Here is a 72,089-nt window from a genome sequence, read left to right as displayed (position 1 = left end):
GTAATGGTGCTGGAATTAGTAGCGGAAATAGTTATCACTGCCGGCCCGTATTACCGATCGGGGTGATAAGCTATTTTCACCGCCGGCCCGTAACATGGGCCAGGGGTGATAACCATATTTTCATCGCTACCCCTGTTACGGATCAGCGGTGATGCCCTATTTTCAGTGCTAGTAGAACCACCGGCACCTAAACTGGTAATGAAAATGGATTTAGGGCCGGTGATGAAAATCAATCTGTGGTAGTGGATGCTACGTTTGTGGGCCGGTTGTTGAGGTGGGCTGCTTCTTCGAGTGATGGTTGGTTCATCTATCACCTCAAGTGATACATAACCTCCTCCACCCCCCACCCCCGCGTTCTCCACCCGTTCGTCCAGGCAGCTTGCCTATCTTTGGCTGATTGTGTTAAAATAATAGAGAAAACCAGAATGTTTGGTTGGGCAAACTAAATGGTAATTGCAAGTTCCAACTCGTAATTTTAAACAATCGAATTCAGTCTAGGTCGTTTCGATGAATCGTTGTACTACTTTATCTTCTCTTAATATAAATTAAATACGTGTTAAAAGCGCACATTCCTAAAAAAAATGCTCATGATTTCCATTTTTGAGTGTGGCGCAGGGTGTTTGGTTCCCCTACTTATTTTAAGCCCCGTCACAACGGATGTTTGGATGCTAATTAAAATTATTAAATATAGACTAATGACAAAATAAATTCCATAATCCCTAGGTTTATTCACGAGATAAATCTATTATGGCTAATTAATAGGTGATTATCCCATGTGATGCTATAGTAAACATGTGCTAATCATAGATTAACTAGCTAGACTTAATAGATTTGTCTGGTGAATAAGCTCTATAGTTATGCAGTTAGTTTTATAATTAGCTTATATTTAGTTTTTCTACTATGCATCGAAGCATTCGATGTGACAGGTCTTATTTTAAGCCCCTAGAAACCAAACACACTAGCATACAACGAGACATGCATGCATATATGTCGCCAAAATCAAAAGATGGCTGCACTTCAAACTGTGGTTGGACTGATGGCCGCAAAAATGTGAACCAAATCAACCTGGTACAAGTTCGGTGCGGAACGTACCACTACTAGAAAAAGGGCTATGGAATCGGTTGGAATGGGCCTTAGGAACCGGTTTTCCAACCGGTTCCCCAAAACCGAGACCAATGGGGTCCGTCTAGGACACCGGGTATTTTACCCGGTGCCTTAGGCAAACATAAGTACCTGTTGGAAAGACCAACCGGTACCTTTGAGGCTGCCCCGCTGACGCAAGCGAGCAGCCTCTTTGGTACCGGTTGATCTTTCCAACCGGTACCGAACAGTTTTTCTCATTTCTTCATATTCCAGTTTTATTTAATTTGTTTATTACTGTTTATTCTTTCAGAATTGATACGCGTACCCGAGCTCTACAGTACTATACGTCCATTGGTCATGTTGGAGTTCAAAGAATATTCGAAATTAACTAAAAATCAAAGGCAAGCATATAATTAAGTTATTTAGCAATAATAATATGTTTAAAAATATACAAATAACACGACATCACATTTAGAAATATTTATAAATATACAAGTCATGTTTATAGTGAAAGTAACAGGCATCTCACGACATCGAAGCGGACACTCTACTGATATGACCGTCGTGGTAGAACTCGCCTCTAGGATCTAGGATCTCTCTCATAATGAATCCTGCGAGCTGCTTGCACACGGCGTTAATCCGATCGACATCAGAAGCGGTGTTGTAGATTTGCACCATCTATCATTTTGGGAAAGATTAATATATTAATTCATCATGTTAGTATAATTAGGAAAACGCAGTTGTGAACTGTTTGTACATACTCTTAGATCCTCCGTAGTATCCTTCCCGCATTGAACTAGGCCATGTATGTAGTCGCATACGTAATATCCACACCAATCAGTTCCTTGGCTTTGTCTCGCACACTATAGGAGAAATAAAATAGTTATTCATTATTTGTGTATACCTATGCAGAACAATTGATATTAATTAGAAAAATGGTCGCGATCCAACATACCAAAAAATCCATTCTAACGTTCAGTTCCTTCTTCCCTTGACCGGCTCCTTTGTTCTTTTTTACAAACTATTTCCACACCCTACGCAAAAAAAGTTTGATGTTCAATAATTAATCTAAAAATGAAAAGAATTTGATTATGCATATTGTACTTACCTGTTCAATGGGTCTATGAAGTGTTGGATTGCGGCCTGTGGGCACCTCATGGAGTCGAACACTATAAGATTACCGCTGTCCATGCAAATTACGGGCAAAATCTAATGATAACTGCAGATATAGATACAGAAGCATATATACATCCAAATTAGACTTAGCATTTACTTAGGAATATAAAAGAGGTATGAGTCGACCAAGTCTTACCCATAGTTGTAGGGTATCATTATATAGGATTTGTAATGTTGCCGCATCAGGAAATGGTACATGTTTTGACACATCTCCTTGTAATTATCGTTAAGAACTTTCTAGTTGACTAGCAACGGCATCATGAAGCCCACCTGATGATGCCATCCTTCTTTTTGGAATCTTTGAATCTCCATACTTAACGATAAAATACAAATTATATAGTGCACGAAGATACTTACATCGATGGTAATCTAGATATTATTGATACTTACAGAGTCCAAATGGTGATGATAGAGACGTCTAGGGCTTGTCGACGGTATATGTGATGTAGAAGTTCAAAGTCCACCCAGAAGTCATCCTCCCCACGGAAGAAATTGTGGTCGCGATACTTAACTCCAAACATATTCGTTTCATCGTTCGACATGCGCATGTACCATTTATGTAAATTGTACATCTATGTGCCTAGATTCATCTCCTCCTCCTCAGTGACAAAAGGTTGTCCAAGCTTGTATGGAACAACAACACTTTAATAATTGGAAGATCGTCCATTTTCCCCTGGGCCTGCTCAAGCATGAATCCTGTTTCGCGAAGAAATTCCGCCGCGAGTTGGTCTGGCTCCTTCGTCACCACTAGGGGCTTGAGTTCCTTTTGTACTGTCCCTAGCTGGGGAACGGTCTTTCCACATTTCTTATTTATCTGTTGTGCCTTGATCAGTGTCCGGTTGAAATCTGAGGGTAATTGGATCGGTGATGGTGGGTTGTTCAGGCATTTGTAAACCTTTGCTGCTATTTGTGGATCTACTGGTACCCTCTTCTCTAGGACTTTAGGTACCCTCTTCTCTAGGACTTTAGGTTTGTACCCATTGAGGCTGGAATATTCCATGCTTGGCCTCATCGACTATTTTGACCAGATCGCGGGCCACTTCTTGCATTTGCTCTGGCACGACCAAAGTTCCATCCATTTGATTCAGTGTCGCACCGTTAGCAAATAACCACCACTTCGATCTATCCGGCCACTCCCAAGTCGCCGGCCGGATGCCTCTATCCATAAGATCCTGCTCTATCTGCTGCCATTTCTTAATTGCCTTCTTATATCCACTCACCCCAAGGTGGTGACTGTACTTCTTTTGTGCCGCATTCTTTTTGGCCGCTTCAGATTTTTCTTGTGCATCTTCGGATAGCTTGTACTGTTTGAACTCCTCCCAGTAAGGTTTAACCTGAGGAAGATCGTCCTAGTTCGGTTCCTTATCCTTCTTGATATAATTGGCAAACAACTTCTTGAATGTTGCAAATGCAAGGGCCATCTATTTGGAGGCACATTGCTTCACAAGTTCTTCATCTACTCCTTCAGGAAAACTGAACATATCCTTCAGTTCTGTCCATAGCATTTCTTCTGGTGTGGAGGCACGACGTGTTGTTGTTCTTCAGGATTGCTCGATTTCCAGAGTTTTGTTCTGATCGGAATTCTCGCCCGAACAATAACCCCACATTGGTTGACAAACTTGGTGCTAGCTGTCTCTAGAGCACATGGACAACCATCTGCGTCCACTTCTGTGACGACCTATCTTCCCTCAAGTTTTTTGGTCGGCCGGCGTTTCCCTTTTGACTGGCTCGTCTTCGATCCAGAGGACGACTAGATAAAAGAAAAGATATGTTAATCGCAAGACTAATCTACCTAAGTCACCATGCGTAATTGAGATACGTACTGGAACGTGCTGCTGAGCGGCGCCCGACGGCGCAAAGTCATCATCTTCTTCACTCGTTTGTTCTTCACCGCCATCTCCAGACATATTCAGAAACGAATCAGCTGTCCTAGCCTCTTCTTCACCGATTTGTTCGGCGGCGTTGGCCCTCGTATCTTCGTTTATTGCGTCCAACATGTATTTTGTGGCGGCCTCCTCATCACCGAAGGGATCCATCCTGAACTGAAACCGTAAGAATGTGTGTGTGTGTGTGTTAGAGAGAGAGATAGTGTGTGTGCGCGAGCTCGAGAATTGAAGTCTTTGAATGAATGTGTGTGTGTTAGTGTGTGTTAGAGTGTGTTAGAGTGTGTGTGTGTGTTATAGTGTGTGTCTGTGTTAGAGAGAGAGAATGTGTGTGTGTGTTAGAGAGAGAGAGTGTGTGTGTTAGAGAGAGGGAGAGAGAGTGTGTGTGTGTGTGTGTTAGAGAGACAGAGTGTGTGTGTGAGTGTGTGTGTGTGTTATAACGAAACAACGAATGCATGAGTGAGTTAGAGAGCGAGTGTGTGTGTTATAAGGAGAGAGAGCGGGTACGTGTGAGTGAGTTACAGAGCAAGTGTGTGTGTGATAGCGCGAGTGTTCGAGCTCGAGAATTAATTTAAATCAATCTAAATTACACATGCAATCCATGTAATCAAGAATTACAAAATTAAATAATAAATATTTGATAAATTAAAGTCTTTGAATACATGTACATTTAAAATAAATTGAAGTCTTTGAATACATGTACATCTAAATTACACATGTAAAGAAAAAGTAATAAAAAAATTGACATGTACATCGTCGTTATTCCACTCCGTCGTTATTCCTCTCCGTCGTTACTATACAATTATACATTATTCACTATAAAAATTAAATAGAAATTATTCATTATTCATTATACTAAATTCTCTCTATCTAAAAGAAAAACATTAGACATAATAATAGAAATTAATACTAGAAATTACACATTATTCACTACATAAATTAAAAAGCATTATACATACTAATAAATAAAATAATTAAGAAAAAAAAGGAAAAAGGGCCGGCGGCGGTGCCATTGCTTACGTCGGGGAGGGGGGCTGGTCGGCGGCACGGTGGAGGGGAGCGTCGAGGTGATCGGCGCCACAGCGCAGGGGTCGCGCAGCGTCGAGGCAGTGTTCTTTGCGGCGGGCTGGCGAGGGCAATTGAGGAGGGCGCGACCACCGAAGAGGATGAGGAAGGCGCGTGCGGGCGGTTCCCCAGCTGGGCCGGGCGTGCGGAGGTGCCCGGAGTCGACGTCAACGACGAGGTAGGCGCAGGCGAGGGCGGAGGAGGGGCGGGGGCCACCAGCGCGGGCGGACAGCGCCTGAGCAAGCGCGGAGAAAAACGGCGACGGCGGCACGACGATGCGGTGGTGCGCGGAGAAGGACGGCGACAGCGGTCGATCGGAGGTCGGACGCAATGGCGGCGGCGGCAATTGAGATGAGCAGGGGAGGGGGACTAGAGTGAGCAAGAAGAAGGGCCAGGGGTTATATAGCCAGGGCCTTTGGTACCGGGTGAAAACATCACCCGGTACCTATGACGGCCATAGATACCGGTTTCAGTTTCACCCGGTGCCTTAGGGTAACCTTAGGTACCGGTTGTTTAACCAACCGGTGCCTAAGGTCCCCAACATGCGGGAAATGAAATTCCCTTTGGTACCGGTGGAGGACACAAACCGGTGCCTAAGGTATGACTGAAAGAACGTTATTTTGAAATTTGGCCAGGACAGAACTGAATTCTATGAATAGCTCAGTGGTTACTCGACGAATTTTGGCTCCGCAGACGGGGTTCGACTCCTGCCCTAACCACCATTTTTTGACGAAAAGGAGCCTTTGGTACTGGTTGAAATTACCAACCGGTACCAAAGGGCTTCCATTGCTACCAGGTGATTTTTCAACCCGGTACCAAAAGGAATTTTCTTTTTCTCTTTTTCCCCATTTAGTTCTCTATTAAATCTTTTAATTGCCCAATAAATCTTATAATTGTCTAGTAAATCTGATAATTGTCTAATAAATCAACTATTGCTTGAAAATGTTAGGGTAAATTCTTGTGCCTAATAAATTAATTGCCTTGTGTGAGTGTTAAGAGTGTGGGATTATTTAATGTTATTTATATATATGTATGGGAAATCTATGTTAGTAAATATATTATTCTTTGGTTTTTCCTTTCTATAAAAGTTTTCTTGCATAAAAAATGAAATATGGTTTCAGAATATTACAAGTAGTCAACGTTGATGCCATAACAATCAGATAATCATTCACGGAATATTAACGGAATACAAATACTCAATGTTCACCGAAAATATTACAAGAGATAATCATTCAACTATTGGAATATTACCTAATAAATCAAATATTGCGTGAAAATATTCAGAAAAATTCCTAATAAATTTGTTAATTACCTAATAAATCAAATATTGCTTGAAAATATTCAAAAAAATTCCTAATAAATCTGTTAATTACCTAATAAATCAAATATTGCTTGAAAATATTCATAAAAATTCCTAATAAATCTATAAATTACCTAATAATTTTGTTAATTGTTTTATAAATCTGTTAATTACCTAATAAAATGTTTATTGCATAAAAACTCAAATATGGTTTCATAATATTATAAATAGTAAATGTTGATGCCATAATAATCAGATAATTGCCTTGACGAGTACAAATAATAAATGACGATGAAAAATATTACAAGAGATAATCATTCAACTAATGAAATATTAATGATGGTTCGCTTTACAATTGTCCCTTCATTGTTTTATTTTGTTTTGTTTTTCTTTCTTTTTTGTTTTGTTTTGTTTTTCCTTTTCAGAAACTCTGTTAATTCATAAAAAAATCAAATATGCCCTCAAAAATCATCAAAAAATTTGTGAATATTCTACTCTTTATATTTAATTAGGAAAAAATTTATATATTGTCAAGATTATGTGCATATGTGAGTGTGTTTGTGTGTGTGTATACGTGTGTAGTGCAAGTGTATAAATAAGACTGTAAATATTTCAAATGATGAGTAAAGATAGTAAATATTGATGAGAAATATTACAAGAGATGATCATTCAACTAATGGAATATTAACGATGGTTATCTTTACAATTGTCCCTTCATTGTGATCATGGCGTGCGTAGCAGCCTCCTCTTGGGCTAAAATAATACTTGTGTCCACCTCCACTGCGAACGGAGTCATATCATCAACCTTGTTATATTCTTCTTCATCTGTGACATCGTCGACTCCCATAATTTTTCTTTTACCTGCCAGAACTATGTAGCGCTTTGGCTCATCACCTTCTGTCTTGTCCTTTGTTGTTTTATTTCTAGACTTGTCCTTCTTGGGTTTACTAGATATGTCATGCACATAGAAAACTTGAGTGACATCTTTAGCTAGGACGAATGGTTCATCTCGATAGCCAAGCTCTTTGAGGTTTAATGTTGTCATTTCATACTCATCGATATCGACACCTTTTCCAGTCAGCTTCACCCATTGGCAACAAAATAGAGGAATCTTCAACGGCCCATAGCCGAGTTCCCAGATCTCCTCAATATAACCAAAATATGAGTTCGTTTGGCCACTAGAGTCTGTGGCATCTATACGGACACCACTATTTTGATTGGTCCTCTTGTTATCTTAGGTTCTTGTGTAAAATGTGTATCCATTAATTTCATATCCTTGGTAAGTCAAGATTGAATTAGCTGGACCCCTGGCCAGCCAGGCTAGCTGCTCATGAATTTCATCATTGCCCATGAGTTCCTTTCGCAACCAGGTGGTGAACATATCGTTATGATGATTTGTAATCCATGTTTTAGACTTCGAAGGGTACCTGCTTCGCACCATTTGCTTGTGCTCCTCCATGTACGGAGCCACCAAGACTGATTGTTGCAAAATTGTGAGATGTGCTTTGCTCAACGTAGCATGATCATTGCAATTTACTGATTTCCTTCCAAGTGTGCCCTTTCCAATCAGCCACCCCCTCATGTCGTGATACTGGAACCCCAATCGGGTGAAGGTCATCCACATAGTCAATACAAAACTCAATGACCTCCTCTGTCACATAACCCTTTTCAATGCTTCCTTCCAGACGAGCACGATTACGAACGTATTTCTTTAGGACTGCAAAGAATCGTTCAAAAGGAAACATATTATGAAGGAAGACAGGACCGAGAATACCAATCTCTTTGACCAGGTGTACCAGGAGATGCGTCATAATATTGAAAAATAATGGAGAAAATATCATCTCGAGGCTAACTATACTTTGGACAACATCCACTTGTAGCCTGATTAGACTCATTGGATAGATTGCCTTCTGAGAAATTGCATTGAGAAATGCACATAGCTTTATGATTGTTGCTCGAACATTAGCTGGCAGAATACCTCTAAGTGCAACTGGAAGTAATTGCGCCATCAGCACGTGACAATCATGGGACTTTACGTGTGCAAATTTCTTCTCTTTCATGTTTAATAGCCTCTTTATATTCGAAGAGTGTCCTGACGGGACCTTGATATTGTTCAAACATTCAAACATACTTTGCTTCTCTTCCTTGCTTAGAGTGTAGCAGGCAGGACCTAAGTAATGACGTTCTTTATCTCTTTTTTCTGGATGTAGGGCGGCCCGTTATTTCATACGTTGAAGATCTTACCACGCTTCAAGTGTATCCTTGGGCTTATCGTAGACACCAAGAAAGCCTAGCAGGTTAACGCAAAGATTCTTTGTGAGATGCATCACATCAATTGCGTGGCGGACCTCTAAGACTTTCCAATAAGGTAAATCCCATAATATACTCTTCTTCTTCCACATAGGAGCACGTCCGTCATCACTCTGCACTGATCTGCTGCCACGTCCCTTTCCGAATACTAATTTTATATCTTTCACCATTTCAAATACTATTTTGCCACAACGGTGCCTTGGTTTTGTACGATGATCTGCCTTTCCACCGTAGTGAGCATGCTTTCTCCTTAATGGGTGCTTGATAGGAAGAAATCGACGATGACCCATGTACTCGATCTTACTACAGTGCTTCAGATACATGCAGTCAGTTTCATCTAAACAATGCGTGCATGCCCTATAACCCTTATTGGACTGTCCGGACAAGTTGCTTAGTGAAGACCAATCATTGGTGGTTACAAAAAGCAATGCACGTAGATCAAAATGTTCCTCTGTGTGCGCATCCCACACATGAACACCCTCCTTTTTCCATAGCAATAGAAGATCATCAACTAGTGGTTTCATGTACACATCAATATCATTATCGGGTTGCTTCGGGCCGAAGATAAGCACCGGCATCATAATGAACTTCCGCTTCATACACAGCCAAGGAGGAAGGTTGTATATACAAAGTGTCACAGGCCAGGTACTATGACCACTGCTCTGCTCACTGAAAGGATACACATCATCCATACTTAAGCCAAACCTTATATTCCTCGCATCATTTGCGAATGTTGGGAATGTTCTGTCCACCTTTCTCCACTGGGACCCATTAGCAGGGTGTCTCAACATATTGTCTTGCTTCTGATCTTCTTTGTGCCATCGCATCAATTTAGCATTTGTTTTGTTCATGAACAATCGTTTCAGATGTGGTATTAGAGGGAAATATCACATCACCTTGGCAGGCACCCTCTTCTTGATACGCACCCCCTCAATGTCGCATGGACCATCTCGAGGGATCTTATACCGACATGCGTTGCATACCGGACACGTATCCAAATTTTCATACTCCTCACCACGATAGAGGATGCAGCCATTAGGGCATGCATGTATCTTTTGTGCTTCCAATCCTAGAGGACAAACAACCTTTCTTGCCTCGTACGTTGTTTCGAGCAAGGTGTTACTCTCAGGGAGTAGGTTTTTCATAAGTTTCAGCAACTCCTCGAATCCCTTATCAGACAAACCATTTGATGCCTTCCAATGCGACAATTCCAATGTGGTACCCAACTTTTTGTGGCCTTGTTTGCAATTTGGGTACAACAATATTCTATAGTCCTCCAACATACGCTTCAGATCTCTCAATTCATTTTCTGTTTCACAAACTTCCTCCGCTTCACGCAACATCTGACCAAGATCATCATCTACAACGTGTTCTTCAGCATCTTCTTCAGGCTCACCCATTGCAGTATCTTCAAAGAAGGCACTGTAATTGGCCGCAAAGTCGGGAATCGTGTCCTCTTCTTATTCATTATTATCCAGCATAATCCCTCTTTCTCCATGCTTGGGCCAAACATAGTAATTGGGCATGAAACCACTATTGAACAAGTGATTGTGGATGGTTCTTGATTATGAGTAATCTTTCTCATTCTTACAAAATTTGCATGGACAACGAACGAAACCGTCATACTTGTGTTTTTCGGCCACTTCTATGAATTCATGCACGCCATCAATGAACTCCTTTGAACGCCGGTCGGCCATGTACATCCATTGCCGACTCATCTGGGTTCACAATTCATTTATATACATCATTGTAGTGTACAAAAAATTCATCCATACTATCAACTTATATCTAACATTGAATACGCTAGCGCACATGTAATAAAACTTAGCTACAAAATTATAACTAACATAATTAGAATGTAAAAAAATAAATTAAATAACAATCAGGGTCCACAATTCATTTATATACATCATTAAAGTGTCAAAATAAATTATTCATTACAAAATACAAATTTTAAATACAATCATATTTCCATACAAAATTTGAATTCAAACATATAATTGATAATACATATAACTATAATAAATAGATACTATTCATTTATCAAATAAATTGATAAAACATATAAATACAATAAATTGATAGTATTCACATATCAAATAAATTGATAATGCAAATAACTACAATCAGGTGCTACATCTAAAAAGAATTATCACATGTATAAACTAAATCCAGTGATAACTGCTTCTAAAAAAACAATTGCTAAGTTTTTGAGAAAAATAACTAACTTTTTTTGAAAAAAAAGTAAAAATTCGCCTCCCCTCCCCTCACTCAGCTGCCATGAACAGTGAGTTCACGGCAGCTTGAAGGGGGGAGGGGCTGGGGTATTTATTGGTGTGCGCCAAAGGCACAGGTTGGTGCCTATGACCCGGTGCTAAGATTTATTTAATAGCACCAGATTAAGGCACCAACCAGTGCCGTAGTACCCAGCTCCTGCCGGCACCGGGTCGTGGCATGACCCGGTGCCATTTTCTGCAAAATAGGCACCGGTTGGTTCCATCAACCGGTGCCTATGCCGCCGTGGGCATTAGGTACCGGTTCATGGCACCACCCGTGCCTATGCTGCAGTATTGGCACCGGGTCGTGCTATGACCCGGTACCAATTGCCCTCCCTGCGCTCCGTCCAAGCCAAAAGTATCAGCTGTTGTTGCAGCTGGTACTGATGCGAGGCTTAGACCTTTAGCCCGTTTTCTAGTAGTGTACTACATCCAACGGCCAAAAAATCCGGGCTACCGACCACAGTGCAGGCATACACCCACAATCTGCACGCATGTCACCGTCAGAACGAGCGCGGAATGTCATGCGTCCCAGATCACAGGAATGGTTGGCCGTCGCACAGCGAGAGGATCCGATGGTCGGAATGAAGGAGATTCGCGCCTCGGCGGCGGCGATCGATGCGTCGCTGTCCCATCCGGAGGAAGAAGAAGGCGACGTTCTGGTGAGCCTTCAGCTGGTTCTTTTTTTCAGGTGCTCATGAACTTTTGTACTGCTCACTTTCAGCGTGCTAGTCTGTACTCCAACAGCTACAACTATGGATGGATTCTGAGACTGTCGAGAACGAGCGAGCGAATCTGAACAAACGATCTCCGGAAGGCGATCGTTGCTCTTGTTTAATCATAGCAGGAGTGCGATTAGTTATTTAATTAAACAGATTCGATGCCCACTGTACCATGTGTTGCAGAGTTGGTGTCCCCAACAAGGCGAGCTGCTGTCCTTTTGCCTCCCTGCATGAACAGGAGGGTGACAAATGTTGGGAGGCAGATCTGCTCAGTGTCTCCCGTTGTCCCTTATTAGCTTGGGCCGATTACGAAGTCCTTCAGTTTCCTATCTGCTTCCTGAAGAATTTTTTATCGACTGGCGGTCGATCGGATGAGAATTTGTCCGGGAAATCCCAACATTTTCACGACATTATAATAGTTGGTTTCACAATAAATCTACTAATATATTTTTTATATTATTAGTCTCTATAATTACTTTCACAACTACAGAAAAGGTTCTTTGGTCCTACACATTAGTCCCGGCCACCATTGGGCCTGGGACTAATGAAGGCTTTAGTCCCAGGGTCCAACGGCTAGAGGGCGGCAGGAAATTTTAGTGCTGGTTGGAGCCACCAATCCAGACTAAAAGTCACCCTTTACTCCCGATTGGTGACTCCAACCGAGACCAAAGGTCCTGAACATTTAGTCCCGGATGGTAACACCAACCAGGACTAAAGGATGACCCTTTGGGACCAAAACGACCTTTAGTCCCGATTGGTAGTTCTAACCGGGACTAAAGGGTCATCCACAGGTTAATTTAAAAAGAAAACATCTCATCTAAAGTCGCATGTGCTGTATAGGTGTGGTGGTAAAGAAGCTACACGCGAGGCGAGACATCTCGGGTTTGAGTCTTGGGTCGCGTAGAATATTTTTTACCTTGCGCATGCCCTTTAGTCCCGGGTCCCTAAAGGGTCGGGACCTTTAGTCCCAGACTCTGGTCCTGATTCGAAAACCGGGATTAAAAGGAGTTGTGGCCCGGGACTAAAGGCCCCTTGTGTACTGGTGTTTGCTATTTATAGTCAAAATTGAAAATATTTGACTTTAAAAAATCCAAATGTAGCTATATTTTAGGATGGAGGAAGTAATGCTAAAAGTACATACTAGTGACATAACAAAGATAAGCGTATACATATATCCCTCCGAATTCATCCGCGGCGAACTGGATATATAGTATGTACGATCAGCAACAAGTACAAGCGCGGCCCTCCACGGACCGGAACTCCATCCAACGGCCACGGTACGTCGTACGGCACAGCAGGGGTCACCACTTATCAGCACGTATATTGCATGCATCTAGTTGTAGGCTGTCGACCACAGTGCGTCGCCCACCACAAGATCGAATACACACACATGTCACCATCAATTGAGCATGGAATGTTATCCCAGATTACAGGATCTCAACTTTCAAATGCCAAGCAGGTAAACAAAATCAAAATGTGGTTGGCTGTCCCACGGTGTGACGGCGAGGTGAAGAGCAGGAGAACATCAGCCGTCCTGCTATCTGGAGGAAGACGCCGTTCTGGTGAGCCTTTTGTCCTTTTCTTCAGGTGGCCGCGAACTTTTGAACTCACTTTCGCTAGCTCTTCCGCTCCGATCCAGTCTGTACTCCAACAACTACTTACTTACTAAAATGTGATGACAATATCGATCGATCGTCAGGCTACAGATGAATCTGAAAAACCGATCGTCTGAAGGTGATCTCGCTGCTATTGTTTAATATCAACTTTATCAAGTGCCGGATGTGGGAGGGCGATTATTAGTTGTTTAATCAGAATATCAGATTCGATGCCCGCCCGCCATGTGTTGGTGTATCGTGCTGCTAGAAGGACCGTGTCCTGAGTGTGTGGTTTGGTTGAGGAGATGATCGAGCAGCAGGATGAGTATCCTGTCCTTGTGTTGTGTCTTCCTCTCCACGGCAGCAGGGCGCAAGAGTGCGACACGATTGGGGACCGATTTGCTCAATGTTTGGATGGATTACAAAGTCCTTTGATTTTCTACCTATTCCTACTTCCTTCCATTAGGACACCATGTTGTTACTTGCCAACTACTGTAGACATCTTCAGTAAAAAAACAAGGAAAAGATGCCCATTTCTATCGATATAACATCTATCATGCAAAATAAGTTAAAAAACCCACACCATCTTTTTTCTCACGTTATTCGATTGGTGCTGTCTATCTGTCATCTGATATGGTCGAAAATGCCTTCAAAATATGCTATACATAGATGACTCGTCAACTGGGACCACAACTCTTTCTTTTTGGTGACTAAACATTGCATCTTGCCTTTGCTCTTGAGCTTTCAGTCTCGAGTGAAAACGCGGCTGGACGGTCGTCATATCTCATATACCAGACATATAATGGGACATGCTGGTCATGAGATTGACGTGTTGTTTACTATATTAACCGTCGAGAATGCGCTGCTGATTATGTGACATCAGCTTGATGTGTGGAAGTGAGATGAAGTTAGTTATCGCATTCGTAGACGTAAAATGCATATCGTCAGCTCTGGTTTCTCCGATACAAAATACACAGATACTACTGGTTAGTTATCCAGCTAGGATATGCCATCAACGTGATAATTTAGTTTAATAGATTCTGAATATCTCGGTTCATTGGTTACAGCCTCAGTCACAGGAACAGGTAGACTATTCTGAATCGCTCATTAACTCAAAACATGGAAGTATCACTGCACTAGCTCGTTAGCAATGGAGAACATCCCTAATACTATATTTCCAAATTCTTGATGTACAATGATGGATCACGGACTTTTGAGTTCGGTGTCCTACATTCTTATAAAACCACAAATATTCTTAACTGTAGCGGTTGAGTTGTCTTCTCCCATGGTTGTATTGCCCAATCTAGGCTTCATATTCTTTTGGTAAAGTCCGATTTACACCCTCAAACTATGGTAAAAGTCTGATTTTCAACTTTCAACTATAAAACCAGATAACATAGGCCATCCAACTGTCGAAATCAGACAAATTTGGCCCTTATGGTGGTTTCGAAGGTGGTTTTGTATTTTTTTTAAAAAAATTAAAAATTCTAATTAGATCTAAAAAAATCAAAACTAATTTATTTTAAATCACAAAAATATGAAACTAGTACCAAAAGTTTTCTAAAAATTTAACCTATCTATTGCTGCTCTATTTGAATCTTAGTTATTCAAAAATAATAGGCATAACTACAAGCAACCAAATATTATGAACATAAAAAATTTGGATTTAAATAACTGACAAGTATTATGCCAATAGATAGGTTACATTCTTAGAAAACTTTTGATGCCCATTTCATATCTTTTTGATTTAAAATGAATTACTTATGAATTTTATAGTTTAAATTTGAATATTTTAATTTTTCGAAAATGGAAAACCACCTTCGAAACCACCTAACGAGCCAAATTCGCCCAATTTCAACAGTTGGATGGCTTCTACTATCCGGTTTCGTAGTTGAAAGTTGAAAATTGGACTTTTATGATAGTTAGATGGTGTAAACCGGACTTTTCGCTATTCTTTTTAATACAATCGGCAGTTCTCATGCCGTCATTTCAAAATAGTTTGTTCTATAATTTTCTCAAGCTGAAATCTAACTGATAAAATTTTCTTTTTTAAGAAATAAGTGAGCAAGAACTTTGTGGGGGCATGTATTAATAAAGAAGATGCAACTAACAACAATGACAATGACACATAAAAATAAAAATAAAAATCCCTAACAACAACACGCCAACACATGAAAAAACCATATATGGGATAACGGCCACATCAACATATATACTGTTGGCAAAACTACCACTACATTGGCAACCAAGCGCTACCCTGCACCCCGTATCAACAAGTGCGGGGTGCGGGAGGAGGGTTGTTCTTCATAGGGATGCTACCAAGGAGGGAAACGACATCCTCACATGCCGCCAACCCTAAGCAAAGACCTGATAAGAAGTTTTCAACCAATACACTAGGAAGGATGATGTCTCTATGGCACTGTTGTGTACAGCGACCTTTTGCAGAGAGGGAAAAAGAAGCAAATGGGCAACCTATTAGGCTGGCTTCGATCAGCATGTAGAGCATACAGCATACTTGTGTTAAGCTGGAAGGAAATATGCATGCAGATGAACCCATGCTTATTAAATGCATCCCTTGTTGCGTGTGACATGGCCGCGTGGCCTTTGTCACTGCCCATGCAAATAAATTTTGTTGGCTTCAAACCGCTGGTAAGAACTAATGATCTGCAAACCGCTAGTAAGTTATTGGGAGAAGCCAATAAATAATATGCTGTTGTTGTCCAGCGCATTATGGTTTTATCCACCACCAATGAAGATCAATCGGCCAAAACTGCAGTTTCCAGACTTATAGCGAGAACATGTTCAAACGACATGAGCAAGATTTCGTAAAATTTACAAATAAAAAATATCAAAGAAATCCGCTAAAAAAAGATAGAGATAACTTCAAAGAAAGAATGAGAGAGAGAGAGAGAGAGAGTTGAGATGTTTCAACTATATATGTCTGAAATGTAAGTAATGATGGCGAAATATAATGTATGCATTTGAATATTTTGATAACACATAAAGAACGTGAGCTATTATTGATATGTGTGTAATTTTTGTGTTAACTATGCCGGATATCCTTTGTGTGAACATCTGCCTTTCTGTACTTTTCGTACGACTGAAACACAAGAAAGTATAAGAACCCAAATGATCATTAGGTGGGTTAGTGAAAACCGTGGAAAAGTTTAATAAAGCACAATGAAGATAAAACAAAATAGAAAAATGACAATTGGCCTGGCTGTATAACTGGAGGGTAGGATTCATCGTGTCTGACGATTTCATTATGGGGGAGAAGGGAGAAGGTCCCTGTTCAGGGTTGTCTTAACTCTTAAGTACCGCCAGAAGAAGAAACCTGCTGACCGCTGGTAGGAACTTCATTTTTGCTGGTGGCTCCTTAGTACAACCACTAGTGTGAATTACATTTGTACTAGCGATTCTTGATTATTCCTTAAGAGAACCACAAGTAGAAATCATTTTCACTACAGTTTTTTCCCATCAGAGCTATAGTGACACAGTTAGGTATATATACCCACCACTAGAAATAGCTTATTAACCGTCACTACAAATGTTTTCCGCACCCATGAGACAACATGAAAGGCTACTAAGGGTCGATGGCATTATTAGCGCAAAATTAACATCAAATCTGTCGAGGTTTCTTCCCTAGAGGCACAGTAAGAATGATGAAACAGTAGTGTCCGTACAAGCAGCACCTAGAACCCAATCACTGTGTTGGTGGTCTCTGCAGCATTAGGGCAATCCCAACCCAAGACACTACTAACTAGTTTCTATATTACTCCTGTGCGTATATATTAGCTACCATCGTGAGCAGCCAATCAGCCATCGGCATGCATGATTAATTACTGTCAAATAGCAGAACATGCATGGTCGAATAATTAAGCCAGCCTCAGCCCCCCATGAGTCCAACAGTAATGACCAGATAATACAGGCATTATGATTGATGCCCGATCAAGAGCTTTGCATTGCTCCAGTAGCGGTGGCACAATAATTCTATCAGGGCCAGGACAGGAGACACGGCGATCTCCATGCCTGATTCCGTGATCTGAACCTGGACGCGTGGGTTGACCAGGTCGTCCTCTTCTTCTCACGTCACGGCGCAGCAGGTGCGTGTCCGAAGCGGCCGAATGAACCGTACGGGCTTGGGTTGGGGTCCCAGGATATCTGACACTGTCGTTAGAGAGATCAGCATCAGGGAAACTTCAGGCTCATGTTCCTCTGATACCATCGGTGATCTTTTATATGGATTCCTCGTTTGGTATGCACACAAGAGAATCCTTTTGTTTTATCATGGACAAGCATATGCATATATATATCCACACAAGACGCGTACAGCATTCCTTAGGTTTATGTTTGTTTGTTTGATTGTACCAATTGAATTTCGGATATTGTGGTTGTTACACATTGAGTTCAAATTTAGGTGCCATAGCGAAAAAGAAATACTTTGAATTAGCAATTAAAACTATAGTCATCAACATTATGAGTGATAGGCTTGTTACTGTGGTTTGGAGGTACCGTGGGGTACCTTTCAGTACCTATTGTGCGGAACTTTTCTAAACGTTGATCTTATTGTGAAAAATTAAAGTATAAAATTAATGTTGGTACGGGTCCTACCATTTTGGTACTGGTAGGGTCCTACAAATTTGGTACTTTTTTTCTATGTTTCTCTTCGTACCTCTTATATCTTAATCATTGATTTTAGCGCGATAAACAGCCCTTATTTATATCAATCATAATAAAAATTTCCCAGTGAGTGAAGTTATGTCTAAAGAGCGTCGATGCCCACTGGCTCACTGTAGCAACACTCGTTCATGCATGACTGATGGATTAAACTTGTATAAGTCCTGCATCTTGCTAGTGCAAAAAAACAGACTTTTGCAGAGCTTCGAGTTTGTTGTAAATGGAATCACATAGAATAGGCAAATTCGGGATGAAACGTAAGTGTGTGCCAAAATTGTAAAAATGTGTTAAATAGGCTACAAGTCCATCTCAATGGAGAATCATTACTTTGCAATCATATATATTATTATTTTGCATTGCATTGCATTTGAACTCCTCATCCATGAGAGAGAACAGAAAGAATTACACATCATACATATTGTTTTTTTACCCACGTGAATTGCACGTGCTCGCTAGCTAGACCATCGCTAACTACGAAGAAATTGCACAATGACAGGACCAGCAGAGATGTTCAGAAACAAAGAAAAGGATCATCAGAACATTCTTAACATGATTATGCTCTCTAGAATACCTCATCAATCTATTTATGGTTTTGGCAAGATTAAGTAGTATTTCATCACACCTCTAAAAACCAAAGGATGTGAGGATGCATCAGCTGGGTGTGGGCCCGGTATCAGCAGTGCCAGACAGGTAGGCCCCAGAGATTGCCCTGGGCCCACTCGTCATTGTCCGCCGTATTGCCCTCCCATGCTGGTGGGGCCATGAGCATGGCCTCGGCCAGCTCAGCCCACATCTTGGGCGACTCGGGCGCCAGCTCGTCGGTTCCGAGCAGGACGTCCCAGGCGACGTCGTCGCCGAGCAGCAGGTCCGGGCTGCCGGCGCTGCCGCAGGAGCTGTCGCTGTCGCCGCCGCCGCTGCAGCCGCCGGTGCCGGCGGGCTGCATCAGAAGGTCTGGCCGGAACCGGACCTGCGCCGCGGCCTCGAACGCCGCGGCGCGGACGTCGTCGGGCTCGGCGGTGGCCGGGCGGCGGAAGTGGTGGACGAGCGCCGGGAAGTTGAGCCGGGCCTCGCGGCCGCGCAGGCGCAGCGCGGCGACGTCGTGCGCCACCGCGGCCATCTCGGGGGACTCGAAGCTGCCTAGCCAGATGCGCGTCTTCTTGCCGGGCTCCCGGATCTCGGACACCCACTTGCCCCACTTCCTCTTCCTCACGCCCCGGTACTGGCCGGCCATGTCGCCGGCCGCCATGCCAGCAGCATTATCAAGCACCACCTCCATTGTTCTTGCAGTGACCAACAGACCAACAAGAGCTTCTTCTTCCTTCTCTCTATAGTTTCCTGTGAGGAGCTGAGTTGAAGTGACACAGCTAGCAGCAACCGTACGCAAGCAAGCTTGAGCTGTTGCAATAGGGAGCAATCGTTGCTTGCACACTATCGACGCAATGTGCTTCAGTGAGATGAGAGAGGGTTGGTGTTGGGATTGGGAGGTGCATGTGTGGATGTATATATAGGGAGAGGAGGGGAGAGGGAGAGAGAGAGAGAGAGAGAGAGAGAGAGAGAGAGAGAGAGAGAGAGAGAGAGAGAGAGAGAGAGAGAGAGAGAGAGAGAGAGTTGAAAGCGCATGGGTTCATGCATGGGGGAGGAGGAGGACAAGCGAGGTGATGTTTGAGCTGGGTGGAGACAGCTGGAGCCTGCTACGTGTCCTTTCCCGAATTTCCTTTTGTTCATATTTATGTATATATATAATGGAGTGTTGGATATAGAAACATTTTAGAGAGAGGGCGAGAGGAGAGAGAAAGATTGTGCTGATGCATTATCCACCGGCAGAAAGATATCAGTCATCACAGATGTTGGTTTGCTTTGGTTGGGAAGGGAGCTTCCTGGATAGTGCAGACGTCTTTGGAGGCTAGGCTAGCTTGTTTGTAGTGTTCTTGTCATTCTTAAGATTTTGTGCACCTGAATTTTATATGTTTGAAGCTGCAGAAGTTGGGTTCTGCATTGTGTCTCTCTAAAATAGTGCTAGCACATCTATTTTGATTTTGAACTCGAAATATTTCTGTCTGACATCTTACTAATAATAATAGTCCAATAACATTATATGAATGTGTCTAAATATATATGTCTGCCATGGATTAAATATATCTTGATTTTTGCCCAATTTCAACCAAATGAAATTTATGTTGGAATGTTTCCCAACTATTAGTAAAATATCGTCCTTTTGGCACTATTGGCCAGCAGCAATCATTTTTAACAACTAATAGAGTTAGTTAATCCTGGTTTTGAGTTAGTTTTTGTACATATACATGACATACAACAAAACATAACCACAAATGAAAAAAAAAGTTATATCACGGTAGAAGTATTTGGAGCACACACAGTATTCACCTGGTTGAATTGAGTGCCGCCTCACCATAAAACGAGGAGGGCAATAATATTTAATAATTGGACATTTTGACCACGCGCACCAAACACACATCACCTTATTTGTCTGTCCAAAGAAAACCTTTTTGTCAACACAGCTGTAAATACAGTAGTATCAGCAATTAAAAAACTTTGGACACAAGATGTGGTTTCAGTTGCCAATCAACACTTGTCAGGCCAATGGCCCTCCACGTCACCCAGCATCATCCCCAATTCTCATATGCTTGTATTTTCACGTAGCAGAGTCAATCTTCACCGGATTCTCAGTTGTTACCCTGGTACTACGTGATGACTAGCTAGGACAAATTGCACGTTGTCCCAAAGCTAAAAAAATCTTTTAAATTATATATATTATTTTGCATAACACTTGGCAGACCTACGATCTAAGAGCAATCAGATCCTTCAGGGTCATCCCCAAGATCCGTTTTACACACTGAGAGAGAAGATGGCGTGGCGCGGCAAATTTTATCCTGTACTTTGTTAGTTTGATGGGCGTACGTTGAGCTCAATGTGATCTCAGGTAGAATTACTCAACCGGCAAGAATTTTTGCTCATCTTCACACGAATGGCAACCTTATAAACTGAAATATATATAATAAATTTGGTAATTCAAACTAATCGACAAGAAATTAGCTTTCAAATAACTTTGATGCATTTAAGTTTATATAGTATGAAAGATTACAATTTACAAGCTTTATTTTAGTATATATTTGCATCTCATCCTGAGGTTCTTGCTGTTGCTGGTAGAGGCCCCTTACTCTTACTACTAGCTAATTAGAGAGGTGAACAGTGTCCATCAGAGAAAAAAGGGGGTGTCACCGTCACGTCGCAGCCACACGCGTGGGGGTTGGTGCTGGACAGGCTGGCTTGCATTACATATGGTATGGGTAGCAAGCAGGAGCAATGGCGAAAAAAAATTAAGCACGGGGAGAAAGAAATTTAAATCAAGTGAAACGACAAAAGGAGGAGGCTGCTGTGAAGGCAACACGTGGCACCACGGTTTGACCAAAGCGGCCGTACGTCGCCCACCGCTAAAGTGGGCCGGCCACCGGCGGCCGGGGCGAATATCGGAAGCAGCAGATTCACCTCGTATTGTTGTGTTCGTCTTTAGAGCACGGTTAATAGTCACGCCCGCCTCTCGCTGGGAGAAATGCAATGAGGTGGCGAGACCCACTACTTCAACCAATGGAAGTGCATGCAGAGCCTCTCAGCCGGCTTGAGCGAGCGCATGACTAGACGTCCACTCTCTTTTCTCTCTTGGTCCACGTAGACTCTCAGCCAACTCTTAGCCACCAATAATACTTGCTTTTACTTTTTATCGTAGATTCAAATTGGGCAGGGCACGTACCGGTAGCTTGACTGGTTTCAACTCTCAATTTTAGTTCGAAGTCTTTTTTTGTCGGAATTTTTGTTGGTAGTTTTGAGTTAGTTAGAACTTCCAGTGATTGTGTCAAGAACTCCATTCCATTTCCATTTCTAAATACATTACATTTAGTTCGAGCTAATTAGTTTGTGTTACGTGGTGTGAACCACCGTACTTATTGTAGCTCTTACTTGCTGCCACGATCACAAAACACTAACATAAAAACAATCTGTAGAAACTCTTCTATTTTTTAGGGACTGATCAAAAAGTAACTTGTTTCTACAAAAGGAGCAGTGTCACTGTAGCTTTTGACCCACCCAAAAAATACACTTTTAGTGGCGGGTGACACCATCACCCGCCCCAACAAATGAGCCGCTAAAAGAGAGGTGGGTGACACCACTACCCGCCGCTAAATATGGTGCCATTTCCAGGGCTGCTGATGGCCTCACCCAATCCTAAAAATATATTTTAGGAGTAGATGATGACATGGTCCCAAATGGAACCACAGAAAAAAATTATAACTTTTTCATATGATCTCGAATGAAGTCAAATTTTATCAAAATTGTAGAGAATGACGAGATAAACTTTATAGTTGATAAATTTTTCATTCAAGATCATTTAATGGTCCAAAAAATTATCATAAGTTTTCTAATAGCTATAATTATATAGTATCTCATATAACTCAAGTCATACTTTGAGATTTCGACAATGTCAACCTTCATATACACTAAAATATACTTGGAATATTTTTTTTTTACTTCTATAGTTCATGATAACCATAATGCAGAAATTTTACTTTTTTTATTTGTTTTGCTATATGTGATAAAATAGAAAAATAGTTTTACAGCCATGTGGTGGTGTCACCTGCAACTAGAAATGGATTTGTAGGGGCGGGTGATGACGTCACATGCCCCTTCTAATCAATTTTAGAATTGATATAAAAGAATAACATATTCCATAGTGTCATAAGTGATTGTGTAGTGCGGTGGTAAGAAAGGTATGTTCGAGGCTTGAGGTAGGCTGGTGGCTGGAATATTTTTTTCTTTTGTATTTTGTTGTTTTTTATTTTTTGGATTTTTATTTTCTGGACATAGATTTGTAGGGGCGGACCATGGTATGAACAGCTCATAAAAATTATTTTCGAAAACAGGCGTGTTACCCACCTCTAAAAATAGTATTTTTAGTTACAAAAAATAGTGGTGTGTACCGCAACTGCTTCTAAACATACATTTTTACCCGCTCCTAAATTTTTTTGTGTAGTAGTGAAACGATGAAGTGAGCACGCCGATATATTTGGCATGTCCTTGCAACAATTCTTCGAGGGTGGCTGCATCCGGACTTTTCTAGAAAATGATCCATGTGTCGAGAATAAATTAAAACTGAGGACCGCAGAGCAAAAAAAAATGAACTGAGTGGGAAGGGGGAGGGGGAGCTTTTCCGTAAATTATCTCAGTAAATTCATAAGTATTTTAAATAACGTGTAATAAAAATATTTTGTGAATGGCATGAAAAAGTTTGTAATGATTGAGTGAAGCGGATGTTGTTTTTTCAAATCTTGCTTAGCCATCAGTTTTTGGAGCTACAAATTCAGGTTGCGATAGGGTAGAATGTTCTACTTTCTTCTACATGGAAGCATACTGTAGTTATTTAGGTTTTTATCTCGAAAAAATATTGGTCTTTTCTTACCAGTTAGTGTGTCAATCAGGAGATGCAGTTGGTTGTCCTTTGTTGTGGCGACTTCGACCTCTTCTTTTGATCTATTCTGCGATGAGACCCGATTTCTTCATCCCTCTATTTTGGTAGTGAAGGATTGCTGTGTTACTTGGGGTGTTCCCCCAGCTGATATTCTTTCAACGGTTGATAGATCTCATTGTAAGCAACGAGTAGTTTATGCGGTCTTCAAAACTTTGTGTGACGATGGTGTTTGCAGGTGTCTCTTTCCCTTACTGCTTTTTCAATGTATTTTTTTAAGTTTCGGTGGATGACGAACAATAAGATTAAGAAGATGACCAGAGAACTCTTCGGTGCAATTTTATTTTCTTTATGTCATTTTGTGTCAAGTTGTCCATTTACTTACTACCAATTATTTTTCTTGATATGAATCATATGAGACATCTTTCCATGTCTTTCTCAAAAAGAAAATAATGGTGATGAATGTGTGATCTTGTAGTGTTGATCTTGCACGATATTTTGTTGGTTCAGGACCTGCAAATCTATAAGGACATCAAGGAGTCAGATCCTGTGGGCACACATAAATTGCACGTAGGGTCCGATCATGTCAAACAGAATAGCCTGTATGCTGCAGTTTTGCATACCCAATAGGTGATACTAATATATTCACTGTTTCATCATCAACTAATGTTAGTATTAAATAGCGAGGATGGAGTTATGGAAACCTCCGGATGCTGCAGAACTGTCGAACTGATAAAAATATCGAAACATTAAATGAGAGAGCAGTACTTGTGGAACATTTCCTGTAGCATATACTATCCTTCATTAGAAACTCTGATATGATTTTTTTCTTTTTTTACTGGGGAACTTCAATATCGTTGTCCCAGCGACAACCTGAATTTTGGATCTAAAAGATTTCTGCGACTACATTAGAATTTTATGAATTGCACATTTGCACTCCAAAATTTGGAGAAAAAACATGCCACCCGATCGAATTCCACAGGGAACATCTGAATCTCCAAAAAGCCATATACATCATCAAGTCATCAGATCAACTTGGAAAGGATCTGTAGCCTAATGGTAACAAGAGTCTCGGTAGCACGATGTTCCGTTGACAACGAGACACTTGTGGTGATTTCATCGATCTCGAGAATTTGCAGGCTCAGTCTTTGAAGATAATTAAAGGGATAGAGTTTGTGTTCGTACATTCATAGAGTTTGAGTATGTATGTGTTGTGAGTGTTTGAGTTGTCTAATTATATTGTGTAATTTAAAAAATCATCAGATCAACTCTTTTCCAAAACACCACGACGTCGAGTTGCAAAACCACCTTAGTGCGGAAAAATTGGCATGTAATGTAATAATTCCAAAATAATGAAACGCGGATGGATGGACAAGGGCGTACGGAGGACGCAGGGCATCGGCATGGCGAAGCCTGCGGCCATACATGCGCCGCCTCGTGCGGCGGCACTGCACTGCCGGTCGCTGCCAGGGCCTCGCGCCGGACCATCGCTGGTCTCAGGCGCCGCATGGGCCCACAGCCCAGGACGGCTCAGAGATGGAGTAGCCCCCGGGCCGGCCGGGCAGCACTGAATGCTTCGATCGAGCGAGCTACCAGCTCTCGTCAGCCATCAGCGATGGATCGAGGTGTTATGGCTGGCCGATGAAGCAGGAGGAGGAGCTATGACGCGCAGCGTTAATGGCGCTGGGGGCCTCGATCAGCTAGGGCCAGTTTGGATTGGCTGTGGGGGTGTTTAGTTGGTGAAAAAATTTGAGTTTATCTACTGTAGTATATTTTGTTGTTATTTAATAATTAATATTCAATCATAAATTAATTAGTATCATTAGATTCATCTCGTAGAAATCAGTTAGACTATATAATTAATTATTTTTTCAATTAAATTTAATACTTTATGTATGTGTCCGAAAATTCGATGTAACGAATAGTGTGCAAACTTTTGGGGGAACTAAACGCCCCCTGTGTTCGTCTTGCTTCGATGCATCGGCACCATGCGCTCGTGCATGCATCTGCTGCGCGCCGAGGTCGACCGATCGAGCTGCGTGCGGCGGCCTGCAGCCCTGCAGGGTGGTTGCTGAGGTATGCAGCAATCATCAGGGTTCATTCAGTGTGCCCTCAGAGCAAGTTTTATAATGCAGCCGGCAGCGGGCTGCAAGCGACGGGCGAGGCAACGCATGTGGTGGCGGGCCCCGCGGAGATTAATTGTCCAGCAACACTCTCAGCCAATAGCAGCAGCCGAACAGGGCATTTCGCCTGCTCAAGCCGGCGCCTCCCAACTCGCCCGCTCTCTTCTCTCTCTTAATTTCTCTCTCCGCCACATGGGATCTCGCCGGCTCCCAGCCGTTTATAATACTTGCTCTCATGGGTTTGGAGGGGCTGGCAGATTGTTTTTGTCGTCATCTTTCACAAGTCAGAACTCTGGCGACGACCATCACTACGGGATTCGGCAGGTTTGTCGTGTGCCCCAGACACACGGCAAAGGCCTTTTTAACACGGCAAAGTTTTTGCCGTGCACACAGCAAATAGCACACGACATACAACCATCGGCAAAGAGCACTTTGCCGTGTGTGTTTTCTCGGACATTCGGTAAAGACTTTCCCGTGTGTCCGAGTGACACTCAGCAAATATTTTTCTAAAAAATAAAAAAACAACGGCGGCAGCAGCTGCCGGCCACCACCACCACGTCGCCGGCCGCCGTCAGCACCACGATGTCGGCCGCTGTCAGCACCACGCCGCCGGCCATCCAAGAGAGGAGGGGAGGGGCCTGCGCTCGCAGGTGGCCCCGCCGGCGCCGCCCGCGCACGCCCCCTCCGGCTGCCGGCCGTGCCCGGGCCGCCACCCGTGGCCGCGCCGCCGTCGGCCGCAGGCGCCCCCTCCAGCCGCCGGAGGCACACCAGGCCGCCGCCACCCGTGGGCCCCCACTCCGGCCGCTGCCCATGGCCGGGTCGCCGCCCGTGGCCGCTCTGCCGCCGCTCGCAGGTGCCGCCGCCGGCCGCCGGCCGTGGCCGCGCCGCCGCCACCGCCACCGCCGGCCGTGGCCACACCGCTGCCACCCGCGGGCCCCGACTCCGACCGCTGGCCATGGCCGGGCCGCCGCCCGTGGCCATGCCACCACCGCTCACAGGCGCCCCCGCCGGCCGCCGCCGCAGGGGACCCCCACCGAGCAGCGCTCGAGGCCGCGCCGCCGCCGGTGCCAGCCGGCACTGGTCGCCCCCATCGTCGGCGTCTGCAGAGATGAGGGAGGCACGGAGAGAGGGTGAGGGGTGGGAGAGAAATGAGAGGCACGCAGCGGCTGATCCAGTGGGGGAGGAGGGACCAATATGAGAGCTCCATAGAATAGATGTGGATTGATGACATGGCCTCTTTGCCAAGTGCCTCCATAAAAACACTCGGCAAATATTTTTTCCATTTTTCTTTTTTTTGTGTGTGTAAAACTGTAAATGGTTTGTTTGAGATCCTATACAAATTCAAATTAAAAAGTTGCAAATACAAAGTTTCATAACTTTTCGAGATCTACAACTTTTGTTTTGGTACTTTCTCCATCTGATGTCGTTTACGAAATTTGAATTTTAAATTTGAGAAGTTCAAACGTACTTTTCGTTGACAAGATGATTTCAAATTAAAAAAATTTCGACTACAAAGTTGCTCAACTTCTGAAGATCAACAACTTTTATTTTGATTTTTTTCTCAATAGACATAGTGGTAGTAATATTGTTCACAAATCATATAGATCTCATATATAGATTTTGAAACTATATCAGAGAGCTATGGATTTTGTGAACAAATTTACTGTCACTTTTATCAAAAAATAAAAAAATTATATAAAATTTGTAGATCTTGTGAAGTTACACAACTTTGTAGGTGAAAACTTCTTCATTTAAATTTATTTAGTGGTTCAAAATTAAATTTGAAAATTATATTTGCCGATATTTGGCACTCGGCAAACTCTGCTTTGCCGAGTGTCATATATGTGGCACACGGCAAATGGTGTGTTTACTGTGTGCCAAATTGTTTACTGTGTGTTTTTTGGTAGGCACACGGTAAACAATTTGTTTGCCGTGTGTCCAAAATTTTGCACATGGCAAATAAAAAGACACACGGCAAGCACACATTTTCCAGTAGTGCACGGCGATACAATGGAAGAAGCAGCGCGCCGGGCCATTCTCTTTTAATTTCTTTCTAAGTGTTTTCGCTGTTCAGCTGGCTGTGACAGGCGGTCGGTGTTGATTTGTTGTGAGAGAAAAGTATTACTGGTTGGTTGGTGGCTGCTACTGATTTGGTACGAGAGAAAATCACTGCTGGCTCGTTAGTTGACACGTTTGTGAAATTATGATTTTATTGCATAATCTAGCAAGTTAGTTGACAAAATTTAAAGTAAATAAAATAAAAAAATATACTAGAAATGGAGTCACTACCGGAAACCGCGCGTTTGCCGTGTGCCGCACAGTTTGCCATGGGTCAAACCTCGGGCTTTGCCGTGTGCGACGAGATTGGGCGCACGGCAAAGGTTTGGCACACGACAAAGGGAGAGGTTGCCGTGTGCCTCAACAAAGGACCCACGACAAAGGATGCGCACACAGCAAAGGAAGGATCTTTGCCGTGTGCCTAACATTGGACACACAGCAAAGATGGCGGCCAGTGACGCCGTTTTGTCAACCGTCACCTTTGCCGTGTGCCTCAATAAAGCACTCGGCAAAGTTTCTGGTTGCCATGTGCTTTATTTTGGGTACACGGCAAAGATATTCCAAAATAATTGAATTTTGCCTCCACAAAATTTTTGGTATAAGTATAGAGTACATGTTACTACATATTAAACTTTGATAATTTTTACGATATTTTTGCTATATTTAGACATTTAATGTCAGTAATTGAATTTCTGATAATTGTATTGGAAGTGTTTTGCCTAGTGGAGTATAATGATTATAAATTTGATAGACATATTAGTGAGTTCAATGTGAGGATGTATGCTTGAAACAGAACTAAAATTTGAAGATCTTGGTAACAAACCATGTCCCAGAATGTTTTCCCAAATTATTTTAAAATTCTAATAAAAGCAAACAAATTCTGAAAATCATGACATTTGCCGTGCTGTCATTATTTCATGTGTGGATACTATGATAAAAAATTTAGAATGTTCCACACAAGTTTTCTCGTACAGTTGTTATGAATCCAAACATCTACAAAGAAGATCCGTAGAGTTGATGAGAAGTCATATAGGTTTGTACTCAATATTACAAACAAATTAGCGATGAACTTTGAAATTTTTTCTATTTGCAAAACACAGCTAAGGTTGTTTCATGGCATAATTCGGCTAATTTTCTGATGAGTTTGCTATTTATAAATTTTTTTTGCAAGTAATCAAGATCACGGATTTTTATTGAATTTGAGGTATAACTGCATAAAATAATAGTTTTTTCCAATACAATCAAAGAGCATGAAATGTTGAGTTAGATTAGCACAGTACGCACAAAATTTGCAAAAGTTGAATAACATAAAATAATGGAAGAAACTAAATGCAAACGATGTATTTGTTGATATTAATTGAATAAACCTTACAATCACATAAAATAATAGGTTTTTTGTTTGGGTAGTCATTAAGGCATTGTAAAGTATAGTGATAATTTTTATTAACATTAATTTGTAAGTATTTTTCGTAGTTACAGCTTATAGTAATTGTTTTAGATTAAAATTTTAAAAAATTGTTTGCCGTGTGCCAGATGTGGGGACACACGGCAAAGGGGCCCTTTGCCGTGTGTTTCAGATCTTGGCAGGTTTGCCGTGTGCCCAGATCAGAAACACATGGCAAAGGTTCCATTCACTTAGGCGCTCTCGGCCGCCCAGCTCTCTCTCACTCTCACTCTCTCTTTCACTCACGCCTCCATACCACCACTGAAGCTCCGACCGCACGCCTCGACCTCCGCCCCCGCCGCGACCTCCGGGCCCGACCGCCCCGCCGCCCCGCGCCGCCTGCCCGCGCCGTCACCGAACCCGGCCGCCACCCGAGCTCGCCGCTGTCCCTCGCCGTCATGTTCCCCCGCCGCCGCCCCGACCTCCGGCCCAGCCGCCAACACACGAGCTCGCTGCCGGCCCGCACCGCCCCGACCTCCGGCCCGAGCTCGGGCCCCGACCCCACTGCCCCGAGCCCCGAGCCGCCCAGAGCCGGCCCCAACCCCGGCGCCCCGAGCCCCGCCGCCCCGAGTCGCCGCGCCGCCCCGAGCCCCGGTCGTGCGGCCCTCCTGTGCCGAGCCGGCGCGGCCGAGCTCTGGGAGAGGTTGTGGCTGGAGCTCCAGCGGCAGCGAGCTCACAGCCGAGCCGGTGGGCGGCCCCCCTCCGGAGGTATTTTCAAATTTTTAGTTAGTTTAATTAGTTTCCTTAATTAGTTTGTTAATTTAGTTAATTAGTTTAATTGTGTACTTTAATTAGTTAGTTTAATACTTAGTTTAGTTAACTTAGTTGTTTTTTAGTTACTTTAGTTAATTGTTTATTTTATTTTAGGTAGTTTTATTTATTTTAGTTAGTTTATGCAGTTAGATTAGTTATAGTTTAGTTTAATTAATTTAGTTGTTTGGTTTATTTAGTATGGTAATTCAATTAGGTTTTGGGAGTTCTACTTACGAATGTTCCTTAATTAGTTTCTAGAAGTTCACGTAAAATAGTTAGGCGTCTCCCATTCGGAATAGATACAGATGGAGATATGCAGATCGTTGCATATCTATAACCGTATCTGTTTCGAATTGTCCACGTTTTTTGGACAGCCCGAGGTTGCGTAGCTGGGATCGTTTCCATGCTCTACTCTGATCCAGGACAAAATTTCGGCAGCACGTCTCCATTGTTCTTCGGATACACAATCTTCGTTCCGGGACGTGTATTTGGAGAACAGAGGGGAGGTGCTGCCGAAATTCTAGCTCGGATCGGAGTAGAGCATGGAAATCGACCCCAGCTATGCATCCTCGGGTGGGATTTTGAGAAGACCGAGGCATTCTTGAATAGAGCATTTTTAAAGCTCAAAGGAGGAAAAAGTACCTGGTGTCCCTGTAGTAGATGTGCTAACACGCGTAGACAGACACGGAAAGAGATGACACATCATCTTTTCAATCATGGATTTACGAGAGACTATACCCGGTGGACCTACCATGGTGAAGCCAATCATATGAGAGATGAGGTCGTTAGGCAATGCATCGATGATCTTGATTCTGATGCCGGGGTCGTAGACATGTTAGATGATTTTCATGAGGCACACTTCGGTGAAGGACGTACGCAGGAGGAGCCAGAGGAAACCGTGAAGGCATACTACGACATGTTGGCTGCAGCACAGGAACCCCTTCACGGGCATACCAAGGTTTCACAACTGGATGCCATTGCACGTCTAATGGCAGTGAAGTCCCAGTTTTCTCTGAGTCGAGACGCCTTCGACGTTATGTTGACAGTTATTGGCAGTCTGCTTCCGGAAGGTCACATTCTTCCAAAGAACTTGTATGAGGCAAAGAAACTCCTTCGGGCACTGAAGATGCCATATGAGATGATACATGCGTGTCCCAACGGATGCATCTTATTTAGGAAAGAACATGCAGAAGCAAAGTACTGTCCAAAGTGTGAAGCCTCTCGGTTCGTGGAAGTAGACTCTGGTGATGGGCAGAAGAGGCGGCTTGCGGTTCCCGTGAAAATTCTACGGTACCTTTCGTCGATTCCGAGGATCCAACGGCTGTTCATGACCGAGGAATCCGCGAAACAGATGACATGTCACAAAATGGGTACTCGATACAATCCTCAAAATCTTGTACATCCATCCGATGCTGAATCGTGGACCCATGTCGACGGGATTCATCGTCAGAAAGCCAAGGAGGCTCGTAATGTACGTGTTGCACTATCTACAGATGGCTTCAATCCATATGGAATGTCGAGTGCCCCTTACACTTGTTGGCCCGTTTTCGTTATCTTCCTCAATCTTCCCCCCGGCGTCATCTTCCAACGACAGAACATATTCTTGTCGTTGATAATTCCTGGACACCCAGGTAATAATATGAATGTGTACATGGAGCCTCTGATCGATGATTTTCTCCGTGCTTGGGAGGAAGGGGTATGGACATACGACCGAGCTACAAAGACAAACTTCAGAATGTATATTTGGTACCACTATTCCCTGCATGACATGTCGGTGTATGGGCTATTCTGTGGCTGATGTGTTCACGGGAAGTTTCCTTGCCCAGTGTGCAAGGCAGCTCTGATGTTCATTTGGTTGCGGAAGGGTGGCAAATATTCTTCGTTCGACAAACATCGACAATTCCTCCCTCTTGACCATATATTCAGACGAGATAAGAAGAACTTTACGAAAGGTGTTGAAGTAAGAGACCCTCCACCGCATATGATGACTGGTGCCGAGATTCGTGCTCAGTTAGATGGTCTTGTGGTCAATGTGGAAGGTGGTGGTTTTGTCGGATATGGTGAATTACACTCATGGGCGCAGAAGTCGGGCTTGTGGAGACTACCCTATATGCATGATCTTCTTCTTCCACATAACATTGATATGATGCACTCAGAAAAGAATATCGCCGAGGTACTATTCGGAACAATCATGGACATCTCAGATAAGACAAAGGACAATGTTAAGGCAAGGGTGGACCAAGAAACGTTATGCGATAGACCAAAACTAGACATGAGGCCTCCCCGAGGCGGCAAGTCATGGAGAAAGCCTAGGGCTGAATTCGTGCTGACGAGGCCCCAGAGGAGAGAAGTACTAGAATGGTTCCAAACCTTAATGTTTCCCGATGGGTATGCAGCGAACCTTAGAAGAGGAGTGAACTTGTCTACTATGCGAATCAACGGGCTCAAGAGTCATGACTACCATGACTACCATGTCTACTATGCGAATCAACAGGCTCAAGAGTCATGACTACCATATGATGTACCCGATCAGGAGGGCAGGTTATTTCCAAACAAGGCGCAGCGGGTGCTGAACGAGCTATGGGTAAGGCTTCTGACACTACATTCCTCATTATTTGACATTGATATAACATTTGTGAAAAAATGTCTTTGTTCGCTTTTATGTGCAGGACTTCTACAGATGGGAGGACGGAACGCTGCCCGAGGCGACGATGGTGGCTAACACGGCCTATTACAAGCTGGTGGCAGATATGCTTTACGAGGCGCGCGTTCAGGCCGTCGTGGACTACAAGGCTCGCATCGAGAAAGTGAAGGTCAAAAAACCGGCTGCGAGAGACATTAGGCTCACTCGGGAACAATACGTGCAGGTAAGTGTGCAACATTATTAATACTAACTTCTCCTTAGATGATGTACGCTCCATATCTTTATATTTGCCATATACTTGATGACGTGCAGGTGCCTCCATGGTGGATAGCCGGAAACTATCAGTGCTGGGAAATGATAGTGGACAAGTGGTGCTCTCAAGCCTGGATTGAGGCCCACGATGCTGCCCGGGAACGGTGTTTGAGGATGCCATGTGCACCGCACCATCAGGGCAACCTTCACCTCGGCGAGTTTTCGTCTAGATGGGTACGTGAATTTGTTATTTTATTCTAGCGTTCGATCTTCTAAATTTCTAATCACCTCGCTCTTTTTCGCAGTCGGCATCACATGGTGGCCAGTGTTTATCCCAGCTCCAGGCGTATGCTTTGTCCCATAAGGGGAGGGCGACATCAGATGTCACCTTCAACCTGGAGGACCCGCCCGAAGCATACAGCAACCAGAGCGTCCACAGCCGCCTCAGTGACTACACCTCAATGGCAAGGGAGGTCAACGGGCCGGATTTCGATCCGTACATGACGCCCATTGATGCAGAAGTCCTCATGAGGGTGGGAGGAGGTAAGAAGCATGGCCGCTACTATATAGCCGACGTCTCAATCAATCCAGCCACCACTCCCAATCTATCGCATATTCGAGCCAGAAGCACCAGCTCCAGCCCGGCGATACGCTCCCGCCCAGACAGTACAGACGTTCGGATGGCAGCACTCAAGGTTATTTCTGTTTCATCTTGCATTCCTTGATTTTTACGTATGCTATGTTCTATATTGTAACCCTAGAGTCAAATTTTGCAGGCCCAGATGGAAGCAGAGTTCCAAGCACGGCAGGAGGCCTAGGAGGCGAGGTGGCGGGCCGAGTGTGACCACTTGCAGGCTTCATTGGATACGGCTCTTGGATACATGCGAACTGTGGGCTCGGCGATAGGTCTTTCTCCGCCAGCAATGATTCCGACTCCAGCACCACCTACGCCAGTTCAGCTTACTCCGGTGAGAAACTTAACAATCAATGCCTTTTCATTTGTCATAGAGACTTAGCACATTGAATGACTTAGAATACAACCAACTACGACTCTAAACTTAGGATAATGCTCGGAATTTAATTTCTCATATAATAGATGCTCGCAAATGCAATATCTTCACTTATGTGCAGAATCAATCGGCGGCATCCAATGACGGGCCAGTCAATCCAGACATATCGCCTCCCCCGACGCATGCATCGCCTCCCCCGATGTCTCAGCCTCCGGTGTGGCCACCTCCTCATTGAGTGGCTTACTTACAGCAGTATGCGCAGCAGCACTCGTGGCCGCACCTGCCCCTGCCGCCGCCGCCGCCGCCACCGCCGCCGGCCCCTTGAGTGGTTCTTATTTGTGTCTCTATGCTACATTCAGAAACTTGTATGCACTACTATGGACACATTCTGTGGATACATTCAGAAACTTGTATGCACTACTTATGGTGTACTTGTGGTTGTGGACGAACGATATCCCACTTTATTTGGATTTGCGCTTTATGTGACTATGTATATTGCCTGTAATGCTGATTGTGCTATATGAAATGTGTGTGATGATTACTTTGATATATATGCTTTGCTAAAATCATTTGGGTTCCATATACGCGATAAAACAAAAAAAAAACAGAAAAAATCCATTCTTTGCCGTGTGACCACGGGCCTACCTGGAAAAGATCTTTGTCGTGTGCTAAATCCATGGCACACGGGAAAGGTTCCATTCTTTGCCGTGTGCTGTGGTCTTTGGCACACGGCAAAGCTGCCTTGTTTGCCGTGTGTCAAGGCACTGGGCACACGGCAAAGTGCCTGTGCCACCGTCAGCTGCCGTCATCGGCTTTTTTTACCGAGTGTCGGGTTATGCACACGGCAAAAGCTTTGCCGTGTGCCCGACAAAAAACCCACGGCAAAGAAGGTCTTTGCCGACGCTTGGTTGCCGTGGGGCTTTTGCCGTGTGCTACACACGGCAAAGCCTTTGCCGTATGCAAACCGGGCTTTGCCGTGTGTTTATGGCACACGGCAAATAGCCTGTGTCCCGTAGTGAGTAGACTAACAGGTAACACAAAACCTATTTCGATATGTCTATAGGAGCATCAGCCACGTCCAGCTCTGTTTTTCAGATCTTCAAATAAGTTCTCTTATGAACTATGGACAACTTAATATATAACTGTACAAACTAACCTTTGTTGATTTCACTTTTTCCCCGATTTCATTGTTGATCAACATATATCATATGCCATCACTGTTTGAACTTGCTACGCACCGTCACAAGATAGCAACTCACGGGACACTCTCTTCTAGAAGATACTTTGAATTGGAAGACATGCACAAGCGCGTACAAGATCTCATATGATTTTGGCACACGTTTAGGTTGTATTTGCTCCACCTTTGTGTGACGAAATCAGATGGTGGTAGGATGCTTTACTGCCACAAAAGCGTATCGTTCAGAGGCGATAGACTGAGAGCAGCTAGAGATTCGGTGTACGTCAGCATGCATCAGCAAAATTGTTCTTTTTTCATAGTAGTTACTGAAATGTTGCAGAACTCTTTGCCTTGGTTTCATGGAGAATTGTTTTTTTTTAAGAAAACAAAATGCGAGTGAAGCTTGAGTACGTAATAGCAACTCGTCTCTAAAGCGTGGAATGAGACTGGCATGTGGGACCCAGTAGTTCGCTGTCGCAAGCATTACAAAGACGTGAGGTCAGAACTGCGTCACGTTGGCATCTTTTTTTTCTTTGTTTAATTCCATCTGGGAAGCTTCCCAGCTCGTGCACGAAACTAATTAAAGGAGGCACTACTGATCAGAGACAGATTAAATCCACCTTTGCATTCTTGATCCACTGGACTAATGGCGACTTAGGAGGGGACAGGAGGATGCGCACTGGTTTAAGGATGCCTAGATCAAGACAGCAGGCTAATGTACAATTAGGGCAGAGCTTTCTGTCTAGCTGTCTGATTTAGTCAGAGATTTGGGCTGACCTTGGGCATGTGGTGCCTAACATTATGTTTTCTTATTAATAGGTGATCATGACAGGCTCTGTCTTTGGCTTCCTTCTACGGATGTACTGTAAGCGCGTAGGACGATGCCACGTGTCATCGCTCCAGACCTCACAGACATTGCCTAGTTTTGTGTAAGCACGATGATTACACTGAAATGGTAAAATAAGGTTCTCATTTAACCCAATGGAGACATAAACTTGAACATTCAGCCCTCAATGTAATGAACCTGAAATTAAACATGAATTGATGGTTATTATTGAAGTAAGCAATCTCACAGTGAAACGCATGCAGCTAGTTTGAGCACAAACGAAGCTCACACTATGCAATCTCACAGTGAAACCATCTCGCCATGGTTTTTCCACATGAACAGCGAACACTTAACAGTAAGTTCGGCACCCTTGGACCTAAAATCAGCCAATCATGTCGGTAGTGGACCAGAGTACACTTCAACCAAAGATTGAATTTTTGTACACGTGTAGGATAACGCCGTGTCTCTATGAAAATTACAATGAAATGAAATTGTATGATTTATTCCAAGTCTTCCTCCAATTTTTTTTAATAGCATTCTTGTCCTCCCACCAATGTACACTGAAATTTACAGCCAAACGTAGCTAATACGCTCATGACTCGTCTCCAATCTCCATGGCACAAGAATACTCACTATGGTTGGCATTTACTTAGGAACCTGGAACTACTACTAATGTCGATGAAGAGGATCAGTTTCCACGTTGGCAGATACTAGAAGCTAGGAGTGGATGCATAGCCTATCGTCAGAACTGCTATGAGATGCACATCTCTGCAGTAATAACTGGCTCAGCTGATACAAGAACAGGTTACAGGAACGAACAATCATATGGCTTTCATAATATCTATGAACAATTGGCCCATACCACTCCAAATGATTTGAGCCTTTTCTATTTTTACTCTATCTGACCAGTCATCAGTATGCACTAGCCCATACAGGTTAGCCCATCAGTAAAAGACAGAATTATGAATCAGTTACAAGGATGAATTATAAGATGCATCCTTTCTTCAGCCTGACAAGGGCAGGCTTAGCTTTGATAGTACTAAAAAAGGGTGCTGAAGATGGACAGGCAAGTGCATTTCATCGATCACAGAGACTAGCCCCTACAAAGTAAACATGGTTCACAACCCAGAACAGTCAAGTATCGGTTCCCAGGAACTCTGTTCAGAGAGCACGACACACAGGTTTGTTGATACTCCTATTTAGCATCTGATTTCTGCGCTGTCATTTAGTTTCTTTGGGTTACCAGTCACAACTATTTCGTGATGCTTCATCTCAGAGGTACAAGAGAAGCAACCTTATTACAGCACAATCCTAGGCTCACTGCTAGATAACATAAAGAAGCTGGGAACTCTCAGAATGAGCTGTGTTTACATGAAAATGATGGTGGGGTTAGGTGATTAGCATCCATGAAACCTGCAGTTATAATCTTCTCCCCTATATGTGAACCACAAAGAACCTTTAGTTCCTAAAGATCCAGAAATGTAGGAAAGGGGTTAACAAAAATATGAGAAGCAACAAGAGAAGCGGGAGGAGGTGAGGCTCCATCTGCCACCAACGAGAACAGCATGCTAGTGCTACTGATAGCAGCAAAAAAAATAAGCACCATAATTTGTACCATGATGGTAATGCTCGACATCATTGACGAGGTATATAACAACCTCATTATCTAACTCTATTGAGAAATATGGTATCTCCTAAACAGGTTGAGGTTTGCTTGAGAAGCTGCCATAACCTGTTCAACACTGGCCCTTCCTTTTCCTTTCCCGTAACCCATTGTTATATAAAACCATCCATGTTCCTGTATTGCGCAACATCTACTTTTACTTTTCCCACGATCTGTCACATGAACAACAATCAGGCTCTGGACAGTTCAGTTTGGGGCTGTGAGTTCATCGTTTCATTGATTAGACTGTGAACATAAATAATCTAAAGTGCTACATATTAATCCAAGATATGTATACGTTTTCACCCTTTTCATTTCAAATCTACGGAAGATCAGCGAAATGCATCATTGTGAACAGAGATGCGTCAACTAGGCACTGCAAAGCTATCTCTGATATTACTTTACTGGCAAACTTAATATTCTTACATGTACAACTGCTTGTGCACTCAGTTGTAGGCTGAAAAATTGTAGACTTTTAAGAGTAGTAAAGTACCTTTATAACATTTCACAACCAAAGAACTAAAACACTCATCAGTTGAAAGCTCCTGAAACTGCATAGATGAAGTCCAAGAAACCAGTTCCCTTGAGAAGACCCTTGCCAGTTAAAAGTTCAAAATCTATCAATAAGAGAAAGCCGATTATAGCGGCTTTTCCATTGATAAGTTCATTGGAGCTGGTGAAACCGAATCCTCCAACATCCTCATCAACTATCATTCTCACCTGAAAATGTAAAGGGATATAAGCTGGATATAGAAGTTCAATCAAATTCTCATTTTACCAAAGAAGTAATGAGTTAGACTGAAGTTAACTAGAAATGCAGGAATCATCTGGAACAGAAAAAAATCTGTCTGAAGATGGCCCTTAAAGTAAGAGTGATCAATTGGACTGAAAGAACAAAAACAAATACCTCTTCCACATTGACATCTGATGCAGTAACCCCAGGTTGAGCTTTCCCACTGAATATAATCTCAGCAGACCCTGTACTCTCAGCCCCACTGATGTTGATGTAGATGTTTTCATCGTCTGTTTTCACACGGTAAGTGAATAGTTTCCTCAAGGCAGGTGTAAGAGCCCTGAGAACAGGGTTTTTGGGATACCATTCCTTTATTTCCCCAGTGCGAAGATCAAATGTACTGTCTGTTGATGGGCAAACAATGCAGCCATCCTGGAAGGCAAAAAAAAAAAAACAAGGTCAAATATTTTAGAAAGACAAGGAAATTAGCTTAAGTAAGTTATACCAAAATATCATAAAAATTTTGTTGTCCGTCGAAGTCAAAGGGGGAAAAAAACTAGAATACACTTCATGGGCAGCAATGCGGACTAGACACTGTGTGAGAAAACTTCAAGAATCTCGAAGAACAGAGTTTAAAGTTTAAAAGCTTGATATGGCTGAATAAAAGGCTACCTTAAACATTTCATATTTCTAATATGCACAGAAAGCAGAGGTGATGTATAGGCAAAATTCAGGAGGTTTTGAAACCAATAAACCTTTCCAGAGCACTTCTAGTGTCACACTTGTGATCATCAATCTTAAATGAGAGTAATTTCAATAGTTCCTGAAGTGGGTATGGATCAGGGAGCATGTAGCCTACCATTGTCTCCAGATACCAAGGTACATGATGTACATGATGTAGGTACATTGTCTCCAGATACCAAGGTACTAAAACCACTTAAAGATGTATGTAAGTGAAATCACTTAAAGATGCATGTAAGTGAAATCACTAGAAGGTACGTAATTCTGAAGTACATGTGTAACTTGTTTAGAAACTCTAGAACCAGCTAGGGAAGTTTATAACAGTGGAATTTGCAACTTGTTTGAAACTATAGTGAAGTTGATCGGTTTGGTAGTCGGCCCTTACTAACATCCCAAATTTCAACCCAACCTTAAGAGCATTCAGAATAAACGAAGAATAAGCTAATGAAATATACGAAGAATAAGCTAATGAACTATGGGCGGCGGCGCCAGGCATTCCGCCGAGCAGGCCACGAGCGCCCGAGACGCACCTGCGTGAGCTTGGCGTTAAGGAGGCCCTCGGTGTAGGCACCCTCGGCCGGCGAGCGGTTCTCGATGGCGAAGACCTGGTCCTTGTACCAGAGCAGCAGGATCTCCTCCCCGTCCTGCACGATCACGCGGCGCTCCCCGCGCGGCAGCGCCGCGAGCGGCACGACCGGCACCCACGACGCGCCTCCTCCAGCCGCCCCCGCCGCGGCCGGCGCGGCGGAGGGCTCGGCCCCGGACACCTCGGCGGCGCGGCAGGCGAGCCTGTAGCGGTGGTGGCACGCCCGGATGGAGACGGCGGCGGCGGCGCCGGTGCGGCGCCGGAGGAAGGAGGACGAGGCGGCTGCGGCAGCGGCGGTGCCTGTGGTGGTGATGGCTGCCATCGGGTGGGAAGTGGAGGTGGTGGCAGGCTTTCGGGAGGGTGGTGGTGGGGTTTGAGGAGGAGGAGGAGGAGGAGGGGCCGGGTGCTGTGGTGGTGGTGCGGGGTGGAGCGCCCATGGCCACAGGTTGGGGATAAAGGCGCCAAAACGCAGCGTGGGGAAGAGAAGCGGACACATTTATAGGTTCATGTCCAGGGGCGGCCTCAAACGTTCAAACCAGACCAGACTTGTTCGTGCTGGGCCCAAAAAAAAAAGGCCCAGTTAGCAAAAAAAAAAAAAAATCCTCTCCTGTGCTTTGTGGAAACGTACACCTAAGTTTGCCAGTGTGTTCAACCCTGAGTTGCTGGAAGGTGAATCCATGGCGAGGAACTCGTTAGAGGTTCCACTTTTCCCTTGGGTGGTATGTTCAACGCCCCCCTTGGCTGCGCAGACAACGTGTTCGATGGAATGCCCAGGAGAGGAGGCTTGTTGGTTGTTTTCTTCTGATGAGGTATAGTATCATCTTGAGCTCATCCCTTCTTTTGCAACGCGGATGCACAGTTTAATATCTCTTCTTTCATTGTGCACAATTGCATATGTACAGTTGAATGTCAAGTAGTTTAGGGTTCCATTGATGCATAACAATGTTTAAGACTTCCATACAAAAAAAAAACGAATTACATTGTTTAGGACATATATTGCAATATTGTTCGTTCAAGAGCAAGCAGATGCATAGTTCAATATATACAGGCATTATTTAGGACTTGGATGGGTTGACCCATAGGCACGGCTACTCTGCAGTTTTCTAATATGGAGGTGGCCCTGTTGCAATAGCTTGTACTTATCCATTTCCACCTAACTCAGCTGACCGCGCATAATAGCATCTTCTCCTAGCTGTGTTGGTGCCTGCGGCCTGAAGCCCATGGGTGCCAAGGAAGGTTTCTCTCCGACAATCACTAGAAACTCTGGCGCGGCCGTTGCCGCGCCTACCTGAGATGACCAGTGTATTTTGGTCGTTTTGCGCCCTTGCTTCATCATAGTTGATGTGGTAACGATACGTTTAAGCAATGGAAATGGTATTTAGTAAGTAAAAAACAAAGATAAGCATCAAGAATACTTTTTTAGGAGAAGCAATGTATCAGGCAGATTTGCCAAGTAATATTTAATATATTGATTGAGTGAACCAGCGTATTGCAGAGCTTGCCGCTATTCAGAACAACAAAACTGCAAAACCTCGTTTCCTCAGCCATTTCCTAGCAGCGGTGTCTTCAGAATAACATCTGCTTGTTGCAGGGGGTGAAGTCAACCATAAATTTGAGCAAAGTAATGAACACAAAATAAATAGCGTATACAGAAGATTGAAAGCTTGCATAGTAGTTTCTAAAATTATGCTTTAACCAAGGTAGTAATTATTTACCAAAGCAAATGAAAAAAAGTGGTTATATAGCAGCGGTTAGATCACAAATGGCAGTTCATGATCAATGTAAAATGAACCATGCATTATATGCTCAACGTAGCTGGTTCATGATCATCAAACAATATACTATATGCAACATAAGGCAAAGGAAATAACAGGAATCTGAAATACTGATGATGCTCTATAATTGGGGAGTAATAATTTGAATAGAGGGTCATGTTTTTTTCCGTAGAAGTCTTACCTTGCTTTCTCATGTTCATACATCATTGTAGCAGCAGTAGATGTTTTCCTTATAATGGCTATCTGCAGAAATAATTGGTGAGGCTCAAATTATTTTGGCACACAATTAGTAATTCATCCTGTCAAATGAATTTCAACATTAGAAAGTTTCAAAGTACAATTATTTGGTCGTTTTGGAGCCAGAAATATTTGAACATTGTGTAAATTAGAGAGTATCTGTTGTAGATTTCCGGGGGATTGTTAAAAGGTGGGAGTTTAATCTTCCCTTCCTTGCAGCATGAACTATATGTAACCTTTGTGTGAACAGATTTTTTTTCTTTCTTCATACCAGAACACAGCACCACAGTGTTGGCATTCATTATTTGCCTTGCCATAGTATGATCTATATGGATATGATGTTTTTAGGTGCTCGATATATATGGTAGAGAAATAGCTATTATTCATTGGATTGATATAGCATGGTGTTTTCTTTTCTAAGTACACAGTAGTTTTTCTTTTTCGCTCCTGTTTTTTCTCTTCATCTGTTTTGTGTAGAGCAATATCTACTTTTGAAGGTCTCTTAGTACGTGGAATTTTTACTATCACACATAATATTGTTCGAAGTACAAAATAAACTATTAGTAATTATTCCGAAAAAGTTGAAGTGTTGCACAAATATGACAGATTGGATGTCTATTTTGAATAGTTTCCATGCTCAGAACCATGGAGTTAAAAAGTAAAAACAGATGGAAATAAAGTACTTATTTATTTAATCAATATTTTTCCTAGTTGAACGCATCTATGTGATCTTGTCTGATTATATGAGAATGTAATTCAGATTGCAGCGAAATTATTTATGTATAAAATGAGCAAGATCTTGTTCTTCTAACCTTTTTCCAAAGAACTTTGATTGAGCTCTACACCTGCAAACATTAAATTATGTATTAAATTTTTTATGATATTAGTACTATATAACACATGAACTAAATATAACATGTGTATTGATTGCTTCTGCATGCATGAAGAACAAACACGAAAGATGTGAATTTTCCTAGTTGAATGTATCTTAGTGATCTTGAATGGTTACATGAGAATGTAATTCAGATTGCTTGTTCCTCTTACCCTTTTTGCACAGAACTTTGATTGAGCTGTATACCTGCAAACATTAAATTCTGTATTAGTTTTTTTATGAGATTACTTCTATATAATACATGAACTAAATATGACAATATAACATGTGTATTGATTGCTTCTGCATGCATGAAGAACAAACATGAAAGATGTGAATTTTCCTAGTTGAATGTATCTTAGTGATCTTGAATGGTTACATGAGAATGTAATTCAGATTGCTTGTTCCTCTTACCCTTTTTGCACATAACTTTGATTGAGCTGTATACCTGCAAACATTAAATTCTGTATTAGTTTTTTTATGAGATTACTTCTATGTAATACATGAACTAAATATGACGTGTATTTTTCTTTTAATAAATACTCATTAGTAAGTCAGAACTCCATCTCGTGCACCATGCTTGTAAAAATATAATTCTGTTGACGTCATTTGCAGAATAGAAATTGGATAGTGGTGAATGAAGCTATACGTTAGGCTAGGCATTTTGTCGAACACTTGCAGGTAGTGCAGGTAATGTTGGTTGCCTTTGCGTGTGCTTGCAAGTCGGGAGTAGCAGGCTCTAGTCATGAGCAGCTCGACCGTCGGGAGTAGCTTGGCGCAGCTCGGCCGTCTTTTTGGCCCAGGCTTCACCTAGGCTTGGGGCAGGAGGCAACGGGTGGAGGGAACCAAGCGGCCATCGCTGTTCTCAGCATCTCGGCGATGGTCAGGAGCTAGGCGCAGGATGGGATGCCGTGGAGGATATGGAGCAGGACCTGGAGGAGGACGCCTATCCACTCAATGACTCAATCACCGGCCAATACGCTTCTGAAGCCGTCGCGGTCCGTGAGTACATCTCTGCCGCCGCTATGGCCTCCGTCGAAGAGCTGTCGCTCCACTGCTCGCGCCCCCATCTTCGTCGCTCCGCGCCGATCCGGCCCGGCGCTCGGCCCTTCCGCGGGGATGCTCAATAGCTCTCGACAGTGCTGGTAAGCCGCCGCCGGGGCCCCACACGGAGCGCCCGCTCCTCTCCGATGTGGTCGCAGCCACCGCGCCTGCCCAGGCGGTGGGCGGGGAGACGCCGGAGGAGCTGGATGGGGTCATCTGTCGCGGCCCGCTGGCGTCGGCGGAGGCGCTGCGGCTTACGCTTGCGGCCGCCGTGCTCCTCCCACTCCGCCTCGTCGCGGGGATGATTGTGCTCCTGCGCTACTACTTCGTGGGCCGCGTGTGAGGAGGAGGGCGGTCCTGCGCCCGTGCTGAGCGGGGGAGGAGGCCGAGGGCGCGGAGGGCGTCGCCGGGGTGGAGGAGGACGGCGCGGGCGGGGACGCGGCGGGGGTCGCGGGCGGCGGGACGGACGGGGAGGAGGGCGGCGGCGCGGCGGGGCCGGCGGGGACGGCACGGGCGGGGCGGGCGCCGCCGGGGCGGACGGCGGCGGCGCGGACGGGGTCGGCGGCGGCGGGGTGGTCGCGTTGGCCGGCGGCGTGGTCGGCGCCGACATCGCGCCCCGAACCCCCCCGCTGCTCCGGTTCCGGGGGAGGACGATGTCTCGCGAAGCTGTAGCCGTGGCCCTTGGTCTTCCGCGATCCCAGCCATCCATGGATGATCCGACGGTTGAAGTTTGCAGGCGACGTGGCCCAATGATATGCGCGATCCAGGGTCAGGTTTCGTCTTTTAGAGATACCCTGCCTCTTCCTTCTGTTCTGCATAGGCTGCAAATGTCTGGCGTCAGAGCTTCAGGTGACCCAGACGGCAACACTCAAGGTTGATGCCTCGCCGAAGCTTGCTCGGAAGATCCCTGATACACTATTTGGGGTGTTTTTTGAGGTGAGGCAGTAGTTTCTTGGTAGATGCCACTTTGATGGGATTTCGTAGCATATTATCAGAACAATCCATTCTCCTTTAATTCTTGCAATAACTAGCCAGGTTATTCTGTAGGAGATCAACCATGCATGAGCTGGTGGAATATGGGCAGAACTTGTTAGTAACAGAGGTATTTTTAGATATTCTCGACTGCATCCTGTGAATTTCAGCAAGTTAGATGTACGTGTCTTTTTTGGGTTCAAACGAAACAAAATACTATATTATTAGTTTCCGAAGGTTGTAATTTTGCCACTCTGCCAATTAAAGTCAACCCTGTTTTGCACTTTTGGTCTTCAAGCAAAGAATGGTTATTCTGAGCATAACTGTGAGTCATAATACACTACATACGTTTTCTTATGCTGTATAAGCTGGAGCTTGGAGAAGATAATATGTTTTTTTCTTTAGAAGTTGATACAAAATCTACGATTCAGGTTTGGCATAACCAGCTTCCTGGATTTTATGCTTCAGGTTTTGAAGCTGGAGGCCCCCATACTCCATCAAACATTCACCCATGGTCTACCATTGGAGATGACTCTTCCATTTTTGAAACAACTGATAGATCATCATGTTTCAGTCGAAACATTATAGCTCTAAGGATGGAGGTCCTCTGCAATGATTGTCCAGCTGGAGGTGTTGGCATTTACAACCCAGGGTTCTGGTGCATGGTATGACTTTATGTTGAATATAAAAAATGCACAATTTCACAAAATGGGAACCTCTATATATGCAATATCAGTAACTTTTATAATAGTATTTTACCCTTATGTCATCACTCTTTCTTTGCAAGACCATTAAGTTCCATGTCTTTTATCTTTTCTTTGAATATTTCAGGTAGTGGTAGCTTTGCATGCTCTGATACTAAGCAAATATTTTGTTTTCCTACCTTTCTCACTTCTTTTTTCAATAATGTTACAAATTCACCTTCCAGAACATTGAGGATGGAAAGGCCTACAATCTAGTTATGTACGTTAAGTCACCAGAGACAGCAGACTTGACAGTTTCACTAACAAGCCCAGATGGGTAACAAAATCTAGCTTCAGTCAATATAAAGTTAGTATCTTTTCTCATGGGTATAGGGAGTGGAGGAGGATACTTTTATTATTCCACACCAAATGAAAGGATTGCATTGGTGCAGAGTTGCTGGCACACCAAATTGGACCAAACTAGTGCACAAGTTGGTTGCTGAAGGAACCAATAGAACCTCAAGGCTTCAGATAACTACTAAGAAGAAAGGAGTTGTATGGTTTGATCAAGTATCACTCATGCCTGCAGACACATACAAGGTATGTTGTATTATGTTCCTTGAGGGCAGCTTATAATATATTATGGTTCTAGACCTTGACAATGAAAAGCAGGAAAAGGCCTAGCAATGTAAAAACAATGTGAAAATTTCATATAGTCGAATAAGCAACGGCGCTATTAAATATTACATGGTGAAGGAAAAATCTCTTATCAGGTATAGGAAGTAGAGTCCTTTTACATTCTACAATAATTCAGTGCCCTTTCCACTAAAACAAGAAATGTTTCTTATTACAGACACCCTGCTTGACTAAATTTATAATCTCGTTTATTTGTTTAGCATTCAATATGTTGAGATTTATTTCATTTTGTTGGAAATGAATATGTTATCTTTACATTACGGTCATAGTTGTCGTGCATGAGTTCATCAAAGTATTAAACAACCAATTCTTTTCTGCACACATAGGGACATGGTTTTCGGCTTTTCGCACAGATCTTATGTCCATGCTTTTGGATTTAAAACCACGATTTTTAAGATTCCCTGGTATGTTCTTGTTTTCTAAACTATGTTCTTGATAGAAGGATAGGACTTGAATATGGCATATGGCATTAATAGGAGAAAACTTGTAACCCCTCAGTCAACAACTCGTTTACATCAACACATGTACATATGGCATTGTTGGACACCACAACATAGAAGTTCTATTGTTCATACAAGGATAGGACTTGAATCAAGGAAGAAACTGGATGAGGCATGGGATTGCATGCTACCCCATGATAACAAAATAGGAACAACCTGCACTCAGAACCAAACTGCGGAGCTATTGGAGTACAGTCCTGTCACGCCACTAGGAGTGGCGCTGCTGAAAACAACTGTTGCACCAGCCTGAGTGGAGCGACAAACCTGAACTGCCACGCCAACCTCTATCGCAGCCCAGAATGCGAGAGACATTTGGCGCGGCAGTTCAAGTTTGTCGCACCACTCAGGCTGGCGCGACAGTGCCTAATGGTTGCGCTAGTCCGGATGGCGCGATAAGACCGGACTCCCGCGCCAATGTCTCTCGCAGCCCAGAATGGGCTGCATTTGTGGCGTGCTGGCGTGACTGCACAGACTTGTCGCGCCACTCAGGATGGCGCGACAAGGCCGGACTGCCGCGCCAACATCTCTCGCTGCCCAGAATGGGCTGCATTTGTGGCATGCAGGCGTGACTGCACAGGCTTGTCGCGCCACTCAGGATGGCACGACAAGGGCCTCACAGAACCCAGCATAATCTCACTAAACCTGGAGGGATTATCTGAAATTGTTGGGACAAATCATTCTAACATATATATCATATTCTGTATGAACTGATATTACAACCAAATCTGAACCTGGAGGGATTATCTGATCATCAAAATGCACATCTCAAGCTCTGAACAAAGTAAAAAATCAGGTTGTTGCTCACATTGGCCTATGGTTATCACAATGTTAGAACATGCTCAGTTTTGTCTGCCTGGATGTTCTGCCACTAAATGAACTATCTAGAGCATAGAAATAGTAACATCACTGAAAATCCCCAAGTTTAAAACTTTTCAATTTCACATCCTATTCATGCAAACAGGAAACGAGACCTTCTGCTAGGACAAAAACCTATAGTCCATTCATCGTCTCCACAATATATAAGTTGAATTCATTCTAGGCTTAACTATATACCAAAGTAGATACCAAAAACAAGCATATATTCCATTAGAATCACATATAAGCCACAATCATGTATAATCTTCTTGGACACCGCAACTAACACATCAATAGTCCATTACAAGCATATAGTCCATCACAAGCTCAAGTAGTCCATTACAAGCAGAAATAGTCCATCGGAACCACATATTGTCCATCACAAGCACAAATAAATTGTCACAAACATAGAAAGTTCACTAAAGTTCTAGTGGACATATTTAGAATAGCTTGAGGCACAAAGTGTAGCTGCTTCTTAATCTACGGCGGTGGCGCTGGTCGGGAGGGCTGAAAGGCTCATTGTGGCACCGTTGCCTTCTAGGGGCTGTTGGGAGCATGTTCCCGCTAGCAACGTCGGTGTGGTCACGAGAGCGCCGTTGTCGGCAGGGCGGAGGGGAAGCAGTTCTTGAGTCTAGAGGAGCATCTCGAGGTGCTTGCAACAAAAATTTAAAGTATTGAGGCATCTTTAAGAGCAATGTTGTGTACATCATGATGTTTAAGTTATATGATTTCAATTACATATGCTGACCTGGCTCGATTCGCCCTAAGTCTGCGTTGCTGGGGGAGCATCAAACATCTGCGACATCCTGAGAACCTGATAGCTTGGGTCATCATCTTCTGCGTTGTCTTGCTGGTCGGACTCTTCACTGGTTTGGGGTGATTGGATAGCTTTCCCCCTTGACAAGGCACATGATGCCGTCCTCGAAGTGGACCGCAAATGACTTCTGGAAGCGGAAGGCAAAGGAGTCATAGCAGTCACGTCACTGTAGTGAATTGGTGTCCGTGTGCTTGAAGTAGTGCCACGTGCACTCGAAGCTCCTTCACCAGGTACCTGTGGATCGAAGGCCTCGTCAGGGCGAGCCATGCAAATAAGCTTCGCGGCCATCCGCCTGCAACTCCAGTGGACCCGCTGTATTCAGGTGAAAAATGTTATGCAATACCCATTTCAAAGTATTACAAAGATGGTGACAACATTATGATTAACAAAAATATGGTAACCGCGACAAATGTCCTAAAGTGGCCCCCTCCGTTGTCTCCTTCGCTTGCATGAGCCATTGCCATGCCTGCCTCGTTAGCGAGATGCCCGAGTTGTTGTGCCTGATATGATTGAGTTAGTCCTAACATAATTGAAAATGTGAATATGTTTCTAAGAACACAACAATCAAATAGCATGATGTACCATGTAGTTCTGCAAAGGGTCCCTTTCGGGCTGAACTACAGCGCGAGTGATGTCATCGTACTCATCGATGATGTCAGCATCATCATCGGTGTCCGTATGGTCTTCTATAGGCTCCGTGGATGGTGGCGGCTTGATTGAAACTCTGGCCAGTGAATGAAACCAACGAAGGTATTCCTTGTAATGGTTGTTGTTGACGGTCCTTAAGTCAGAAATAAGACCGTCATCTCCTGCATCTTTTCATAATATTCAACCACCAAACATAGTTGTAGGACTTAACTCTAACCAATTCCACAAGTTTTGGTGAATTGTGATTTGCAGGCACCCATACGTGAAATACGATGAAAACATACACAAGATGCAACATAGATGCATAAAAGATTCAACCCTGCGTCACACTTACAAGAAGGGCCCATTTGACAGAGAAAACCGACGTACAAAGCCCCGGCACCGACATACACAAGATGGGGGCCCACCAGGCAGTGTCCAAGACGAAAGGCGGCGCCAGAATCAACAAAGTGGGGCCGGCCGAACCGCAGGTTCGGCTGAACCTAGATGTGCACCCGTCCAGGTGCATTTTGGCCGGTGATTCGCTCTTATCTTCCTGATGGCGGTTATCAACATTTCCATATTTAATTCTGGCGGGAACCGACCTCCTTGGGCTATAAAAGGGGACTCACCACTCACAAGACAACACACTTTGGAGAGAAGAAGGAGAAGGGGAGAGTCCACCTTAGAGCTATCTTTTAGAGAGTAGGCTAGGGAGTGTGCGAGGAGAAGTTCGGGAGGAGTGCCGGAGTTGTCGGCTTCCCTCTGCTTGTACCTCGGCGGATACGAGCCTCTTTCGAGTAAGTATCCGAGTTCATCTACTTCTTGAGTTCTTATCTGAGTTAAGCTTTCATTATCTTTTGCTTGCGGGATCATCGTCCGTCCTCGTGATGGCTGGTCCAGTCTAAAGGCTCGAGTCGTGGATGGAGTCGGGGCTAGAGTAGTAATCGATAGCGTGGACGTGGTGTCTGGGCTAAAGATTACCATTGTTTGCATACCTTCTCCACGGTCTGTTAGGGTAGGCGGCAGGTGGTGACAGCCCTGTCCGTCCTTTGTAGTCCCCCACGTGAGGGTTGAGTGTAGAGCTAATAGCCAGATACTCTTGGCAGACCAGGAGTAAGTCGGTGCCCAAAGTAAGAAAGTGAGAGCTGGTTTATCTCTGCTAAGTATCTCTTCTCTTAGACAACCACACTACCCAAAGTCCACCCTTCTCTCTTCCTCCAGGTAAACTAGTTAGAAGACCATTACACTCCTGTTCCTCGTGGAAAATACGATACCCTGAATACTTCCGGGTGAAGTGCTACAACGGTATTTTCGTGCGCTTGCAGAATTCTCTGTGAGAGTTAAGAAATACCAACAAGCATTTCTGGCACAGTTGCCGGGGACGAGCTTAACAACCCTGTTCCTAATGATTGCGCTAAGAAGTGTCAACAAGCATTTTTGGCGCCGTTGCCGGGGAACGGTTGCTGTAGTTATCTTCGAACCTAGTTTGCCCGTGTATCCTTTCTTTTACCTTTCTCTTTATTTTATCCTTTTTTCCATGGATTCCCTTTCTATCCACGAATTCTCTGCTCCCAAGGGCGAGTTCTTAGAGCCACCGCAATCTTCGAAGCCAATCACAGCTTCCAGCTTTGAACTCCGCCCTGGCTTCATAGCCATGGTTCGGGTACAATCCTTCTTAGGTTTTGATGATGAAAATCCCTACGAACACCTATGAGAGTTTGAGTAGCTGTGCTCATGTCTGTCAATCGTAGGCATGGCACAGGAAACACTTCAGTGGAAGTTGTTTCCTTTCTCCCTTGATGAGAGAGCGAAACAATGGTACGCCCATAATGTAGGGAAGGTAAACGGAGAGTGGGAAGAGATAAGAGACAGGTTCTGTCTTGCGTTCTTCCCGATTTCTCGCATTACTTCCCAACGAAAAGAGATCCTCGACTTTCGTTAGGATGAGAAGGAGTCCATTGGTGTAGCCTGGGCCAGGTTTTCCAAGCTAAGTCATGCTGGCCCTAACTTGTCTGTAACACCCTAATTTAATTTTCTTATTTAATAATAAATTTAATTGGATTTATTTAATTTTCTAAGGTTTATATGCTTGTCCTTGCATTTAATTTAATTTTCTTTCGCAAGTATTTAAAAATCTTTTCTAGGATAAATATGTTTGTGCATTCATGCTGGTGCATATTTTTATTTGATTGAGTGTGGTTTGAATTCAAATTCAAATTCAAATTTGAATTCAAATAGTATTAGTTTGGTTTGAAATAGGAAAAAGAAAAGAGAAGGAAAAACCTAAAACCAAATCCAGCCAGCAGCCCACCCAGGCCCGATCCGTTTTCTTTCCCCGCGGCCCATTTTCCCTTCCCAGCGTGCGGCCCAACCCGCGCACCACGGTCCAGGTCGCCTCTCCCGCGTCCGGCCCACCTCCCGCTCCCCACCTCGGCACAGATAACACCCGGTCGCTTGGCCCAGCACACAGCCCGCTCTCCCCCTCAGCCCGCGCTCGCGCCGTGCGAATGACAGGACGGGCCCATCCGTCGGCGCTGTTCACTCACCGCAGTGTCGCCCTCCCTTTCTCTGACCTGCCGGCCCCATGCGCTAGGCCCTCCTTCAACCTCGCGCAACGGCCGCGCCCGTCACGCCGAGATCCCCGGCGAGCTTTCTTTCCCGGGCACGCACGCCTAGGCCTCAGCCGCCCTATAAATGGGATCCCCGGCCTCTCCTGCATCCCGTCTCCACCCCAAAGCCGCCGCCTCAAACCCTAGAGCGCCGCCCGCCTAGCTCAGCCGTGCAGAAGCTTCACGCCGCCGCGGCCACGCCGCCCTGCTGCGCCACCGCTCCAGCCGAGCCCCGCCAGAGATCCGCCCCGAGCCCAGGTTTCACCCTGAATCCGCTTGCCCCGGTCCGAGCCACGCCCTTGTCGGAATTTGACCGAGATTCGCCGCAGGTGAGCTCGGCCGCCGCCGTGTTTTCCTCACCGCCGGTGGCTCTTTGGCCCCGCTGACCCCTGGTTTGCTCCACAGCCTCACCACAAGTGGAGCCGTGCCGCCCAAATGCCCGGAGGCTCCCTTCTTCGACCCCGGCCATGAGCTCCGTACCCCGCCGCCGCCAGAGTTCGCCGCCGACGTCCCTCCGCTGCAACCCCGGCTAGCCCGAGCCCTTGGTAAGCATCGCTCCCCCTCCCTGTCGCTTTTGCACTAGATTGGACGGGCCGTAGCACCCTGGAGCACTCAGCACACCGCACGCCGGCGGGTTTCGCCGCCGTAGCGCCGCCTCGCCACCCGAAACCTCCGCTCCGGCCACGGATAGCCCGCGCAACCACTCCCAGTGGATCACGCGTGCCACAGGCATGCCCCAGAGCCAAACCGCGGCCCAAATCAGCCACGGAAATGCCGGGACGGCTTCCTCCGGCGAGCTCGCCGCCGCGGAGCAGAGCTCCGGCGAGCAGCGCCGCCGCCCCGCGTGCCTTTTCCCCCCTGGCCGCCCAATCTCGTACCAGCGGTCCGGATTAGATTGCGATCGCGACAAACCCTGGCCCTCATATCTCGATCCAATGAATCAGATCCGCGTGTACCCCTTCGACCTAGACATTTTGTTAAAGAACCCCTCATCTTTCCTGGAATCAACCCGCGGTCTGCTGCAGTTCAAAAGTAATTGCACTCCAGTCCTATTTTTAGCGTTTAACCCCCTGATCTTTCCAGTTTTTGAACCCGAAGTCCAGGTCCTACCTTTTTATGCGCTAGCCCCTGCAGCAACTTGTTAATTAGGTTTAAGTCCCTAGTTTTTGCTCAGAAGCCCCTGGAAACTTAGATTTTCTTGCAGTTTAGCCCCTAGAACTTGTTTTAGGGCTAGTTTTCACGTTCTAGCTCCGTTTTAGGTGTTCTTTATGTCCACGCGATCGTTGTAATGCGTAGAATAGTTCTAGCCTAGTTTTGTTTGCTGTTTTTATGTATTGTTGTACTGTTTCTTAGTGTTAGCTCTTGTTTGCTTGTATGTTTATGTTGTGTATTGTTTTTGGCCATGTGTTCGTGAGTAGACGTTGATCCATCTGAGGAGCCACAGTACCAGTATCAGGAGCCATCTTCAGATCAGTTTGAGCAGCAGCAGGAGCAGTTTGAGGAAGGCAAGTATAACATGAACAACACCTATCACTTTAAATACATTTCCATACTGCATTTTAATACTGTATGCCTATAAGGACTTTCCTAGCCACTTTATTACCTTATATATATATATATATCCCTTGGGTTGCATTTTGGGTAGTTGTGCTAGGTTGCTGCGCTATAACACACTTGGTCCTTTTTAATTAATTTGATTAATGGTATATGCAACTTAATTCTGGGAGTGGCCCGTTTGAGTGGCTCACTTCTCGTTATAAAATGGTTTTGTTAGAAACATGGTTTAGGGGGCTAGAATGGTGCTTACTGGTGGGTTGGCCACTCTCCATAAGGACCGGTTCATAGAGCGACAACCTGTGACAACAGCGCTACCACAAGACTGGAATGGGACGGTCTTGGCGTAATAATTAGGTCTTTTTGGTTTGGAGTAACTTACCTGCAGGGCAAGGGTGGTAAGCTTCTACGACCCTCGTACTGAGTGGCCTCGTCTGTGGTATTCTTGACGCCCACTAGACCTGCTCCATAGTCGCCGATCCAACCCTCGCGGTTATTCCTTACCAACGAGATTCTTTATAAAGGCCTCGTAGTGTGCTTTCTAGCCATCTCACCTAAGGAAGTGTGATGAACAACTAGTGTAGCTCACGACTTGTGGGTAAAGATGTGCAACCTCTGCAGAGTGTAAAACTGGTATACTAGCCGTGCTCACGGTCATGAGCGGCCCAGATCCTCCTTTTGATTAGTGGGGTTATCTTCCTTTGGTTAGGGAGGTTTCCCCGGGTGGCTTGGTTTGGTTTGGTTTGGTTCTCAGTAGTATCATAATTAATTCTGATTAATTACTATGTAACTGGGTTTATGGTAATTCATCAACCTGTAGTAAATAGCTTTAATAAAATTTTGCCAAGATTAAAAGCTAATGCAGTTGAGTCAGCCAACCTTAGAGCCTCATAGTTTGTGTTATACTTGTTGAGTACAAGTTGTGTACTCTGATGAGGACATGACCAATACGCATATGACCAAGGCCCAAGCGAAGATAGAGTTCAAAGCCCAATCCACATTGAAGTCCGATTTATTCGCGAGTCCGGTTCGGACTGCAGGAGCAGGCCTCACGAAAACGGACGCCCAGGCCACATACGGGATCCGTTTTGGGCGTTCTATATATCATTGGAAAGCTAAGGAGATAATCTTTCCAACCCATCTGATCCCATATCAAAATACTCTCGGAGTCGATGGGAATCGTCGAAACAACATGACGACCAGAATCTGCCTGGATGCAGCGACGCCAGTTTTTGGGCCCGAAGGCCTTGTACTCCCTAGGGTTGCCTGGCCACCCCCTTGGCCCCCCCTAGCCTCTCTCTTCTATATACACAGAAGCCGCCATTAGGTTACTTGGGTTTTGCTTAGATTATTCTGTCGAGAACAGTTTCGCCGCCGCGTCGGTTTGTGAGACCCCAACTTTGAGATTAATCTTTCATCTGCAGAGTCACTTCAATTGAGCTGCGTTCTTTCGAGTTCTTGCTTGTGTTCTTCGTTGTGCTTGCAGGGATTAGCCTTCTTGGCGAGGTCAACTATGTTGTGACACGGTTGATAACCAGAGGAGTTGTGGTGCTAAGATTGCTGGATTCGGGTCTTAGGATCTGAAGCCGGATCGGTGTGTCTCGCTCCGCCTACAACGAGAGTTATCCAGAACCTGACGGAAGATCGGAAACCCATGTCCCCATTATTTGGTATTCAGAGACTCAGGTTTACTGTCAGGTTTCACATCTATCTTTAGTTTCATCAATTTCGCCATTGTCCCACAGACCACCAAAAAGCCCTAGAAAATTTTGTGTTCGTGCTGTTTTCCCATCCCATTAGCCCTTTTAAGCCATTGTATATTTTGATATCGGAGTCCGTATCATTGAGTTTGTGTCCATAGTCGTGGTCTTGTTGCTGGTTTAGATCGAGTTCTTAGATTGGTTTGAGTTTTGCATCGTGTCACCGTGTCCTTTTCCATCCCGTCATCACGTCCGGTTCGGACTTGTCTCTGTCCAGTTCGGTATTTTGTTGATATCTCTCGCACACGAACTCAGATTTTTGTGTTCTAGTACTTTCTGGAAAGCTTGTGAAATTATCTACAACTTTATCAATTGTGAGAATTCCAGAAAACATAGTTATCTGCGTCTAATCTGTATTGGAAGTCAATCTGTTGGTGACCTAGAAATTTCTGAGTAGTCTGTATTTCGGGGTCAATATCTTCTACTTCCTTTATCCAAAAGATACTTTCCATATATTGCAAAGAAAGAGAAAAGGAGGATCTACAACTTTCGTGTTGTAAGTTTTCGTGTTTGAGGTCTCTAAAGTTGTCAAACAGCCTGTATAAATTTGTGTAGCAAATCTGTAATTTACAGATAACAATTTTGTGATAGTGTGGAGTTGTCTCTTGCTCTTGTGGCACTTTTGAAGAAAAAAAGAAAAAGGCAAGTGTATAAAAAAGAGCCGCACAAAAAAAAAGAAAAAAAATCAGAAGTGCTTGCATCCTTTTGTGTCCTTTGTGCTTGGTATATGTCGCTTGCTTGCTTGAACTAGTTCTAGGAACACGTTTAGGCCAGCAACATTGATAAGTACTTTGGATATTTATTCAATTTTTGCTATCTGATTTTCAATTGTGCTAATCCTTGCTACTAAATAAAGCCCCCCGAAGCTCCACATATTACTTCAGATCAGTACACCCAGAGGATCTTGCAATCTTGGTACCACTTCCTCACAGGTATCACGAACCAGTCACCGGTTGTACCATCCTCTGCTTTGCATTGGTAAGAACACTTGTAAGAGCTTGGTAAGACGTGCGAGATTGTGTTTCCACCATCCACATCCACATATAGTAGTTGATAGGGATAACTTTTTGTGTTTTCTCTTGTCTACTTACTAACAATGTCAGGAAACACTGAGATTGCTCAACGAATGTTGAGTTCTCAAATGGAGAAAGTGGAGCTAAATCAATTCAACAATTTGTTCCAGACTTTCTTTGCCATGATGGAACGACGTTGCCGAGTCATCATTGATGGTGAGACTTGCAACAACCTTGCAAGTTTAGAGCTGGTCGAGAAGCTTGGTCTGACCACAAAGCCACATCCACATCCATACTACATGCAATGGGTAAATTCTTACGATAAGATTAAGGTAACTGAATTTACACATATTGAATTTAGCATTGATTTTTACAAGAGTAGTGCTGATTTTGATATAGTACCCATGCAAGCATGTCATTTATTGCTAGGAACGCCATGGATTAATAAAAATAATGTGGTACATAAAAAGGTTGCAAATAGATATTCTTTCAACTACAATGGTAGAAAAATTACACTTAAATCTATGACCGCAACTGAAATTTTAGAAGCCGATCTTGAAAGAGCAGAGACAAGAAAGAATGAGCCTTTTAGAAAAGAATAGATTATTTCAGATGTTACAGTACCTTCCTCTAAATCTGATTTTGTACAAATTAAAGATATCGCTTTGTCTTCTGTTGGACATAATATTTTGCAGCATGTATCTAAAACAGAAGACAAGGTGATAGTGAATGAACAGGTAATTGTTTCAGGTAAGAGCTCTCTTGATGTGCTGAAATTGTCCACCACTCATGCTATAATAGAGCAACATTTAGTGGACACCAAATCTGAATTGACTTTGTCACATGATAAATATTCTACTGATTTTTGTGATAAAGAAGAGTTGTGTGATAGTTCTATGTTTATCCCTGTGCCACAACTTGTGAAGGAAACTGATCCTTTTGTTTTGTAACCAAAGACTTATGCTAAAAATAAACATTTGATTCCAATTGCTACAGAAAAGGATGAAAGGAAATTGTTGTCTTCTTTAAATACTTTGGGTTATATAGAGTTTGATACTTTGTGTGCACTTAGTAGTTTGGAGGAGAAATTTAAATGTGTTGGATTGCCATGGTTATCTCGATGTACATATCACTTTATTGGCAATTATAATTGTAAAGGAGAGTACATGGTGCATCGTGTTTATATGTGTTCAAATCTGAAATCTCCTTTTGCTATGCAACAATTTGATGAAAAAGAGGGCTATTTTAAGACTAATCCTATCATGCAGAGTTCCTCTTGTTCTTCTTTGTTTGTTTTGTCACAACAGGTTCAATTTCAAGAAGAGGAGCAACGCAAGATCATGTCACGAATGGGAACAACTACTTCCGCAAGCATCAGCAACTTTGAGTCGAGAACGACTCAAAACCAAGAAGGGGAGAATGATGAGGACATGACCAATACGCATATGACCAAGGCCCAAGCGAAGATAGAGTTCAAAGCCCAATCCACATTGAAGTCCGATTTATTCGCGAGTCCGGTTCGGACTGCAGGAGCAGGCCTCACGAAAACGGACGCCCAGGCCACATACGGGATCCGTTTTGGGCGTTCTATATATCATTGGAAAGCTAAGGAGATAATCTTTCCAACCCATCTGATCCCATATCAAAATACTCTCGGAGTCGATGGGAATCGTCGAAACAACATGACGACCAGAATCTGCCTGGATGCAGCGACGCCAGTTTTTGGGCCCGAAGGCCTTGTACTCCCTAGGGTTGCCTGGCCACCCCCTTGGCCCCCCCTAGCCTCTCTCTTCTATATACACAGAAGCCGCCATTAGGTTACTTGGGTTTTGCTTAGATTATTCTATCGAGAACAGTTTCGCCGCCGCGTCGGTTTGTGAGACCCCAACTTTGAGATTAATCTTTCATCTGCAGAGTCACTTCAATTGAGCTGCGTTCTTTCGAGTTCTTGCTTGTGTTCTTCGTTGTGCTTGCAGGGATTAGCCTTCTTGGCGAGGTCAACTATGTTGTGACACGGTTGATAACCAGAGGAGTTGTGGTGCTAAGATTGCTGGATTCGGGTCTTAGGATCTGAAGCCGGATCGGCGTGTCTCGCTCCGCCTACAACGAGAGTTATCCAGAACCTGACGGAAGATCCGGAACCCATGTCCCCATTATACTCACTCTTGCCTACTCTACTCTTTTTCCTCTTGGGGATATTCTACTGCTGCTCAGTTCCTGCCGACGCGAGGGAGTTCACCCGGAGCTACCAGGAGTACGAGGACTTCTAGGCGTTCGTCTCCCAGTCGACGTCCCTATGGCGCCCTGCTTCCGAGAGTTTCTCGTATATGTTTTACGCTTCCGCATACTCTGTATCAGACATTTTGTCATTAATGTAATAAATAACATTCGTATTCGCTTTATTATATCTTTTTACGTGATATGTGCTGTGATATATTATTCATTCTGTTGTATATACGTGTGACTTGATCCTGGCACGTATATGATTGCTCGATTTATGTCCTTTTATAAACCGGGTGTTACATTGTCGATCCCCGACCACGTGTTGCTTCAACACTTCTGGGTAGGGCTTAGCAAGGAGTTTGCCCAACAGCTTAATATCACTACCGGTGGGTCGTTCATGTGCAAAACCACTTCCAAAGGAGGGGCCCTTCTAGATCGTATTCTGGAAAACACCTCCTTCACCGAAACCTTCCTGTTAGTAGAACCTTCAAGCTGTGAGGAAGTCCCGCTGATTGAGTCAGAATCTTTACCGTTAACCAACCCAGACTCAACCACTGAGCCTTCCCCCGAACCAGGAATGCCGGAGGAAGAAGAAATTCAACCTTCGGCTCTTCCTAGAAAACCCTCAAGAATGCACCAGGATCCATCCTAGAGGGAGTTGGGATAGTCCATGACGTACTTGTACGTCATGATGACTTTGAGGTTGCCCTTGATTTTCATATCTTCGATGTCTATGACTTCGACATTTTAATCGGGCACCCTATTGAAAAACATTTCCTAGAAGCTCCTCTTCTAGGAACCATCGATTTTAAGCTGGGAAGAGAAACATTCTCGCTCCCGATTTCTCGAGCAAAAAATTCTCCCGCTGAACTTCTTCCACAGCCAGAGCCGGTTGAAGAAGTGATAGCCATTTTCCCTTCTAAGCCTTCCTAGTCGTCCTTAGAACAAGATGCTGAACTCTTCATTCAAGAAAAAGACGACTCTGGAGAAACCCTTGAGATTCCCACTGACGAACGGCCATCACGACCACCAATCGAGCTAAAACCCCTTTCTTCTGGCCTTCGCTATGCTTTCTTAAACGGCGACATTGAATCTCCCGTCATCATTAGTAATAAGCTTTCTAATGAGGAGACAGCCAAACTCCTAGCCATTCTAGAAAAGCATAGGCCTATTTTCGGTTACTCACTCCAGGACCTTAAGGGAATCAGCCCTACCCTCTGTACTCATTGCATCCCTATAGACCCATCCTGCACACCTTCTAGGGAGCCTCAGCATAGGCTAAATAATGTGATGAGAGAGGTAGTCAAGATGGAGGTCCTAAAGCTCCTGCACGCTGGGATAATCTATCTCGTGCCTCACAGTGAGAGGGTGAGTCCCATCCAGGTTGTGCCAAAGAATGGATGGATGACGGTCGTTGAAAACAACAAAAAATGAGCTAATCCCACAATGACCTGTCACGGGGTGGAGGATGTGCATTGACTACCGGAAACTCAACTCGGCAACAAAGAAAGATCATTTCCCGCTGCCTTTCATTGATGAAATGTTAGTGGCTAGCGAAGCATTCTTTCTTCTATTTCCTTGATGGGTATTCAGGTTACCACCAAATCCCCATCCACCCCGACGATCAGAGCAAGACTACGTTTACATGCCCTTATGGAATGTATGCATACCGAAGGATGTCATTTGGGCTTTGCAATGCCCCTGCATCGTTCCAAAGATGCATGATGTCTATCTTCTCAGACATGATCGAGGAAATCATGGAAGTTTTCATGAACGACTTTTTCGTCTATGGGAAAACTTTCAATCATTGTCTTGAGAATTTAGATAAAGTCTTGAAGCAATGCCAAGAGAAGGACCTGGTACTTAATTGGGAAAAATGCCATTTCATGGTCCGTGAAGGCATCGTACTCGGGCATCTTATGTCCGAAAGAGGGATTGAGGTGGACAGAGCTAAAATCGAGGTCTTAGAGAAGCTCTCACCTCCAGTGAATGTAAAAGGGATCCGTAGCTTCCTGGGTCATGCAGGGTTCTACAGGCGATTCATTAAAGACTTTTCTCAAATCGACAAACCTTCTGGCTAAGGATGCACCTTTCAAGTTCACTGATGAGTGCTTGAAATCTTTTCACATCCTCAAACAAGCACTCATATCAGCTCCAATCATTCAACCCCCTGATTGGACACTGCCGTTTGAAATAATGTGTGATGCTAGTGATTATGCTGTTGGGGAGGTCCTTGGCCAAACCAAAGATAAAAAGCATCATGCAATCACCCATGCAAGTAAAACTTTGTCCGGAGCTCAATTGAATTATGCAACAACTGAAAAAGAACTCTTGGCCATTGTGTTCGCAATTGATAAGTTTAGATCTTACTTGGTTGGAGCAAAAGTTATTGTGTTCACCGATCATGTTGCTTTAAAATTCTTGCTCACCAAGAAAGATGCTAAACCACGCTTGCTGAGGTGGATCTTACTACTCCATGAATTCGATTTGGAAATAAAAGATAAAAAGGGAGTAGAAAATACTATTGCCGATCATTTGTAGTGTATGCCTATCACTAACATGCAGGATCTTCCTATCAACGATTTCCTACGCGACGACATGCTGCTGAAGGTAACAGATTCAAACCCGTGGTACGCAAACATTGTAAACTTCATGGTTTCAGGATACGTACCACCGGGGGAAAACAAAAAGAAGCTGTTGTACGAGAGCAGACGCCACTTGTGGGACAATCCATACCTGTACAGGGTATGCTCAGATGGCCTTCTCAGAAAATGTGTACCAAAAGTTGAAGGGATCCAAATCATTGAGAAGTGCCACTCCGCACCATATGGAGGCCACTATGGTATATTTCGCACCTAGGCAAAAATATGGCAAAGTAGTTTCTACTGGCCATCAATGTATGAGGATGCCCGAAACTTCATCATGAGGTGCAGAAACTGCCAGTTGCAAGGTGGCATCACCTCCCGAGATGCAATGCCCCTCAACTCCAATTTCCAAGTTGAGCTATTTGATGTCTGGGGCATTGACTTCATGGGGCCATTCCCAAAGTCAAAATACTGCGAATACATCCTGGTCGCCGTCGACTATGTGTCGAAGTGGGTTGAGGCTCTACCATGCAGAGCTGCCGATGCCAAGCATGCACATAAGATGTTTCATGAGATCATCTTCCCAAGCTTCGGGACTCCAAGGATGGTCATAAGTGACGGAGGGTCTCATTTCATTAATCAGACCTTTCGAAACTTCCTGAAAGAGCTTGGAGTAAAGCATAACATCGCAACTCCGTATCACCCACAATCCAGCGGGCAGGCAGAAACCTCCAACAAACAGATCAAGAACATCCTACAGAAAACGGTGAATGAAATGGGGAAGGGATGGAAAAGTAAGCTGCCTGATGCACTCTGGGCATACAGAACAGCTTACAAAACCCCCATAGGCATGTCACCGTACCAGTTGGTTTATGGTAAAACCTGACATCTACCAGTCGAGCTAGAACATAGAGCTCACTGGGCTATCCGAACATGGAACATGGACAGTAAGATGGCAGGAAGAAACAGGAAAATCCAACTATCCCAGCTGGAAGAATGGAGGGAAAAAGCCTACCATAGTGCCAAGATCTACAAGGACAGAACTAAGAGATGGCGCGACAAGAGAATCCGACCCAAGAAATTTAAGATAGGAGACAAGGTATTACTTTTTAATTCTAGGGTCAAGCTCTTTGGGCAAGAAAAACTTCGAAGCAAGTGGGATGGGCCATACACCATCATCCATGCATCTTGACATGGAGCAATCACAATCCAGGATGACAACGGTAAGGTTTTCAAGGTAAATGGTCAACGCTTAAAAGTTTTCCTTGAGCCCTTAAATCCAAAGGAAGAAGTAGACGTAATTAATTTAATTGATTTCAATCTTCTTCCTTAAAAAATATATAAATAAATAAAATAAAAAATATATAATCCAATAAATTGTTGCACTCCTCGGTTTTTTCAAACCGGCAGAGATTTGCCTTTGTTTTTCTTTGTGTCAAATAAAACAGGTACAAGAGAATAAGTGGGGGGAGCACCCCCCAGAACTTAGGTACGGACCAGCACCAAGCACCATGAGCAAAGCAAGACCTGAAGGATCAACCAAGGGGTCAGCCAGCCCCTAGGGTCGGCCAAACCTTGGTAAAGACCCTGCAATGTTTGCTTCGACACACACGCTGGTTTGCACTCCCACACTCATACACCTCCCTACTTACATGAGAGTTTAAAAACTGATAAATAAAAAAAAATATATGCTTTTGCACTCCATAAACTTCATGATAAACTTGCACACTTTTTATTCCTTGACTTTCACCTTGTTCTTGTGAACTGAAACATGATAGGGAACCCATGCTATCTAATAATTGACTCTTGAGATATGGTTGAACGAATGGAACCTAACTCTTCCCTGCAAAGTACTTGGGATTTCTTTTATAAAATTAAAAAAAAACTCAATAGCATGGCTCCTTGTTTGTTTATGAAATTCCTATCCAAGGCCATATGTTGTTCAAAATTGAAAACCTTCCACATATGCAACTTGTTGTCTCATTGAGCTTTGTCAAATTATTGTGACCCTTTGTGAGATACATTTCATATTCCCATGATCAAGATCACGTACACTCCACACATATTTGCCAACTTCTACACTGGAAGTTGCGCAAGAACATTTCACCCATCCTTCCATATCATCCCATAAAATAAAACTCCATGATATTCATGACTACTCTCTCCAAATTATCATTCCAAGAAAAAAGACATGGGTTATTTAAAAAAAAGAGAGGCATGCTCAAGAAAGCATGATGAAAAAAAAGTTGGACACATGAAGGTCCAAGTATTCAAAAGAAAAAAAGAGAGTTGGACACTTGAAGGTCCAAGTATTCAAAAGAGAGAGAGAGAGAGAGAGATAGAGATAGCCCATGTCCAAAGAAAAAGGAATAAAGGAGAGAGATGGTTCATGAAAGGAGTTCATACACCATCCACCCAAATATTCACACACATGCACATCTTGATCAAGGTTTATGACTTGTTTCTCCTTTGGATCCGGTCTTTGACTTAGCAACATATGAGGAACAGGTATGACTTCAACTCTTTCCCTACCCTAAGCTCCACATAAGCTTTTCTAGAGATAGGTGAAAAAGAAGGCAACACTTTGCCTTGGTGAGGAATTCAAAAAGCAAAAAGAGAGATCCGAGAGAACAAGCTGAGGAGCTAGGCTTTGCTTGATTTTAAAAATTCATAAAACCCAAGTATCTGAGTACGGGAGACTAAGGAACCTGAAGTTTAAACCGTTCCAAGTTTCAATCATCAAGATAAGCATGGTAGACACTTAAAAAAAGTTCACAAGTCAGGGAGAAACTTGGAATAACCTGTATGCAGGTTTCTTCAAAGGAGTTGCATCCACCTTAGTCTTCGCATCTTTACTCGAGGACGAGCAAAGGCTAAGTGTGGGGGTGTTGTTGACGGTCCTTAAGTCAGAAATAAGACCGTCATCTCCTGCATCTTTTCATAATATTCAACCACCAAATGTAGTTGTAGGACTTAACTCTAACCAATTCCACGAGTTTTGGTGAATTGTGATATGCAGGCACCCATATGTGAAATACGATGAAAACATACACAAGATGCAACATAGATGCATAAAAGATTCAACCCTGCGTCACACTTACAAGAAGGGCCCATTTGACAGAGAAAACCGACGTACAAAGCCCCGGCACCGACATACACAAGATGGGGGCCCACCAGGCAGTGTCCAGGACGAAAGGCGACGCCAGAATCAACAAAGTGGGGCCGGCCGAACTGCAGGTTCGGCTGAACCTAGATGTGCACACGTCCAGTGCATTTTGGCCGGTGATTCACTCTTATCTTCCTGATGGCGGTTATCAACATTTCCATATTTAATTCTGGCAGGAACCGACCTCCTTGGGCTATAAAAGGGGACTCCCTCACCACTCACAAGACAACACACTTTGGAGAGAAGAATGAGAAGGGGAGAGTCCACCTTAGAGCTATCTTTTAGAGAGTAGGCTAGGGATTGTGCGAGGAGAAGTTCAGGAGGAGTGCCAGAGTTGTCGGCTTCCCTCTGCTTGTACCTCGGCGGATACGAGCCTCTTTCGAGTATGTATCCGAGTTCATCTACTTGTTGAGTTCTTATCTGAGTTAAGCTTTCGTTATCTTTTGCTTGCGGGATCATCGTCCGTCCTCGTGATGGCTGCTCCAGTCTAAAGGCTCGAGGCGTGGATGGAGTCGGGGCTAGAGTAGTAATCGATAGCGTGGACGTGGTGTCTGGGCTAAAGATTACCATTGTTTGCATACCTTCTCCACGGTCTGTCGGGGTAGGCGGCAGGTGCTTACAGCCATGTCCGTCCTTTGTAGTTCCCCACATGAGGGTTGGGTGTAGAGCTAATAGCCGGATACTCTTGGCAGACTAGGAGTAAGCCGGTGCCCGAAGTAAGCAAGTGAGAGCTGGTTTATCTCTGCTAAGTATATCTTCTCTTAGACAACCACACTACCCAAAGGCCACCCTTCTCTCTTCCTCTGGGTAAACTAGTTAGAAGACCATTACACTCCCGTTCCTCAAGGAAAATACGATACCCTGAATACTTCTGGGTGAAGTGCTACAACGGTATTTCCATGCACTTGCGAAATTCCCTGTGAGAGTTAAGAAATACCAATAAGCATTTATGGCACCGTTGCCGGGGACGAGCTTAATAACCCCGTTCCTCGTGATTGCGCTAAGAAGTGTCAACAGTTGTGCCTATGTGCTGGTCCACTTTCCGGATCCATCCTTTGCCTCTGTTCCCTCTGCGCCAGTGGCACTGCGTGCTTGACACGCCAATCATTCTCAGTGTACCATTTCTTCCTGTGAATTCAGACATATGAGCAGTCTGTTAGTGACATTATATTTGCAAGGAAAAATGAAATTCGAGTTAAATACAATGTACCTATGCAATGCTTGGGATGTCGAAATTGGCTCCGGAGGGAAGTCTTGCAATCTTGAGAACTGCCTCTTCACACGGTGCTGCAAGTGGAGCTCGACTACAAAGAAGAAAATCAAAGGCACGCACGTCCAACACAGTTTTGCATCTCTTGTGTACATGTCACTCAGCTGCAACTCCTCTAGCTTGGCTCTGCTGTACAGTGTCCAGAGTATCTGCGTAACATGCATGCATTAGAACTTGTGGGGGTGCATAAGCATTTATTTACAAAACCAGATGCATATTAGTACCTGATTTTGTGTGAGGCAATCTAGGTCATCCATGTAACGCATGTAGCGGCGCAGGGGATCCCCTCTGACAGCTCCAATGTTCTTCCAGCAATAAGCCACGGTGGGCCTCGACTCAGCATCATGGTGCGGCCATGGCTGCAAAGGGAGGAAAATTAGGGCTACGAATAGCAATTAATGTGCACTAAACCAAAAAATTGTAGTAAGCCAAGTAATACCTCTAGTTCCCCACGGTACGGCCGGCCAACTGGAAACCTCTCCCAAATCGAGATATGCAGGAGGCATGCACAACCTCCTAGGTTTGAGTCATTGCCAACACGCCGCCATGCATCACAAAGATGCCGGTAAAGCCAAGCTACTGCTGCCGACCCCCAGCTGTACTGAGCAAGGTTCTCCCACTACTATCCCAGAATTGGAAGCATCATCCATGAAATAGTGTTCCCGGAACCATCAGGAAACAGGAAGCTCCCAAATAGGTGCCACAACCACGCGTGAGCATACCGCTCTACAACCTCCTAAGGTGCTCCTTGAGGACAATGGTTGAAATTCTGCATCAACCAAGCCGAGCTAACCCCTGAGGTCTTCCTGTCCTTGACTCCCTCAGGTGGTTCTGGTGGACGAATCCCAATCAGTGCTTCCACCATATCCCTCCAACCATTAGTCTGAATAATGCCGGTCACTACATTTCCCTCTAAAGGTAGCCTAAGAATCATCACCACATCTTGCAAAGTGATGCTGACCTCCCCGCAAGGTAAATGAAAAAATGTGTCTCTGGCCTCCAACGGTCCACAAAAGCAGTCAGCAGAGGTGCATCCATAACTGGGTGCCCCGCACAGACAAGACGAGCCAGAGAAAGCATGCCTGCCGAAGGTACGGCACATACCGCTCATCCCACCGTAGTGGGGAGTGGGTATGTGCACAGAGGGGCTGTAGCACCTGATATGGGAGCAAAGGAGTCGTTAGAGGGCAGAAAAAAATATAAATTGAAGTATTTGGTAAAACAAATACTAACCTCGCCACGGTCAACTAGGACGTGTGCTTAGTGGTTGGAGTCGTAGAACGTCTCCAGTAGGGGAACGTGGGGTGCGCCATCCTACAGTGACGAATAAAAACTTGATCAGTACAAGCCAACATAAAATGAACCGAAAAGTAATCAAAATGATCAAGGTAAGTAAAACAATAAATGTAGATGATCAATGAATTTTATTGCAACTGTTATTGTTTATGGTAAGTACAACAACGAATGTAGAGTAACAATGACCTCTATTGAAAATGGTATTGTTTATGCAAAGTTAACCAATACGTATATCCAAACAGTAACTTGTATTGCTAATTATTGTTTATGCTAAACACAAACTATTGTACCTCTCCCCGTGTGCTATGCCTTATCCCCTTTCTCGCGCTTGGTTGGGCCGTTCTTTTCCTTTTTAATTTCTTTTTCTTCTTACATTTGCACTGAGAACAAAATCTATGGCACTTGGAGCAACGGTTCTGGCTCCTGTCCTCATCGAAATCACTGGTGCCATAGTCCGCACTAGCTCGACCTTGCGCCTCGTCCATATCACCTTTGAGCCTTGTCTTCCGCATCCTTCCTTTTTTAGGTTTCAACAGTGACACATCCGGCACGTACTCTACTCCCTTGTACTCCGACCATTGGGATGGATCAATGTAAGGCTCAAAACTGGACTCCCATATTTTGATTATGTTCGACCGAGCATAGTACGGACTCAAATATGTGGGGCTTTTGAAACAAAGTCCTCGAGCTCTACATGCCATTATTAGGTGCGAGCATGGAAGCTGTAACAATTATGGAGTCATGCAAGTGCACTCTCCAGATCTGAGGTCCACTTTGTAATGGCGTCCTCCAGGACTCTCTCCTCCTATATTTGTACCACCTGCGCCTCTAACACCATAAATCATTCTTTCAGGCCCGTAAGGCGCTGCAAGTTGGTTCACCGATCTAGCCTCAGCATCCTCAAGGTGTTCCTCCACTATTAGTCCCCATTATTGACCCTTACCCAACAAACTCCGGGCTTTACCCCATCTACCGACAAAGTACTCATTCAACTTTTTGAAAGAGTACTGCAGCAGGTCTTGAACGAATACCTCTAAATATATTGTTTAATGACTCAGGGTTGTTTGTGGTCATGATACCGTACCGCTTCCCCCCTTCATCATAAGCAAGAGCCCATTTATCCTTGTCTACCATTTCGCCTTTCAGCCACTCCTTGGTTGTCTCATTAATTTCCTTCTCCAAATCTGCAAGTTTTTCTTCAAAAGCTTTCTCCTTGCGCACTGAACAAAGCAACTTTAGTTTCCCAATCTGTTCCTTCTTTTTCTGACTCCTCCACATGTTTGTTGCAAAGTGTCGCATGCACCACCTGTGCACAAGAGGGGGAAATCCATCCATGTGCTCTTTAACGCAGTTTAGGAGACCATGGTGTAGGTTAGATATCATACAAACTTGCCTGGAGGGACACAATACATACCGCTACACTAGCTTCATGTACTAGGACCAGCTGTCGTTGTTTTCTCCGTCGATCAAAGCAAATGCTAGTGGAACTAGTTGCTTCTCAGGATCCACGACAACTTCCATCATTAGTGCCCCTCTTATATTTACCCGTCAAGAATGTGGCATCCACAAGGAACACAGGTCGGCAATGCTGGGATGATTCAACACATTAGGGAAAGCACCAGAACACCTTTTGTAAAATGTGCGTGTACACTCCATTGTGAGGGAGCATCATGTTTCCTATGTAGGTGAACCATCTAATCCCTGGATAGAAGAGGGATATGCCCGTCAAGACCCTAGGCACCTTGGCATATGACTCTAGCCAATCTCCCCACGATAGAGCTATAGCATGCTGTTTTGCACACCATGCTTTGGAGTACTTCAACCGGTAAAAACTAAAGGCAAAAATCGACTCCATAAGTGAAGGAACTGATGTGGGGCTATCCTTCTAAAGAATACCAAGAATCCAATGCGTGAGGTAACATGCAGTGCACTATGCATGAACTTGCTTTGGTTTCGAGGATGCACATGTGTGAGGCTGTCTTACATTGGTGATCTTCTACTGACCAGTGCCCCTAACAATCCATGCCCAAACACCCCAAAGGCATCCCTGCTTGCATAGCACATCATAGCGTACCCTCTTGTCCGAATGAACCACATTAAATGGTCGATGGTGACGCACTGCATAATCAGCCAAGAAAAATTGCAGCTTTGGATGGGAATTAAACTTCATGCCCTTGCGAATCTCTAGACTGTCACTATCAATTACACACTCACTTTCAAAAATATTTGAGTCACAAATCGCTCTATGGATCCTGCTAAGGTCCTTAGCATTTGAAACCGCCGGGACTTAAATGTGGGCAAGCTTCAACATGCGCAACTCTTCGGCGGTATAACTAAATTGTTTGTCAGCGTTATTAACAGCCCGACCCATTGACCCATCCCTACACTCCTCATCTCCACCTATTTCCTCATCAGTAGCGTTGGATCCATCGCCGTCATCATTTTCCTACTCTACTTGGGGCACCCCAGCATTACCCTCTAGTTCTTCTTCCCCAGTGTGCACCCCAGCATTACCCTCCGGTTCTTCTTCCCCAGTGTCTTCATCATCATCATCGTCATCACTACTATCATATTTATTGTCCTCAGAACCTAAAGAAATATCATCATCTCTAGCTTCCCTGTCATCTCCTCCTCGAAGGTACAATTGTCAAAATGATCGAAAGCAACGGCCATATCATAATCCGAAACAAAAGCACTAGCAGAAGTGAGATTTGGGACATCTTCTACAACGGTTGACTCTTGAGTTATATTCTCAATATGAAATGGAACTTCATCTACTCTCCCAACTAGTTCTTGTTATCTAGTTGTACGGGTTATTTCAACGACCACCTCATAACAAACCACATTTGCACGAGCTACTATATCCTTGTACTTCCTCTAATGCATCTCCGATTTCAATGTCAACAAAACATAATGTGCTCTAGCTTTAAAACAATCAAATCTGCCCTTGAGAGATATTTCATCAGTTCCACAAGAATGCTTTGAAATAACTCGGTCTACCAAATCCTTGAACGATGGAGAACTATTGAAAAGTTCGACATCTGCTATCATATTCTCAAACTCTCCATTTTCCTTAACCATACCACCATGAAAGAACCGAACTAATTCGTCTATCTACAACAAAAACAAATCGTTGTACCTTCATCACTAATACAAAGAAACCAACTACACAAACAAATACAACAATGAAACCCGGATTATCCTTCCCACTACTCAATCCTAGAATTCATATTAATCGATGCATGCACGTACTACCTCAAGTCCAAATCGCGAGTAGAGTACCATCTACGTATCATCTAAAGCTCTAATTATGAGTACACTATCAACTACAAGACCATTTCTCAAATCAAGAACCAAACCTTAATCACCAAGAACCACTCATAACTAATAATGTACATGGTAAAAGGAAGTGAAAATAGGGGCAATAACTTCGGAGAAAGTTGGGGAATGTGTGACACCCTAGGTGTCTACACAGTAGAATTGCATTTATTTTATGCATCATGTGCTTAAATTACATGAACAAGGGTCTTATTTTAAAAATATAAGGTTAATTGTGTAAATATGATTTGATGCAAGGTCCTTTCTATAATTAATTTGAATAGGATGGGTGAATATTGCTTTTGTGGAGGGTTTATTTGTAAATTTCAGTGTAATCATTACATGGCAAGGAATTTTACTTTTCAGTCTGAAATTAAGGTGAATTTGCTTTGGAAAAGACAAAAGTCCATTAAATTCAAAATTCTTTCTATGATTTCAAAATAACTCTTTAACCTTTGGTCAAATCAATTTTTACACAACACCAAAGTTGTAGATCTTGAAAAGTTGAACAACTTTCATGTTGTGCACTTTTTCATTTGAGCCCTAGTTTAGGAGTTATTTTTGTTTTACAGTAGGACCCCTAAACTTTTCAAAAATTGCAAAAAGGTCCAGCCTTCATCTTCCGCCTCTCTCCCTCTTTGCTTCCTCTGCCGCCGGCGCAGAGCGGTGCCGCCCGCCGCCGAGGAGGGCCGCAGGCCACCTCCTACTACTCCATCGCCACACGCGGCACCCCCCGCAACCTCCTGACCCCACTCGCCACGCTGTCCAGGTCGAGCTCCGCGGCCGCCACCTTGCCGCCGCCGTGGCAAGCTCGGGGAAGAGCCCCGGCTCCCCATCTCTCGTGTGCTTCAGCACCTAGGGACACCCCGCAACCCAATCCCCTCACTCACTCACCATTTCCCCGCCCCAAACCCCCAGAACACTGCCACCGCCCACCCGCACGCCGGCGAGCTCATGCTCACCGTCGCCCCGCTCCTCCCTAGCTGCTCCACCCGCGCAGACCCCGTCATCATCTCCACCTCGCTCTCATGCAGCTCACCAGCCTCTCCTCGTCACCTATCCTCGACCAGAACCCCCTCGCCGTCGAGCTCCTCCGAACCGCCGCGCCGCCGCACGTCGATGAACCTCCTCCGGCCGCCTCCTCCTCAACCCAACCCCACTAGCAGGTAGCGCTTGGCGTCCTGAAGCTCCCCAGTCCCTCCACCCTCGTCGCCGATGACTAGAGCCGCTGGAATCGGCCGGTCAAACCCCGCCTGACCTCTGACTCCGGCCAAGGGTCATTTTGCAAGCATCTTTTTCTTTCTAGGGACCTATCCACAAGATTTCAGTTCCTTCTCTTTTGTTTCAAGGCTGAACTTTGAAAATGTCTAGAAATTCATAGAAAAATAAAAAAAATACAAATCCAAATGTTTTGGAATCCTTGTTACAAGACCTACAAGTTTTGTTACGTACACATCTTTAGTTGTGGTCTGCATGTTAATCCAAGAAAAAGAATAGAATAAATAGGCTTTAATTGTTCTAGGAGTTGTACTCAGTAACTTCATGTGGTTTTTGGCTAGAATGTGTCATGTAGTGTTACTAGAACCTGGTAAAATTTTGAACCCTTTTGACACCAGTAACTTGGTCAAAGTTTCAAGATTCCTAGATCTACTAGTTTTGCTATTCTATTTTTGCTGGTAGAAATATCAAAGTTCTGAGTGTGAAACTTTTTCCAAGCATGCATCTCACTGAAGCCTTGCTGTTGTGCAAGTTTGAGAAATTTTAGATTTTTTAGCTATTTATTTGATTTAATGCTTGTCATGAAGGCTTTAATTGTGATAAATAGTTTATTTGCTTAGACAAATATGAGAATATTTGTGGAACTCTATTTTGGTCATATGTTCATGTCTGTAAAATTTAGGATTCAGAAATGTTATAGAACTTTCTGTACTAATTAGTTTTACCATATGTGGTTTAATATTGTCAAAATTATTACTTCTGTTTTATGCCTGGATATATTCTGAAAAATTTATGGTATGTTCATAAGCATATGAAGCTAGTTCTGAGAAATTTTGAGCTTCATAAGTGTTATAGTTTGTTCTGTAGAATTTAATCTTGTTCTTGGTGTTGTCAGAGTAAATGTTTTATTCTGAATAATTGGCTGCATGAAATGGCATGAAATTTACATGATAGATTGCTCTCTGTACTTCCTATTTGAAGTAATTTTTCTGAGTTTAAATGCTGTTTGTGTGCTGAGTTACTTATTTCTTAGCAAACCATGATTTATTTGCTATATGAATTAACTAAAACTCACTTTGGGAAGATAATCAAGTTGTCTTGTGAGGTTAATCATGTTGTTTTGTGTAATAAGACATGTTAAATAACTACTCTATAAACGATTGCCCATATGCTAAGTTATGTTTGTTAGTTGTTAGACTGCAACTTTATCGTGATGTGTGTGTAATTGTAATACTGCTTCTTGCATCACATATATATACGACTGTTTTAGCTGACGGGGCGTACGAGCTGATCCCGGAGTCCGAAGGAGGTGAACGCCACTACACTGACTGAAAACCCGAACCAAAGTCCGGAAGAGCCCAAGGCTAATCTAGCTAGTGACTACGGCGAAGGCAAGCCCCGGACATAAACCCAATATTTTAAATTAT

The 72,089-nt window shown here is 43.9% G+C and overlaps 3 protein-coding genes and 1 pseudogene across 7 annotated transcripts; 1 reads left to right on the top strand and 3 right to left on the bottom strand.

Annotated features, from left to right (window-relative positions):
• Nucleotides 1-18,456: 18,456 nt before the first annotated feature.
• LOC120686274 (ethylene-responsive transcription factor ERF039-like) lies at nt 18,457-19,542 on the bottom strand. Its single transcript, XM_039968467.1, has one exon. It carries the CDS (start codon nt 19,361-19,363, stop codon nt 18,761-18,763), a length of 603 nt encoding a protein of 200 aa, XP_039824401.1. The 5' UTR covers nt 19,364-19,542; the 3' UTR covers nt 18,457-18,760.
• A 16,266-nt stretch (nt 19,543-35,808) lies between these two features.
• Nucleotides 35,809-39,982, bottom strand: LOC120686004. Of its 4 annotated transcripts, none has more exons than XM_039968169.1 (4): nt 39,515-39,955; nt 38,418-38,675; nt 38,004-38,230; nt 35,809-36,045 (listed from the first exon to the last, which is right to left on the bottom strand). In XM_039968169.1, the coding sequence occupies exons 1-3, from the start codon at nt 39,890-39,892 to the stop codon at nt 38,042-38,044; spliced, it is 825 nt and encodes a 274-aa protein (XP_039824103.1). In that variant the 5' UTR covers nt 39,893-39,955; the 3' UTR covers nt 35,809-36,045; nt 38,004-38,041. The 4 variants fall into 4 exon arrangements, with proteins under 4 accessions (XP_039824103.1, XP_039824102.1, XP_039824104.1 ...); XM_039968168.1 differs by lacking the exon at nt 35,809-36,045 and adding an exon at nt 37,046-37,683; XM_039968170.1 differs by lacking the exon at nt 35,809-36,045 and adding an exon at nt 37,072-37,282.
• Nucleotides 39,983-40,049: 67 nt separating this feature from the next.
• Nucleotides 40,050-45,140, top strand: LOC120686005 (annotated as a pseudogene).
• LOC120686007 lies at nt 41,005-43,923 on the bottom strand. 2 transcript variants are annotated; one of them, XM_039968171.1, is made up of 6 exons: nt 43,103-43,923; nt 42,868-42,901; nt 42,627-42,660; nt 42,395-42,427; nt 41,527-41,584; nt 41,005-41,148 (listed from the first exon to the last, which is right to left on the bottom strand). In XM_039968171.1, exons 1-6 carry the CDS (start codon nt 43,198-43,200, stop codon nt 41,079-41,081), a joined length of 327 nt encoding a protein of 108 aa, XP_039824105.1. In that variant the 5' UTR covers nt 43,201-43,923; the 3' UTR covers nt 41,005-41,078. The 2 variants fall into 2 exon arrangements, with proteins under 2 accessions (XP_039824105.1, XP_039824106.1); XM_039968172.1 differs by having other exon boundaries at nt 41,527-41,588; nt 43,103-43,443.
• Nucleotides 45,141-72,089: the final 26,949 nt, after the last annotated feature.

Source organism: Panicum virgatum, chromosome 8N, assembly GCF_016808335.1.
Source record: "Panicum virgatum strain AP13 chromosome 8N, P.virgatum_v5, whole genome shotgun sequence".
Classification (NCBI taxonomy): Eukaryota; Viridiplantae; Streptophyta; class Magnoliopsida; order Poales; family Poaceae; genus Panicum; species Panicum virgatum.
This window is presented reverse-complemented; position numbering and strand designations above follow the sequence as displayed.

What these genes read in the sequence shown, in the direction of transcription:
- LOC120686004 (XM_039968167.1), bottom strand. Translation starts at nt 39,892, where the DNA reads ATGGCAGCCATCACCACCACAGGCACCGCCGCTGCCGCAGCCGCCTCG. An exon ending in TTAACGCCAAGCTCACGCAG is followed by an intron (nt 38,676 to 39,514) that starts GTGCGTCTCGGG and finishes TTTGCCTTCCAG; the next exon opens with GATGGCTGCATTGTTTGCCC. An exon ending in CAGATGTCAATGTGGAAGAG is followed by an intron (nt 38,231 to 38,417) that starts GTATTTGTTTTT and finishes TTACATTTTCAG; the next exon opens with GTGAGAATGATAGTTGATGA.
- LOC120686274 (XM_039968467.1), bottom strand. Translation starts at nt 19,363, where the DNA reads ATGGAGGTGGTGCTTGATAATGCTGCTGGCATGGCGGCCGGCGACATG.
- LOC120686007 (XM_039968171.1), bottom strand. Translation starts at nt 43,200, where the DNA reads ATGACTAGAGCCTGCTACTCCCGACTTGCAAGCACACGCAAAGGCAAC. An exon ending in CAAAGTTCTGTGCAAAAAGG is followed by an intron (nt 42,428 to 42,626) that starts GTAAGAGGAACA and finishes TAATGTTTGCAG; the next exon opens with GTGTAGAGCTCAATCAAAGT. An exon ending in TCAAAGTTCTTTGGAAAAAG is followed by an intron (nt 41,585 to 42,394) that starts GTTAGAAGAACA and finishes TTCTGCAGATAG; the next exon opens with CCATTATAAGGAAAACATCT.